Source organism: Citrus clementina, unplaced genomic scaffold, assembly GCF_000493195.1.
Source record: "Citrus clementina cultivar Clemenules unplaced genomic scaffold, Citrus_clementina_v1.0 scaffold_8, whole genome shotgun sequence".
Taxonomy (NCBI): Eukaryota; Viridiplantae; Streptophyta; class Magnoliopsida; order Sapindales; family Rutaceae; genus Citrus; species Citrus x clementina.
In genome coordinates, this window is record NW_006262022.1 from 8,026,785 (window position 1) to 8,098,873 (window position 72,089).

A 72,089-nucleotide genomic window follows, 5' to 3' on the forward strand; every position below is an offset into this window, starting at 1 on the left:
AAAGATAGAAACAAAAACTCTGTGCTTAAATGAAAAAGAAATAACCAAACCCAAAAGTGTTTATGGAATATGTTAGTGGTAGTGCTTCAAAATATATATAGAAATACGGAAAAATTTTATCTGAGGCTGTCCAATTTCGGTCTTACATCGCATGGTTGATATAAAAGGTTTTTAGTAGTTTTTCTATTGTAAATATTAGTAATCTATTAGTATGCATTTTCAATATATATCCATATATAAAGCAGACCAAATATTATTATAATATTTATTGATGGTTACTTTTTTAGGCCTATAACATAATGTCTCGTGTCTGGGAAAGAAAGTTTGAAAGCCCTCATCATGAGAAAACATATTTCATTTGTTGCTCTAGGCCTTGGCTCTTGGAGGCCCTCGAGGATGTAGAAAATGCTTAAGAAAGCATTGAGCAGGTGAGGAAGGAGACTAGGGACCGCAAAGCTGACTAAGTTTTAGAATTTCTCTCTCTCTCTCTCTCTCTCTCCAAGGCCAGCTCCCAATTGTCCCCTACCCTTAATGTGACTACATTTGTGTTAATTCACTCCATGGGTTAATGGGTTGCTCCAATTAATCATCTTTCTCTCCAAGCAAGCCTCAAACGGTCTTTTGTTGATAAAAGGGACGATACTTCAATGAGTAACCCCAAGAAGACCAATAGGCATGACCAGTTGTAAAACATCTTAGTGCACCTAACTTTTCTGAGGTGCTTAGGATTTAACCAAGGTATACTACATCTAATCCTTACGAACTCACAAAAGAATTAGAAATTAGGAGAATACATGTGTACAACCATGAGAATCCCAAAAGTTTTAATATTTAAATGTAAGTCATATGAATCATAATGCCCTTACCCAAGGAGGGGCTTTCTCCCATGTGTCCACATGAACTCTAGGATACCCATAAGGGCATCTTGTATAAAAGGTCAAATTTATAGGTAAAATGTATCTTCTTTCTCATTACTTGTCTTTTTGATACGATTGTTCTCTATTGACTTCAAGGCTTTTTCCATTTTCACTAGGAAAATGATGTTTGCCCCGGGTCAAACCTCGAAAATAATTTAAATGGCGACGTTTTGAGTTTTTTTTTTTTATACTCCAAAATATTGCCGTTTCTGATGGACGATTTTGAGAAGAATTAAACCTCTTCCTCTTCGTTTCTCCGTTTCAGCTGGGAAAGCCACAGATAGAAGATCAAGTTGGTTAAAAAAATTAGTTTTTTCATTTCTTCGTTGTTAAAAAAATTTGTTTCTTCGTTTCTTCGTTTGTTAAAACAATTCGTTACTTTCCTTCCTCGACCAAGGTCCAGGCATTCGGGATCCACCAACGGTCACCATCAACACTGACAGCCACGGTCACCGTCAACTCTGGTAATGCTGGTAGCCGAAACTTGTTCGAGAAATTAAACTCACGAAGCGGCAAAGTTGACAGCCTGAGGTAATGCTTCGTTTTTTCCTCTTTAGGTTATGGCAAAATGGGGACGATCTAGGTTAGGACAGTTATGATTAATTTTCGATTGAATTTGGATAGCTATTGTGATTCCTGTTTTATTTAAGTGTGTTAAATTGCAATTGATTTTAGGATGAATTTGGGTACAATTTTGAATTTGCTAATGTTGAGGTTGAGGATGAATGATGATGAAAAAGAGATTTTGCTGTGCTGATTTGAGTCAATTGCAGCTGCTCTGTCTGTTATTTTTAGGCTTATGCAACCGAAATTTGTCTGTCATTTCTAGGCTTATGCAGCCGAGTATGAGCCATGTCTGATTTGAGTCAATTGCAGCCGCTCTCTTTATGTATTTCATGTTCTTTTTTGAATTAATGTAACCGAGTGATGAGGATTAGTATTATTGATGGAGGCTTTTATTGTTTGCATTTTGGTATATAGATTGCTGGCTGGCTGGTTGCTTGTCGAATTTATTGGTAACTTGTTGAACTTGATTGCTGGCTAGTTGCTTGTACAATTTATTGGTAACTTTGTTGAACTTGGTTGCTGGCTGGTTGCTTGTAGCCTTTCTGACATATTGGTTGTAGTTTCAAACCTTTGTGATTGTGTGTGTGTGTGTGTGTGTGTGTGTGCGTGGTTCTCTGTTTCTATGTGTGTGTCTGTGTCTGTGTTGTAGTTTCACATTAGCTGCTGGCTGGTTGCAGTTTCAAACCTTTGTGATTACAGCTTCTTCTTCGTGTTTGTTTCAAGATGATTTGAATGATATCAATTGAGCAGGCAGCATTTTTGTGCAACCATATTGTCTGTATCTGCTGGTAACCAGCCCCAATATTTTTGTATGTAGTTTCATATATTGGAATCTAATTGATTTATCTAAAGTCTGTCGTTACCTTTTCCGTGATGGAATCTTTCATGCATTGGCATTATTTCTGGTTCATTAATTACAAAGTTACCACACACACAAAGACACACACACAGAACCACACACACATAGACACACACACAGAACCACACACACATAGACACACACACACACACACAGAGACACACACACACAGAACCACACACACACACACACAAACACACACACACACACACAAAACCCCACACACATACACACATAGACAGAACCACACAAACACACACACACACACGCACACACACAAAGACACACACACAGAGAACCACACACACACACACACAGAATTTCACACACATTGTTCTGGTTTTCTTTTCATTATTAACTGTAATTGTATCCCTTTTTCGACAGTTTCTTTCCAACGACATATGACTTCACAAACAATGTCATCCAACACAAGCGAGAATCGACTGTGTAATGAATGCGGTGATTAGATGGAGCTATTAACGTCACACATAACAAAAAATCCAAATCGCAAATTTTGGATTTGTAGAGGATGTAACAACACAAGCGAGAATCGACTGTGTAATGGATGCGGTGATTAGATGGAGCTGTTAACGTCACACACAACAAAAAATCCAAATCGCAAATTTTGGATTTGTAGAGGATGTAACAACTTTCAATGGGCAGAAGATCGTAAATCTAGCGAAGAGAAGATAAGCTTGTTAGTGGATGAGGTTAGGAAGTTGGCCTTGGAGATTGAGTGTTTGTCCGTAAAATTTCAATTATTGCATAAAGAACTTGAGCATATGCGAGATCGTGAAGTGCAGAGGCGATTGTTGGACGACGAACTTCGAAAGAGAGAGGCACCACGATATGATTTTATTAAATTAATTATGGTTGTTGTATTAGGTTTTCTATTTAAGTATTGTTTTTAAGTTGTTTGTATTTGTACTATAAAAGACTTCTATTGTAGAATTTGACCACGATATGTAATAACATTTTCATGTTAAATATAAATTTCCGGTTGTTTGAATTAATTAAAGTATTCTGAATTTAGAATTTGACCCCAATAATACTTCTCAAAATTATACTATGGCCCAACTCATTCCATTATGTTCCAAATAGATCCATTTTTAGAATTTTGAAAAAGACTTACAAAGTCTAAAATTTAAAAAATGTCGAAATACACATACACCAAGTAAATACATAAAACATAAGCTAACTTCAATTAACTTCGATCATGTGCTTGGTTCATCAGTTGAAAACTCCCCTCGATTGGCCTCCTCAAAATTTTGTTGCTGAAAATATTGCAAGTTTCCGTGATGGACTCCGCTATAATTCATCCAAGATTGATAGTAAGGGGGGAAAAATACATGTTGTAAGGGTGCTTGTTGTGCTAGCTGTTATACAAAAAAAAAATTATATATACATTATCAAACATATGACAATGAATGGAAATAACAAATTAAAAAAAACATTATCATAGTCATATGACTCTCTTCTGTTGGGATTGTAGTAGCCACTTGCGAAGAAAAATCATGTATCTCCGAGTCCTACAAATGCGGTTAACACACATTTAAAGTATATATTTTAAATTAATGTAAAATAAATATATTAAAGTAATTACCTCTACAGTTGTGTTGGATCCTGCATTATTCGACTTCTATTTTGGCCTCTTAAATTGCTTTTGCTTTCTTTGACTAGGTGGACGACCTTTACGCCGAGTTACTACTGGATCCTATATGTTTTCGCTACAGCTTCCTGATCCACCATAAATGGTTGTATCGCCACCGTCACTTCGAACATTCAGAGATACATCCTTCATTGCTTTCTCGATCCAACCCATTATATTTTTATAGCTTTCTTTATTTTTTGAAGCCACTTCAGCAACATCATAAAAAGCAGTGCACTCCTCTTTATATCGCTGATGTTCAATGCTTGAACTTCGTGCATCGTAATTGACTTTGACTTTACTATAGAATCTCCGCACATCTTTCCTCCATCTTTGTATGACATACTTTTCAGGTAGTAATTGCATACGGTTACGTGACGATACTGCGATAGCGTGTTTGCAAAGAATGTCCTTATATTCAAACATTGAACACACACAACGAATTTCACCTTCATCTTTTTCAAAAATGACTTTAAAAGTTTTTTCTCTACTTTTTTCATCGTTTTCAATAACTTCAAATTCTGACCCCCTACAACTGAAAACCTCACAATATATCTTATTCATCAGCTCCTGCTGAAATTCCTGAAACTTGAAAATAGTGTATACTTCTTCAACTTGCTTTTCATGGCAACTGTTGGCTAAAACTCCGTGCATCTGCTTGCCATTCTTTCTCAATTTTACTTTCCATTGCTTTCTCATATTTCTCCACAAATTACTTCAAAGTTGCTTTCGAATTAACATACCCATCAAAGAACACATTCATACTCTCACTACGCTGAGTGGTTGACATTCCAGCCCAAAATGTAGTTTTCACGAAACATGGAACCCAACGATTTCTTTCCTCATATAATCCACTTAGCCACTGATTATTACTAAGATCATATTTATCTAACATGTCATGCCAAGCTTCCTCGAATTCAACAGGAGTATGTAAATCATAAACAACAGAAAGCAATGAAACTCTAATGGCATGATATTCTGCATACCTTCTCAACTTCTCAGGCACCTTTTTCAATATATGCCACAAACACCATCGATGCCTAGTGTCTGGAAAAACAATCTGAATTGCGTTTTTCATCGCTTTATCTTGATATGTAATGATTCCAAAGGGAGGACACCCAGACATACATGATAGCCATGTATCAAATAACCACGTAAATGTTTCCGTGTCCTCATGCGAAATCAACCCACATCCTAACAAAATTGATTGACCATGATAATTAACTCTTACAAAAGGAGCAAATGGCATGTCATATTTATTTGTAAGGTATGTGGTATCAAATGTGACAACATCCTCAAAGTCCTTATAGGCTGCCCTACTCCTTGGATTTGCCCAAAATACATTTTTTAACCGACCCTCCTCATCTAGGTCGATACTGAAGTAAAACCCATCATTTTCTGTTTGCATTTTCTGAAAATACCTCTGAATTGCAATAACATCCCCTTCTCCGAGTCTTAATCGCCTCACCTTGTTAACATGATTTCTAGCATCTCTTTCTAAAAATGACACATTTTCAAAGCCACTAGCCTCGACAACAATCGACTTAAAACTTTGAGCCATTTTAATTCCAGCTTCTTCATTTATTTCAAGCTGCTTTTTAACAAAAGGACTAATGGAACGGTTAGATCGATAATACCTACTCTTGCTCGGACTCACGGCATGGTTGTGTTCAAGGATCAAATTTCCAATTACTCATTTTCCACTAACAATATCCAAACGTCCTCCAATTTTAGTATTGCATCTAATTTTTTGGTTTGGTTGAAGCCGCAAAACATTAGTGGCTTTGGCTTTTGACTTCCCGTTTCTCCCACAAGTAAATGTCACATATCTCAAACTCTCATCATCCCTTTTTCTACAAGATCTCCGGATCACTGTAAACCCCTCTTGTAGGCCATAAGTTTTATAATATTCAAACATTTCATCAGGACTATCAAAAGGCATCCCAACCGTAGGCTCAACAACATTTTCCACCACCAATTCCTCATTGTTTTCTTCCAAATTAGTCCCTTGTAAATCCTGCAATTCCCCAACTTCATCAACCTCCTCCACTTGTTCGAAATTATCCATTAATTGCTGCAAATGAAAATAGGAAGAGTTACTTCACAGAGAGAGAGAGAGGCAAAAAGGGAAAAAAAAAAGTTCAGACCCTGAACGTGCAAGTACAACTCTGTAGAGTTTGCATGTTAATTTGCCTAAAGTTTAATATGATTCTAGGCAATAAAAGATGAGAAAAAAGATTTTAATCAACAATGCAAACCCTCCCCCCCCCCCCACAATTCGTAAGTATTGCGCAAGTTCTGTAGCTCTTTAATTGCTCATGTCGATTCCAAAATATAGTAATAATAATAATAGAATAAGAAGAGGAATTTTATTCTCGATCATTATCATAGTTTAATGCATGTACCCATTATATTAACATAATTGTCAAATAACGACAATATCACCCAAAACAAAGTTTCATACAATGTTGTAAAAAATAAATTATGATTTGAGAACTGAAAAAATGATATGAGAACTGAAAAAATGAGACAAATCAAGAATATGAGAACTGAAAAAATTAATTCAATGTTATAATGTTACAATGTTGTAAAAACAAAGGGAAAAATTTAAAATAAAATTAAAAAACAAAATGCTACAAAGAAGACAATACCGAAAAAAACAAATCTTCGAAAATTCAAGCTTGGCACAATGACAATGTTAATCTTCCTCTGCCGAAACTTCGCAACTGCTGTTGGTCTTGTTCCGTCCAAACTCAGCTTTCAACCGTCCAAACTCAGCTTTCAAGGACAAATTTCGCAGCCGAAACTCAGCTTCCAAGGACAAATTTCACAGCCGAAACTCAGCTGTTGTTGGTCTTGTTCTTCAATGGGTACGAAACAAAAAAGAAACTCAGACGCTTTCAACTCAGCTTCCAAGGACAAATTTCGCAGCCGAAACTCAGCTGCTGTTGGTCTTGTTCTTCAATGGGTGCGAAACAAAAAAGAAACTCAGATGAAGAGGATGGATCTCGGTCGAGGATGGAAGAAACGAACAAATGAAAAAGAAAAAAAAAAGAAAACGACGCAAACATCATTCAATAAGAAAACGGAGAAGAAAAATAAATATTAAAAACAAAACGACGCCGTTTTATATTTTTCAGGGTTTGACTCGGGGTTTGACCCAGGGCAAACATCAGCACTCTTTTCAGAAAACTAAGCCTAACTTGTCCATTGTAGTGTCATCATAGTCACCTAATCGGCTTATAACGGTATTGTCTTGTGTAGGTCCCTAAAACACCTATCCCATCATAGATAACTTGCAAGAAAACTTTTCTATCATTCTTTAATCACTCCAAAAAGATAATCCTCTCTCATATTTTAACTCATGAATGTGGACTATAGCAGTATTTAAATGAAGGTTTAACCGTTGCGGTTAAATGTAATTTAATTTTAAGGTTTTAAGTTTTAACCCGGGATAAAGATCCTTTATCTTATAAAAGTATTACGTGGAATATATCAAACGTGGGATAAAAGGAATTCGACATGTTTATTTGTGTGGGTTATAATATGTCACTTATTTATTTTGTAATACTGTATTTTCAAATTTTAGCTAAATAATCTTTAAAACACAGGGAATAAAATATAATTTTATAAGATAAAAGGAGTCAATAGAATACGGTTAATCAAATAATTATAAAATGATTAATTATTAATCAAATACTTATCATTATATAATTCTAAACTTGAATTTCATGATCACAACTTATTTAATAATCGTCCGATTAAGCATAACATTTTCCGAAATAGGTTATTATTATTTAAAAAATATTTCACTAATTTTTGTGGTTGACAATCGTAAAATTCCAATTAGCTCCCCCCCCCCCCACCCCACCCAACCCCACAAAAAAAAAACGACACCGTTTTCGAAAGGATTTGGTCGCAGTGCTGGTCTCTCGTTAAACACAATAAAAAGGAGAATTATCATTTTCTCACCTTACTGTTTGAACAAGGGTAGCTTTGGCGGTGTATTCACTGATCACCTTCATTCAATTCCAAAGCGGCGTCGTGTCAATTCAAACAACAAACAAACAACCATGGAGATGAAGACGTTTAGGGTTTTCTTCTTCGCTCTCCTCCTTCTAGCCTCTCCTCTTCTTCAAGGTCCGCCCTTTCTCATCTCCGGATCTAGATCCGTACATGCACGCCCACATTTCTTCGATTCGTTCCATGATTTCGTTGATACGATCGTTTTGATTTTTTATATTAATTAAGATCTGATTTGACTTTTTTGTTCGTCTGTTAGACTTCGAATTTTGTTATTTATGGTTAAGTTTTGATCGAATTGTTTATTAATTGCTTTCGATAGCGAAATCACAATTAGAAAGTTCTTTCTGAAAATTCTAGTTAAAAATTTCTATAAAAGTGCGTGCTTTTTACGTATCCATTTGTATGCTGTTGCGTTGGTTATTTAGATTGTTAGAATTCAACACGTGTTTTGTTATACCAAATACATGTGAATAGTTCTTTTTCTTTTTTTCCTTTATCTTTGTTTCATTTGATAGTTGCTAGGTGTCAATCGGATTCGGAAACGGGAGTTGCAGAGACCGAAGGGGGTGATCTTGGGATTGTTGGTGAGGATGCTCAAGATTTTGGTGATGGGACTTTTAGCCCTGCTCCAGGAGTGGATACTGTCTGTATCTTCCCTAAAAATAGCGCCCGAGGTGACTGTTTATTAAATTCTATTAATTTGTATGCTTGTAATGTTTGGGATGTGTAAATGGTTGATGTGATTCTGTTTTATTTTATTTTATTTTTGATGCAGTGGTGGCTGCTGGAGAAGAAACTGAACTACTGGTTGGGATGAAAAATGATGGTAATTTGATTAACTAGCTAATTTTGTTAGATATGAGAAATACATTATTACTGCGATCTGATTTCTTAAGTGACCTTAGCTTGATGGTTTATTGTTACTTCCGTTGGTTCCTGTCTGGCTGAAACTCCAACATAATTTCTCACATGTTGGCATGTAAAATTTGTGCATCATTTCTTGTCCATTTATATAATTTTTTTTAATTGTCATTTTTGATAGATTTCTGGAGCTTAGTTCAATTGTATATTTGGTTGAAATAACAGGGGAGTCAAGCGTGAATGTGATTGCAATTCAGGCCAGTGTTCATCTCCCTTTTGATCACAGTCTTTTGGTTCAAAATCTCACTGGACAGGTATGCTCATGTTTGATTTAATTTAGATGCGCAAGTTTAATGAATATTTTCCACAGATTAGTTACTAGTATGATTTGTAAAAATCACATTGTAGCCTATTCCATTAGCTACTCTTGAGAGTCACTCTCCTGCAGGTATTTGGTGTAGATGGGAAATTAATTAGCTTATGTTTTTGAGGTGGATCCTCTGATTCTGCATTTTTTTGCTTGTTCCACAACTTATTTAGCATTTTCCCTCTCTGTCAAGACCCTGAAAATATTAAATCATTCATGGCATAGTGTCTTACATGCTGAAATCTTTGAAATAGCAATCAATAATTGCTAATGATCTTTTTAAAATATCGATGAAATTTGGCTGATGATATATTGCGATTTGTTTCATGAATTCTACATGAGTTTATGCATTATTGCCATCTCATTACGAAGAGATAATTCGTCTTTGTTTGTTATAGATGGTCTCTTTGATATACGTTCAGCTCGGAGATTTCTAGGTTCAACTGTGTAGCAATGTTCATACTGTAAAATTTAGATCTATGCAACATCAATTTAAAGTCTTGTGTGTCTGGCCTTTGGTACTAGCTGACCCTGGAGAATGTGCTAGCTAGCAATTCTAGTATAAAAGCTTTTCCAGTTTGTGAGTAATTCAATATTGGATAATCTTTTGTGTAACACCCCCCCCAAAAAAAAAGTAATTCGGTATTGACATCACTGAACATACGGAATGCAATGCATTGAAAGGTTGTTTTTGAAGATTTTCATTGTAAGCTGAGAGTATTAGGGGGTTTAGACCGAACACTTAGGCCTAAGTTGACAAGATTTTGGTTCTGTATAAATGTGATATTGTACTGGTTTTTGTATGATCAAGCTCTACGAAGATATCTTAAGCAATATGATACTTCTAATGGACTGTTTTTATTGCTTAATTGTTACTATTTTAATTTTTTTAATTTATTTTATTTTAGGCCTTTAACAATGCAACTGTGCCGGTATCAGCTCAGGCTACCTTTCCATACATTTTTGCTGTCAGCAAGTTCTTGCAGGTACATTTATTACGCTTTTAAGCTTTCAAAATATTCCTACTATTATTTTCAACCTAGCTTCTAGCTTCTTTGAGATGCATATAAATTGACAGAAAGAAGATTGTGTTTGAGCTTATAGCTTACATGCCTTTTTTTTCCTTGTTCAGCCTGGAACTTTTGATCTTGTGGGCTCCATTGTTTATGAGGTAGACCAGCATCCTTACCAAAGCACCTTCTACAATGGTACCATTGAAGTTGTTGAATCTGGTGGGTTCATCAGCATTGAGTCCGTTTTTCTTGTTACCCTTGGAATTGCGCTTCTCGTCCTTTTTGGGTTATGGATTCATGGTCAAGTCAAACAATTGTCCAAGGTATTGATTTATTTGCCATCATTCAATTATTAATTTCACGCACTCGACAATCCTTCCATGTATATTTGATGCCACTAATTGCTGTTGGAATGTTATAATCATTTATGAAGCTGTACATCCTGTACTAAAAAAAAATATTCTGCTAGCGCATGTACTTCTATTGCAATAGAAGGAAAGTGATTCCTCAGAAGCATGTCCTCCTTCAGATATAGTATAACCATATTCTCCTTTAGTAGTTATGTTCCTATAATGATTCCGACATCTTTTCTTTCTCTTTTTGGGGGTGTAGAAAACTAAGAAGGCTCCAAAGGTGGAAGTTGGTACAGGAACTACAGATGCCTCAATGGACGAATGGCTTCAGGTGTGTTGTTTATGATACATTATTGTCACTAGGAAAATATTCTTTTTCCGCTTTTGTTCTCAGAAGCTTTCCTCTGCAATTTCAGTCTCAAATGAATCATGTCATGTGCTCATTTCAAGCTTCTTTATGGTTGTAATTGCTAAAGATACATATATCCAAACTGTTTATGATTTGTTTGTGGCCCTTTTTCAGGGAACTGCATATACTCAGTCATTGTCCAGCAAATCAAAGAAGAAGAAGTAGATGAGCAACTATTGCCCAGTACAGCTGCATCAGGCATTCTGGTGAAGTGCGAACTCTTGTAACTCACGCTAGGAATTTGGAAATTTTAGAGAGCATACGAGTGGAAGTAGTTTTGGGAAGTAGGCCAGAAAAGACCTGCCTTGCTGTTGTAGCATTTGGAAAGAAATCATAGATATTTATATTTTCTCGGAGATTCTAAAAAGGTTGAGCCATTTTGAAGGGAAACTAACTCTGATTTTGAGTAGGAAGAACAGAATTTTTTCTTGAATCTGAAGAATCCTTTTTAGATTACATGCTTCTCTTTTCTTTAATTTTCAAATCTCGATATTCTGTTTGCCTTTGGTTTGTGTGGATGAATCATGAATCTAGAGTTGTTCCTTTTTAGGTGGTGATTAAAGACTTCCACTGGAACACAAATAATGTGGATAAAAAGAATGCTCTCCTCTATTTTTGCTCCTCTCTCTACCCCCCTTTGCTGCTTGTTATTAATATTGAGACAATGATATTTGAACCAAAGTGGTACTGGCTAATCAAAAATCTCTGGAACCTTGATGCCCCTTATTAAATTTTGACATGGGAGGTCTTTGTGTGTAGCGGTGACTTGTTATTGTCTTTATAAAATGGATTTGTCCTTTTTGTTTTGTGGGGGTTGGGGTGGTGGGGTGGTGGGGTGGTGGGGTTTGGGGAGGACCAGATTCAATGTACCGGATTTGGTTTGCACTCGTATTGGACATTATAAACTCGCCCCGCAATTTACGCCAATACATTAATGTTGTGTTTACTTGTTGGAGTGGGAGTGAGGAGTGTGGATTCCTCCCACTCTAGCTCATATTCCAGCGTTTACTTACTTAAAATGGGGAGGGGCTGGGAGTCTCACTCTGTGGGTTCCATTTATTTTTGGAGTGGGGAGTGGGAGTGGGACTCCCCCCATTTCTACTCTTTTTTTTTTATTTTATGTTTTATAATTAATAAAATAAAATAAATAATATTATATTTATTTAAATAATAATATTATATTTAACTAAATAATAATTTACATTGATTCTAAGTTAAAATTATTTTAAAATAATATTATTATATTAATAGAGAATTAATAAATATAATATTATTATATTTATTTTAAAAATAATAGTACTATATTTATTTAATAATAATAATAAATACTTTATTCTAAGAAAATATTAATTTTGTACTAAATAATATTATATTATTATTTTATATAATAATAAATTTAATATAATTATATTAAATAAAATAAAATAACATTTCATTTTATATTAAAATTACAATTAATAATTTATTGTTCATAATTAAGAATATTAATAATTATAATAAATTTACAATATAATAAAATAAATATTATTCATTAAATATATTTTTTATTAGTTTTGTAATTAAAAATTATAATTCTTTAAATAAGAATAAAATTATAATTTGAAACTATTTACTCCTAATCCAAGACAAAGTAAACACATAAATTGGATTCTGATCTCCATTTCATACTTCCATTCCAGTGTAAGTAAACAACCTACTCCCACTCCACACTCCCAATCCTAGGATTCCCACTCCCCAGGATTCTCAATCCAATCCAAAAAGTAAACGCTACCTACAAAATTTAAAATGGGATTGGATTGGGGTCCCAAAATGAATCTACTTTTTACTTGTACGGAACTTTTAGTAGACCTTTGAACTTTGTAAGTGCCAATCATTGTCGCCTCAAAAAGTTATGTTGCGTCTCAATCGTATGGTTTGGACCAATTCATAGGTTAGATGTGAATACTACGTATGTTCTTTCAGACGAATCTTCATGTCAATTTTTCTTTCCCTCACTTTTATGCAATCAACCGATTTTTAAAGATGAATGCTTAAATGATGACTTTGAATCAACGAACATTCGTAAACCTTTTTTTGTTTTTGGTTACTGGTTCTATTGGGACTTAAATTTTTTTCCTTTTTAAATATATACAGGTGTTGAGTAAATCTCGTATTTTTTTAAGCACAAATTTTTTAGTTATATTTGGTAGATACTCGAGCTGTGTTATATTTGTCTGGATTAGACTTAGCTGAGAAGATTCTCTCAAGTTATTGTAGAATGTGGTAATAGACTTTTTAGCAGGGTGGTGAAAGTAATTGCAAGAGCATTGTAATTTTTTTTTTTAAGAATTTAGATTCAGTACTAATCTAAACTTTGTAATTAGTACTTGCTGGATAAGAAATAATATTATAATTAAATTTTAATGATACACTATTATGAATGCACATATGACATAAGATTACAAAAAGATAAGCTGTAAAACTGAATCCAAATTTTAAAAAAATAAAATAAAAAAATGACGGCAAACAAGCTGCTAACTCCCGTTGGCTCAACAGAATATTAGGTTCAAGCATTAATAGTTTTGATTCATTGAAGCTTAGCAAGTATAGCAAATAATTGCAAACGCTAATGGAGGTGCATAATGCTGTTTGTTTGCTAGCCAGCTACGAAATGATGAATCAGAGTGTAGACCCACAGCCCAACCAAGACATCAAAACTTAGTTTACATTTCATTTTCTTTTCTTCTTCTTAGCTAACGACGACCTCAAAATTTGATCTTATTTGAAAGTTCCCAATTTCATTAGCTTATGTTGCTTTCCTATGGACTCTACGTGATCAATCACCAATCAATCTTTCATTAAATACATCATCATCACTCACAATAAGATTATACTTTGTTGCGATGCCAGAGAGGAGTATATTCACCTAATTTTCTAACATTAATTAAAAATTGACGCATGATAAAATGATACGTGTCATAATAATAGTAAGTACCCCTCTAATGAGTTAAGTATCATTATTTTAAAACATACAGACATTTGCACGTGATGGTTTTCTTTAACCGTACGCACTACTACAGGGAACAATATATATATATATATATATATATATATATGATTTTGTAGTTATATACCCATCTGTTCTAAGAGCTACTCATTAAGGCACAACAAATACCAATCATGTAGTTAACAGTTGACGTCGTACAATAAATTAATAAATACCCTAATTGATAAAACACATGCAGTTGATTCACGTGAAATTGTTAAACGCCTCAAATTAATCATGCACGCGCATTTCTCTCTTTTCAACTCTTAACCGTACCGGACCCATGACTCAAATAACATACACCTCTGTATAGATTGACATTACCAAAAGGCAAAGTATTTATGATGGCAAGGGAAGTAGGTTTAAGCAGATAAAGATCGTAAGTAGGTTTAAGCCGATAAAGATCGATCACATATAAAGAAATGTTTATAAAGCTGTGTGTGTAGTTGAGAATTTATTCAATGAAGATGATGTGCCGGTGTGCACGTTACACCAACCTCTCCAAAATTAACCCCCCCAAAAAAAAAAAAAAATCTACTTTGACGTGGTCCCAATTCTCATGTGAAGCATTTTAGTGCGGTGTCGGCGAGGCCTAAGGATCACTTCCTCGAGATCATTATATATAGTGAAGCAAAGCAAATGAGCTCACTCATGCAATATCATTATTTATATTAATAAGTTGTCTAATTTTGTGCTTTTCTTGATTGATTTTTCTTGTACTCTTTATCGGGTAGCCGGCTCCGCGAGCACGGTTCCCAATGCGGATCCTCCCCGGTTCCCGAGGAGTACTGGTGTGCTTCTTGGTGCCATTACTATTTGCTGTGAGTCTTTGTCATGCCAAGGACAAGGCGGTTGAGGTAGTTGGAACGGGAGAATGTGCAGATTGTGCGCTAAGTAACTTCAAGACAAGCCAGGCATTTTCGGGTTCGTTAATTTTTATTTGTATCATATACAAAGGCAGAAACTGTACTTATAGCCATGCATTGCTAGTATTAATTAATTTGCATGGCAAGCGACAATTTTGGAGTCCTAAAGTTTCTTCTTTTGTTTGGACATGGGAGTTACTATTTCCATTCAAATCTAAGCCATTTTTTAAATTTTCTCAAGTTCTTTTACTTGTTAAGTTGAGAATTCGAAGCGATCCTGTCAGCAAAGCAACGACGTGCATGCATGCATTCGATCTATCTTTGTAAGGACAATTTTTATAATGAATTTTAAAATTTGTCCATATGAGGAATCTGTTAAAATTTGTCCCTATTGCGCTTTTACCTACCAATTTAAGCTTTTAGGTTTAATAATTTAACTATTTTACTAGTTATTCACAAACATATTTTACTTTTAACAGGACTTCGAGTGACAATAGACTGTAAGTCGAAAAATGGAGAGTTTAAAACAAGAGGGACCGGTGAGCTCGATGAAGAAGGTAAGTTTAAGGTATCACTTCCTGAAGAAATTGTTGAAGATGGAAAGCTCAAGGAAGAATGTTATGCACAACTTCACAGTTCATCAGCCACTCCATGTCCTGCTTATGATGGCTTAGAGTCTTCAAAGATTGTTTTGAAGACAAAAATCAATGGAAAGCACACATTTGGGTTGGCAAAGAAGCTGAAATTCTCTCCCGTAACTTGTGCTTCGGCATTTTTTTGGCCTCATTTTAAGTACCCACCACTGCCCAAATGGTCACACCCTAAGTTTAAACTTCCTCATTTGAAAAGCTTTGGCCATCATCCTTTCCCATTTCCTCCCAAGAGCTTCCCTCCTAAATTCAAGAAGCCACTCCCTCCAATTCCAAAGTTCAAAAAGCCACTTCCTCCCATTCCAAAAATACCACCAGTTCCCTTTTATAAACCAAAACCACCAATTCCAAAGGTGATTCCACCACCAATCCCTATTTACAAACCAAAACCCCCAATCCCGAAGGTACTTCCACCACCAATTCCCATCTACAAACCAAAACCCCCAATCCCGAAAGTGCTTCCACCACCAATTCCCATCTACAAACCAAAACCCCCAATCCCGAAGTTGCTTCCACCAATTCCCATCTACAAACCAAAACCCCCAATCCCGAAAGTGCTTCCACCACCAATTCCCATCTACAAACCAAAATCCCCAATCCCGAAGGTGCTTCCACCAATTCCCATCTACAAACCAAAACCCCCAATCCCAAAGGTGCTTCCACCACCAGTTCCCATCTACAAACCAAAACCTCCAATCCCGAAATTGCTTCCACCAATTCCCATCTACAAACCAAAACCCCCAATCCCGAAAGTGCTTCCACCAATTCCCATTTACAAGCCAAAACCCCCAATCCCGAAGGTGCTTCCACCACCAGTTCCCATCTACAAACCAAAACCCCCAATCCCGAAATTGCTTCCACCAATTCCCATCTACAAACCAAAACCCCCAATCCCGAAGGTGCTTCCACCGATTCCCATCTACAAACCAAAACCCCCAATCCCAAAGGTGCTTCCACCACCAATTCCCATCTACAAACCAAAACCCCCAATCCCGAAGGTGCTTCCACCGATTCCCATCTACAAACCAAAACCCCCAATCCCAAAAGTGCTTCCCCCACCAATTCCCATCTTTAAACCAAAACCTCCAATCCCAAAAGTACTTCCACCACTAGTTCCGATTTACAAACCAAAACCGCCAATCCCAAAAGTGCTTCCACCATCAATACCTATCTACAAACCAAAGCCACCAATCTTTAAGCCACTGCCGCCACTTCTAAAGATCCCACCATTCCCCAAGAAGCCATGCCCACCTTTCCCAAAGCTTCCTCCACTCCCCAAGATTCCTCCAAAGTACAACGACCACCCCAAGTTTGGAAAATGGCGACCTTTACCTCCACTATTTCCTCTATTTCCTTCTCATCCTTAAGCTATATATTAATTAATAATTAATTGCAGTATCATATTAATATTATTTACTCCAGTGTAAGTAGAATGTATGATCACTATTATTGTTTTCATTATTGGTGGTTGTGTGATGTTTGAGCACTGAAATTGAGAAGGGTGAATGATGAATTTATGTTTTTTTTTTCCAGTTGCCTATAAACGCGCGGGATGAAATATTTGTAGTGTGTTGTTTTTAAGTGATTGTAAATTTTCCATTGATAATATTATAGACTCAATTTCAGTCATTTACAATCTATTTATCTATCTATCTATCTATATGATCATTCCCTTCTATAGCCTGCCTACTTGACCTTTTGGGTCTGTTCAATTACCTCTTTAAAAGCACTTAATCAAATATGCAAGTGTATACGTGCATGAAGTGTGAAATCTTCGCATTATTTTTTATACACACACACACGCACACACACATTTTTGTATCAAATATTGCTCACAAAAACGAATATACGTAAAAAAGATACAAAAACTTACCGAAAATATAATTTTCTAAGACACGGGGAACTCTCTTATATTTTACAATAACTAAAAAGCATTTACATTTTAAATGGTGATGTTTCCATCCCACAAGTTTTATAAATCCACTTCACTTTTAGAAAATTATTATAAAAAGTTCAAAGTATTTTTAAAAAAATAAAGAATAAAGAATAAATTTGAAATATTAATCAATTAAATTCAACTTCATTTACTTTTTTTTTGTGACTGTTTATTTTATTATATTGGACTACCAAAGTTGTTTTTAACAAAAATTTAATATGACTACTATACATCATAAAGTAAATGTATCAAATTACCAAAAAATTATTATAACTTTAATAATTTTTAATAAAAAATTTGTTGTTTTTAGATGATTTATATATAAATACTACTTTATTAGTGTGATTATTAATATTCAACTAAACTAAGAAAATGTACTCATGACATGTGGGAAATTGAAAATTATTAAATTTTTATATAAAACATATTAGATCATAAAGCATAAAATTACATGTTTACAAAAATAATGAGGTGGAAATATCTCCACCCTAATTTGCAATTTTGTTTTGTTTCTTTATAGAAATATTATCCTCCAACCACCTAAGAATATTGAAAGTGCTAATATCTACCCAAGTTTCTAATACAATCTTAGATCCACATCAAGATTTAGCTTTGCATATCAACCAACCACTTTTTTATTAACTGTATTAGCCATTATTAAATAGTTTAAGATCAAAAACAATTTTCCCCTTGAAGCCTTGTAAAATATTATTTTACATTCTTAAATGAATCTAAGAGAAAAATAGTATCTTAACTTATATTCTTTAACGGTAGCTAAAGGAGTTACTATTAGTTTATATAAAAGTATAATTTAAGATGATTTTGAGATATTATTAGAAACTCGTAGTGGCTACTTGCACTTTTAATATTTCTTGATTTGATTGGAGGATACTTTTTATTTTTTAAAAAGTTCAAGTGGATATTAACACGTTTAAATATATATTTAGGATTGTCGTAATTTTTTTTTTTGTCCTAGAACACTAATATGTATATTATAAAAAAATTATTAATGATTCGAAATCTATCTAAACTATATTAGATCTATTATAACATAAGGTAGATTTCTACCCTCACTTAATATGGGAGAAATATCCAATTAATTCACCCATATTAGTCAAGAAAGATATTATTATGTGATAATTCTTAGCTCAAAATACGTTTAGAAAACCTCTCTTAAAAGTGATTACGATACATCTAGTTGCATGAAAATGTCTTGAGTTGATTTTTTTTTTCTCTTGAATTTGTTATGATATATAAATATTGAATCCCATAAGTGGTTGTACATTGAGGATACTTAAGAACTCTCTTGGAGGCCTGCCGGTGAAGTATAGTAGGAGCAACTAATAATTGGCTTAACTTATTCACAGTAAAGGCTATATTAGGCCTTGTTAAGGTTACATATTGAATGGATCCAACAACACTTCTGTAAAGAGAAGGATTTTCAAAAAAATTACCCTTGTCTTTATACAATAAGTTAAGCCAATTCTTGGTTGCTCCTATTGTACTTCATTGGCAGGCCTGCAAGAGAGTTCTTAGGTATCTTCAATGTACAACCACTTATGGAATTCAATTTTACAACTCAAGATCTCTTTCTTTGATAGCCTTTTCAAATGCAGATTGGGGCTCTAATCCTGATGACAGAAGGTCTATTGGAGGCTACTGCATATTTCTTGGACCCAATCTTGTCTCCTAGTCATCAAAGATGCAAAATGTTGTTTCTAGATCATCAGCTGAGTCAGAATACAGGGCCTTAGCCTTGACAACTTCAGAAGTTCTATGGATTTCATATCTGTTGCAAGAACTCAGAGTGCAGCTCAGTAACACACCTGTTCTGTACTATGATAATAAAAGTGCAAAGGCTCTGGCAAGCAACCCAAAATATCATTCATGAACCACGCACATTGAATTGGATCCTCATTTTGTGAGAGAACACATTGCCAAGAAGGAACTTGTTGTTGAACATGGGTCAAGCTTTAATCAATTGGCAGATGTACTTACTAAGCCACTTTGTTTTGATCACTTTACTTATATGAGAGATAAGCTCAATGTCTGTCCAAGACCTTGACTTTAAGGGGGCATGTTAAGAATGAATTCTGAATACTGTGTCAGCAGCTGAGTCAGCAAGTTTGCTGAGTCATTGACCACGTCAGCAATTAGTTATATAGGCAAATTAGTTCTTAAAGTTTGTTATATCTTTCTCGCCATCTATATCAGGCCTTGTCAATATTACATACTGAAGGGATCCAACAACACTTCTGTAAAGAGAAAGATTTTGAAACAAATTACCCTTGTCTTTATACAATTTATCTGCAACACTCACTGGTGTATTACAACCTTTAATGTCAAGCATGTGAGCCTTCTTTAAGATATCTCTAACATATTTTGTTTGAGAGAGATGTAAACCAGCACTAGATGGAGTAACTTTTAATCCGAGAAAGTAGTTGAAGTCACCTAGATCCTTAAGAGCAAACTCAGAGCCAAGAAGTGTAATAATTTTCTCTATCTATGCATTACTAGAGCAAGTAACTAAGATGTCATCTACATAAATGAAGATGACTAAAATGTTTGAACCAGTATGCTTAAGAAACAATGAGGTATCTGATCGAGAAGTTTGAAAATCCCACTGTAACAAAGCATCTTTCAATCTGTCATACCATGCTCGAGGGGCTTGCTTAAGACTATATAAGACTTTATTTAATTTGCAGACATAGGTTGGATGTTGAGGATCAATAAATCCATCAGGTTCATGCATGAATACATCTTCATTTAGCACTCAATTATGCATTCTTTGAAATTCTAGTTATGCAACCTAATAACTCTATGAAATGAGAGTTATTATGGCAATTCTAGACTTAAATCAAGATCACTTAGAGAGTAAATGATGTGTTTTTATTGCATTTTTGTTACATTTTGCATAAACATTCATTTTAGTTTAATCTTAATAAGTTTTGCTTGATTTAAAGGAATTCGTGCTCAAATTGTGTGCATAATTGTAGGTTTCCAGAAGCTTATAATTCATGGAAGGAATGTTGATGCAATAGGCTGGCAAAAAGGAGGAAGAACATGGCTATAAAAGAATTTAAACAAATCTGAAAAAGTGCAGTTGCTGTACCCGTTGCTGTAGCAATCCTGGAACAACGACAGAGAAAATTCCACGCGGGATACTTGCAGAATTGCGATTTACAATTTCCTAATCTGACTTATGCGCGACCTACGCTTTTGTTTATTCTAATTTTCAACTATAAAAGAAGAGCACATCATAAGAATTAGAGAGAATCGTCACCCAAAGGAGAAAAACACAAAGAAACAAAAGAAAAACAAGATTTAAGAGAGAGATTGGAGGCTACACAAGAGGAAAAATTGCATAGATCAATTGAGAGTTCAATCCTTCTTATCCTTCTTTTATTTTCGCGTTTTCTATTTATTCATGGGGATGTGTTTCATGGCTAAAACTTTGTTCTTTATTTTTCTTTTACAAACCATGAACTAAATTTATTTGTGATTGAGTGATAAACAATCTTGATGGTTTATTGACTGGAAATATGTGTTGCTGCATGCTTGCTGTAGCAGTTTGTGTTGATAGTATTTATTTTATTCATTATTTTGGTTGATCACTCATTTAATGATACTAGTTAATGAAGAGCCGCAAAAGGGCATATCTTAGTGGAACATATCAGAACAATACTTGATCTTAAATTGAGTTTCCCGGATTGAGTTTTACTTGAGTCCTAAAAGGGCCATGCTTGATTTAAGATTAGTGATGAACTAGACATAAGGATTCACCTTGTAGGGTAAGTAGAACCTAAGCGTGTAATGCTATATCTTATGTTGGCATAACAACTGATCACTGTTAGGTTGCATATAGATATAAGATATCCAACATGCGACGACTGAGGATACATAAGAATTCTGCCCAGTGCTGTAGCAAATGCTGTAGCAACCGAGCCAAACATTAGAAAAATAGTCAAGACCATTAAGAGAGTTTATTCACTCAACTACTCTATATTCTCATTATTTTTATCCTTGAGTTTGACGTGATAATCTACTTTGTTGCATTTTATTATTCTGTTTTTATTTTAATTAGTAAATTAGTTTCATCAATTGTTTATCTTAATTTAGACACAAAATCTGCACTGTTAAGATTGCTGTAGCAAATTTATTAACATCAATCCCTGTGGAGACGATCTTGAATACTCATCACTTTATTACTTATTGTGTACACTTGCACATTGACACCAATAGCATTAGTAATTATAGACCAACACAACCCAAGAGGGGGTGAATTGGGATTTTAAAAATTAAGTTAAGCAAATCACACAACAATTTAATCTAATGCCTTAATGGAATCAAAAACAATAAATTCAATAAAGCACAATAATAAAGGAGTAAGGGAAGAGAGAGCAAACACAATGATTTTTACGTGGTTCGGCAATCTCCGCCTACGTCCACGCCTCCAAGCTCACCGGGCTTGAGGATTTCACTAAGCAAGCCTCCAAGGCTTCAAATGCTTACAATTGAATTTCAAGGTGTCAATGGACCTTCACAACAAGAGATTATCCCCAATCTCTTAACCTAAGTGTATCACAACACTTACAATCTTTTAACTTGATTTTACAAAAAAAGATTACAAATGAATTTCTCTCACATAATGTGTTTGATCACAAATGAAAGCTCAATGTGTGAATGAATGAGATGAATACAATGATTTAAAGCTCAATAAAAGTTGTATTCTCAATATTTTGTTCAATGATGATCGTTGGAATTCTTCTTGTTTGAATTGGATTGAACTTATTTATAGTTGGAGCTTAAAACTAACCGTTATTGACTTTCTGCTCACTGTCGGATCGTCGTTAACTAGATATCGGATCGCCGTTTGACTGGTCAATATGACTGTTGGGCCGAATTTTCAAATTGTCAGATCGCTGTTAGTGTCCAGAGGCTAATCTTTCAATTTTGTGCAATGTCGGTTAACCGTTATCTATATGTCGGATCGTCATTAGTGTCCAGAAGCTAATCTTCAATTCTGTTAGATGTCGGTGAGCAGTTATCAAGATGTCAGATCGCCATTTTATACAGTAATTGCTACAGTGAACTATTTTATAAAATAACAGTTTGACCCCAAAACGTTATATAACTGTACTATGGCCCAAAACGTTATACATTTAGCAAATAAGTCCAATTTCAGAATTTCTAAATAATGCTTACTATTCCCAAAACTTTCTGAAATTATGATATAACTCAAAATGCTATGAATACTTTTCAAATAAATCCTTCTCCAAAATTTCAAGCAATACTTGTTGATTTCAAAGTTTTCAAAACTCTTTCAATTAAACCATAAACTTGAAAAATAAATAATTTCATAAAATCATTTTTCCATTAAATATAAAACCTTATATTATCAAAATAATGATTTTTTAAAATGTATGAAAAATAATTTGAGCTTTTAAAACCTTAATCATTCTTAATATTGTTTGCTATCATCAAAATCAATATTATGGATACATATATGCTAATAATCTCCCCCTTTTTGATGATGACAAACCTTACATGTATTTAAAGAATGATTCCACAAATTACTCCTCCTAAATGTAAGCTTCTCTTACAATTTGCCAATTAGCTAAAATAACAAATTTAAATACATGCATTCTTGCTAACATTGTTGACATCTAGTTGCCTCATTGTCCAATTATTCATCACTGCAAGGCTTAGAATGATTCTAATGGTACAGGGTTTTACAACAGGGCTGAAAGTCTCAAAAAAATCCACACCATAAGTTTGATGAAATCCTTTTGCAACTAATCTTATCTTATACTTGGAGATACTTGCATTTGGATTATACTTCACTCTAAATGCCCATTTATTTCCAACAATTTTGGTGGCTAATTTAGCTGGCACCGGAGTCCATGTTTCGTTTTTCTTTAAAGCATGAAACTCTTCTGTCATTGCCATATACCATTTCTGATCAGTTAAGGCTGCTTTGACACTGGTTGGTTCGATATCTTGAGTGGCTGTAAGATAAGTTTTGGGTTTGAAAATTCCTGGTTTGGCTCTTGTAACCATTAGATGCGTAGGAACTATTGGTAAAGCTGGTTGAGAAGGTGATACTGATGAATTTTGGGTAAATGTATGAGAAGAGAATGGTGAAGGAGGGGTGTTGATTTGTGGTAAGGAATAGGAGTTTGGAGTTGGTGGCACTACTGGAACAAATAGTGGTATCAGAGGTTGCTATGTTGAGCTACTGTCATGAAGAATGCAGAATGAAGGAGAAAAGATTTGTACTAACTCTGATGAAGAATTAGAATAAGGAAACTCATTTTCATTAAAGGTAATATGAATTGCAATAAACACCCTTCATGTTTTGTCCAGACACTTATAACCCTCTATGTAGAGGGCTACAACCTATAAACAAACACTTTTGAGAATGAAAATCAAGTTTGTGTTGATTATATGGTCTGAGAAAATGGTAGCATACACTGCCAAAGACTCTAAGAAAATCATAATTTGGTGACTGTTGGAACAACTTTTGATAATGAGATTGATTATTTAGAACTGTGGTTGACATTCAATTAATGAGATAAGAGGTTGTGTGGAAAGCTTACCACTAGAAGGAAATAGGCATTTTAGCTTGAGCAAGAAGAGTTAATCCAGTTTCAACAATGTGCCTATGCTTCCTCTCAACCACACCATTTTGATGATGTGTGTGAGGGCAGCTATGCCTAAATTGAATGCCTTCTTGATGAAGAGAAGAGGTGAAAACTTTGAACTCTCCCCCTATGTCATATTGTAATGCTTTGATAGGTAGATTGAATTATTTTTCTACCAAAGCTTTGAAGTTTTTGAAGGTACCTAGGGCATCAGATTTCAGCACAAGAGCGAATATCCAACAATACCTAGTGTAGTCATCAACAAAGGAAATGTAATACTTATACCCTTCAATAGAAAGAACAGAGGCCGGTCCCCATAGTTAAGTATGAATTAATTCTAGAGGATGTTTTGATTTGATTTCATTTGCTGAAAAGTGAAATTGGTATAGTTTACCAAGTTGACAAGCATCACAGAACTCAAACTTTTGCTCATTGTTACAAGTAATGTTTATACAACTACTTTTCAAGAGAGTTTGAACAACATACTTGCTTGGATGACCAAGTCTATTATGTAAAAGATTGACTGAAACATTACTTGAAACATGAAAGCTTACTGGAAAGTCAAACCTTATTTGCACAGACAAATGATCAACAGAAGGTTGACTAGAAGACAAGACTGACACCATAGAATTTGGTTAGAAGATTTTTGCATCATAAGAGGGAAATGTTTCTTCATATGACAGCAGCTTATACAGCCCTCCTTTAACAATCCCTTGAGCTAGCAGTGCTCCATTCACCTTGTCCTTTAGAAAATTCAATTATAATGTCACTATCAGAAAGAAGTTTAGAAATACTTATGAGATTTTTGGTAATTCTTGGAACACAGAGGGTATTATGAAGATGAATAAATGAATTAAAGGAAGCATGTAAGCATGCATTACCAACATGTGTGATTTGAAGTCCTTGACCATTTCCTACAAGTAAAGAATTTGAGCCAAAATAAATCTTACCATCAGTTAAGTTCTGAATTGAGTTAGTAAGATAGTGAGTAGCTCTACTGTCAAGATACCAACCATGATCAGCAACTCCCTCAGATGTAGCCATATAAGCTTATTTTGGTCCCTAGTTTGGAGCATAGCCTTGAACTGGAAAACTTGGAGCAATTTTTCTGTTAAACCTATCTCTACACTCAGCAGCAGTATGATTGAACTTAAAGCAAATTTGACATACAACTCCTCCCTGAGTAAAGTTCTTTCTATTATTCCCAAAACCACCTCTGCCAAAGCCACCAGTATTAGTACTTCCATTATCAAAATTACCAGCAAATCATCCACTGTTAACACCTCCAGTATTAAAACCACCTGCAAAGCCTCTAAAATTTCCACTCCATTTACCTCTTCCTGAACCTTTACCTTGATATCCTCCACATCTACCAGAAAAATTTTGATTCCAGTTACCACCTCCATTTTTGTTCCAATTATTCTGAGCATTACCATTACCTTTCTTTTGAAAGTTACCAGCTTGAGCTACATTAGCCATATAGTTGTTTTCAGCTTCTTTACTGTGCCATATAATTGCTTTCAGCTTCTTTACTGTTAATAATCTTACTATTTTCAAGTCCAGCCTTATGCGTCAGTAACATAGCAAAAGCTTCACTTAGATCCATGTTCAACATGTTTGCTTCAATGTAAACAACATGATAATAGGAATGATCTAATCCAATGATAAGATGAGTGATTAGATCAGTGTTGCTTAGAGGACTTCCAGCCAAAGCAAGACCATCAATTATACTTCTGAGTTTTGTAAAATATTCAGCCATAGACAAAGATCTTTTTCTCAAATTATTAAGAAGCATTTTAAGGTGAACTTTCTTAGCCATTGATTCAGATCCAAATTGTTTTTCCAGATTCTTCCATAGCTCAAAAGAAGTTTGTGAGCTTACCACAAGACTAAAAATTTCAAGACTCATTGAAGACATGATCCAGCTAAGTAGAAGTTGATCTTGACGTTTCCATGCAGCATAGTTTGGATTCTCTTGATCTTCTCCATTAGCTTCATCAAATCCAGATCTATTAGGAAAAAAATTGATCTGGACAAAGCCTAGATCCATCAATGTAGCTCTCAAGACCATTGCCACGAATTGAAGACAGTACTGGTTGTTTCCAAATCATGTAATTTGTGCGATCAAGTTTGATTGGTGTGGTGAAGGTAAAGGTAAAGGATGTTCCAGAAGAGATATGTGTTGGAAGATTCGAGCTTAAAGAAGCCATAACTTATTAATAAAGTGGCTCTGATACCAAGTTAAAGAAAATATTGTGTTTAGTTGAAGAGAAATTTTCTAAAGCTTTAGAGAGAAAATCAATAGACTAAATTCATTCTTATTAATCTAAGAGAATAAATGTTGTGCAAATTTTAATGTACTCGCAAGCGCACGAATCTATTGTAGTATAGACTAATGGTGACGAGTGTCGATCCCACGAGGAGGTGGATTTTAATTGTGTATAGAATTAATTTTGCAAATGGGTGGTTGGATCTATGGTGGAAATGGTTTGGAATATGCTAAAACGTAAATTAAAATGGCGATAATAAATTCTGAAATTGGAATTGAAATGACGAGAATAAATTGAAGCGAAGATCTATTGAAATGACGTACTTGGGTATCTGGATCCGTATCAACATGCATCATGGGCTAAATAATCCGTATTAATGCCAATTAAATCATGAGGGGGGAATCCACACCTCATGAACCACGCTCTAATCAATATGGTGCTAAGGGCTTATCGTGCCAAATAATAATAACCTTGTACTAGAGAGCCGGTGTAACCAAGGCGGTACTAGACAAGATTAGTATTATTTGTCGACGAGAAGTCAAAACATCCACAAAAACTAGAGGGGAAAAGAAAATAAATTTACCAATAAAGCCCATGACACATGTTGAGACTTCACCTTCAACCCAAGCTTAAAAGAAAATTAGCCACTCATAATTGAACTACGGGCAAAATGGGAATTTATTAAAATACGAAGAAAACACAAGATGGAGAGGGAATTACAGAAAATGGATCCCAAAAATGGATTCAGAGATATCCAATTAGGGGGGGGAGGCCCCCTTTTTATAGATACATGGAGTAAATCATGGCCATCGGATTAAAAATAGTTTGGACGCTCAGGATTGCGCCACGTCATCAGTCAACAGTCCACGGTTTGACCACGCGGATGAACAGTAACACGGTTTGACCCGACTTTGAACAGTAACGCGGTTTGACCCGGATGAACAGTAACGCGGTTTGGTTGAAAATAATCCTGTGTGATGCATGCACCGTACGCGAGATTTTTCGTCCACTGATATGCTGCCACGTCACCATCAACAGTACATAAGAATTTTAGTCCAACAGGATCGTGACACCTCATCAGTCAATGCCACATCATCGGTCAATGCCACGTCATCATCCGTCTATGTGAACATTGTCGTGAACAGTAACGTATACAGTACCGTACACGTGAATAGTACCGTACATGTGAATAGTGCCATTTTTCCTTTTATGCTCCTCCTAAGGTTTTCGACCGTCCTGAGTTCAAAAGTGATGTCCGTTTTGCCGTCTGATCTCTCCTTTATTGTGAAATGACTATAATGCCCCTAAAATACATAAAATACTTAATTAAAATAAAACACATGTAATTAAATCACAAGAAGGTTAAATATATAAAAGTAAGGGTTGTTAGTAAGACTTAAAATGTAAAATGACGGTTTTCTCCTTTATAAATATGCATTTTCTAACACTCAACAATAAACTAAAGGATTACAGAGGTTTATAAGTGCTAGATGGGCCCAAGATGCTAGTGTCATAAGTGCCTCTAGTGTTGCAAGATCTCCTGGAAGGAAAATAAAAGCATCAGCATAATTAAGTATTTCAGTTATTCTTTCTTGCATACCTGAGACGACTAACTCTTCTCCAGTTGATGAGTCAGACGAACTGCCCAAAGGTTTTAAGACTCTTGGGATGATGCCTAACACTTGACTTCCTCTGATAAAAGCTGCTTCTGAGACCATTTTTGATAACCCTCGATTACCTCCTCCATACACCAAGTGTAATTTTCTCGCTGCTACGCTTCGACCAAGATCTATGGCTGCCTCAACGAACTCTTTATGTTTGCCATATGTAAATCCAGAAAGCACACAAATGTTCTTGAATTGTCTATTGGGAGTAGCTGCCATTGGAATATTTCTCAAAAACAATTTGTGAGTGTTTGACAAAAGAAATCACATTTAAGAGTCTTGGTGATAGTGGGTCACAGCTGTGAATGAGGTAACATGTTAGTGTCAAATAACGCATGAAGCACATGGCTCGCGAGTCAAAAAGAAAACAGTAAAAAGGAAAAAGCAAACAGTAATAAAATTATTAAAGACAATAATGCAAACAATAAAACAACAGTGAAATGAAATAAAATAACAGTAAAGTAAAAGGATATTTACACGTAGTTGCGACTGTGGCTCACATCTTCCTCTGGTTTTACGTCCAGAAACGGCTTGAACGCCCTCTATGGGTCGAGGATAGGCTTCCTATCCAGTTTTCTTATAAACTGGCAAACAGGGTCGTTTATAGTCAGATTCCCGAGACTATATCGTACATGCTCTTTCTGGAATAATGGCCATAACTGGAGAATCGCTCCTTGCACATATCCACTGGGATGCGTTTCAAGAGACAAAAGGATATCATCCAATGACTCCTTATTCAAGCCATCCCTAATGAATTGAATCTTATCTTCCCTGTTATCAGACATCATTCCTAAAGAACATGGGTTTTTATTGCAACTCATTCTGGCACACTTATGACAAGCAACAGAAATTCTTCGAGCTCGTCGTTTTCTTGCATAATTTCCTTTACCACAACCAGGCATGTATGCAATAAATTTTGGAGGTAACTCACCTGCCGATCGTACTTTAGCCTCGATTAACCAACGGATGTCAGCAGGTATGTTATTCCTCATGAGTAATCGCATGCGTTCGGACCGAGCTTTATAGATCGTAAGGAGGGCATTCTGAGGAAGTGAAGGGAATCGCTTGTGAAGCTTCGCTAGAATCTCGTTTCTGTCCATACCTTCGCCTCAGAATATCAGTTATTATGGGAAACTGAAGTAACCGACTTGATTGTCACGGAGTACCGTTATCCGCCACTTCACCGGGGTAACAAACTAAAGCACACAAACAGAAAAACAAATTAAAACACACAAAGAAAATTAAAATCGTCCTCTTATTGAATTTACCTCAAGCTCCAACTGGATGTCGTAAACACTTCTCTCAATGTCCCTGAGTTGGTGTTCTAAACCCTCAACATAGGCTACTAACTCTGGTGGTTGTAGAGCCCAAATGCGATGTGTTTTACAAAATTGAATCTGTCTTTTGAGATGAGTTTTGACACGTTGAAGTGGTTTAAGAATGTTCAGGAGGAACGGTCTAAGTATGAGACTCATGATTAAAAATGATAAGAGAAAACTTAATGGTAAAATAAACACACTTATGCAAAAACAATTTCAATTAGCAAAAGAATAATAATAAAAAGAAAGAAAGAAAAATCAAATCAACGAAAAGAAAAAAAAAATCAATTCAAATTTGATGGGTCACTCAAATTTATTTCGGTGTCTTCTTCATGTGGTTGGTACTCTAGATATGGCTTTAATCTTTGACCATTAACTTTAAACGTGACACCATTCTTTGGGTCTTTAATTTCAATTGCCCCATGTGGAAAAACAGTATGAACAATAAAGGGACCAGACCAACGAGAGCGTAACTTACCTGGGAATAGGTGCAAGCGAGAATTGAATAAAAGCACTTTCTGACCTGGAGTGAACGATTTTCTCATAATTTGCTTATCATGGAAGACTTTCATTCGTTGCTTGTAAATCTTGGCATTTTCGTACGCGTCATTGCGAATTTCTTCAAGTTCTGCCAGCTGTAATCTTCTTTCTGAGCTGGCTTGCTGCATGTCAAAATTGAATTTCTTGATGGCCCAATACGCACGATGCTCGAGTTCCACAGGTAGGTGGCAAGCTTTTCCATACACTAGCCTGTAGGGTGACATCCCAATCGGGGTCTTGAAAGCCGTTCTATATGCCCATAAAGCATCATCAAGTCTTAATGACCAATCTTTTCTGTCCGGCCTCACCGTTTTTTCTAATATGTGCTTTATTTCTCGATTGGAGATCTCAACTTGGCCACTGGTTTGCGGATGATACGGGGTTGCCACTTTGTGTGTGATTGAATACTTTGTCAAAAGAGCTTTGAATGCTTTGTTACAAAAGTGGGCACCACCATCACTGATTATTGCTCGAGGGAATCCAAAGCGTGAAACAATGTTGCTTTTCAAAAATGCTATCACCACCTTGTGATCATTGGTCCTACATGGAATTGCTTCTACCCATTTTGAGACGTAGTCAACACCAACCAATATGTATTGATGGCCAAAAGAAGGGGGAAAGGGTCCCATGAAGTCGATACCCCATACGTCAAAAATCTCAACCACTAAAATTGGATTTAGTGGCATCATGTTCCTTCGTGTAATGCTTCCCATTCGTTGACACCTATCACATGAAGAACAGAAAGTGTAAGCGTCTCGAAATATAGATGGCCAATAGAAACCACATTGTAAAACTTTAGTCGCTGTCTTCTTAGCACTGAAATGGCCTCCACAAGCTTGTTCATGGCAGAATGAAAGGATATTCTGAATTTCACTTTCTGGGACACATCGTCTAACAATTTGATCTGCACAATACTTGAACAAATATGGGTCATCCCAAAAGAAATTCTTTATCTCTGCAAAGAATTTAGCCTTATCTTGCTTGGTCCAATGCTCTGGAAGTTTACCTGTAACAAGATAATTAACTATATCAGCATACCAAGGTAATACTTCCACACTCATTAATTGTTCATCTGGAAATGACTCATTCAATATTAATGGCTCTGTAATTGTGTCAAGATGGAGACGAGAGAGGTGGTCCGCCACAACATTTTCTGTCCCTTTCTTATCTTTGAATTCCAAGTCAAATTCCTGCAAAAGTAACACCCAACGAATTAGCCTAGCTTTTGCATCTTTCTTTGTGAGAAGATATTTAAGAGCAGCATGATCTGTGAATATAATTATTTTACAACCAATGAGATATGATCGAAATTTTTCCAATGCAAACACTACTGCTAGCATTTCTTTTTCAGTAGTTGAATAGTTCAACTGTGCATCATTCAATGTCATACTAGCATAGTAAATAACATGAGGAATTCGATCAACTCTTTGTCCTAATACTGCTCCTACTGCATAGTCAGATGCATCACACATTAGCTCAAATGGTAAGTTCCAGTTTGGGGCTTGAATGATGGGTGATGATGTCAACAACTGCTTTAATTTTTCAAAAGCCACAAGACATGAATCATTAAAGATAAAAGGTACATCCTTAGCAAGTAAATTGCATAAGGGTCTAGAAACTTTGCTAAAATCTTTAATGAAACGTCTATAGAAACCAGCATGCCCAAGGAAAGATCTTACTTCTCTGACTGTTTTGGGTGGAGGAAGATTAGAAATGAGATCCACCTTGGCTTTGTCAACCTCAATACCTTTGCTCGAAATGATGTGACCGAGAACAATACCTTGTTTTACCATAAAATGGCATTTCTCCCAATTTAAGATCAAGTTCTTCTTGATACATCTCTGTAGAACTAGTGTTAGATGATGTAAACATTGATCAAATGAGTCACCAAAAACAGAAAAATCATCCATAAAGACTTCAAGGAATCGTTCCACCATATCAGAAAAAATGCTCAACATGCATCGTTGAAATGTAGCAGGTGCATTACATAATCCAAATGGCATTCTCCTATATGCAAATGTGCCAAAAGGGCAAGTGAAAATAGTTTTCTCCTGATCTTTTGGTGCTATGGGAATCTGATTATATCCTGAGTAACCATCTAGAAAGCAATAAAATTCGTGGCCTGCTAATCTATCAAGCATTTGATCGATAAATGGTAAAGGAAAATGATCTTTACGTGTGACAGAATTCAATTTTCTATAATCAATGCATACACGCCATCCTGTAGTTACTCTAGTTGGTATCAATTCATTATCGGCATTCGTAACTACTGTGACTCCTGACTTTTTGGGGACAACTTGTACAGGACTGACCCATGAACTATCAGAAATTGGGTAAATGATACCTGCATCTAATAGCTTAAGGACCTCAGTTCTAACAACTTCTTTCATGTTAGGATTTAACCGACGTTGCATCTCCCTAGTAGTTTTAGCATTTTCATCAAGGTGAATGTAATGCATGCAATCTACTGGGTTTATACCTTTAATATCTGCTATGGTCCATCCTAATGCTTCTTTGTGCTCTTTTAAAACATCCAACAACTTACCTTTTTGTTCGTCATTTAGGGATGATGAGATGATTACCGGCAGAGTACTTTCTTCTCCCAAAAACGCATATTCCAAAGTGTTGGGCAATGGTTTGAGCTCGAGTTTCGGTGGTGATTCTGATGATGGAATGAGTTGCTTCTCTGATGGTGCTAGTTGCTCAACTCTTGACTTCCATTTATTAGTGTCCATAGATGGTGCTGAGTCAAGCAGGGCGTTGACCTCATCAACTGATCTGTCAATATCAAAATCAAAACCAAAGTGAGTTAAACATGTTTGTAAAGGATCATCACTAAGGTTTGAAAGAAAAGTGTCATCAACTAATGCTTCAATTAAATCCACATCAACAATTCCATCATCTGCACTGTGAGGTTGTTTGGCAATGTTGAAGATGTTCAGCTCCATAGTCATGTTGCCGAAGGACAACTGCATATTTCCAGTTCTACATTGAATGTGAGCATCCGCAGTTGCCAAGAAAGGTCGGCCTAGAATAATGGGGATGTGCTTCCTTGAATCTTGTATTGGTTGAGTGTCAATTACAATGAAATCAACAGGAAAATAGAACTTGTCTACCTGGATAAGCACGTCCTCCACAATACCACGAGGTATTTTTGTGGACCGATCTGCAAGTTGTAACACCACTGGAGTTGGGTGTAATTCTCCAAGTCCAAGTTTCACAAACACAGAGTAAGGCAATAAATTTACACTAGCTCCTAAATCCAACAAAGCATTCTCAATTGTGTGGTTCCCTATACTACATGAGATAGTGGGGGAGCCTGGGTCTTTGCATTTTAAAGGAATTTTATGTTGGAGTATAGAACTAACGTTTTCTGTTAAAAATGCCTTCTTTTGAACATGCATGTTTCTCTTTTTAGTACACAAATCTTTAAGAAACTTGGCATAAGATGGAACTTGCTTAATAGCATCAAGTAAAGGGATGTTAACACTTACCTGTTTGAAGATTTCGAGAATCTCACCTGTAGATTTTCCCTTCTTGCCTTTCGCTAACCTCTGAGGAAATGGAGCTTTCGGAACGTATTCTCGTGGGTTGGTTTCTTCTTTCTCCTCCAGTGGTGAGTCCTCAACACTCACAGGAACAATTTGATTTTCTTTTGTCACCGGCATCTCTACTTTGTTGTCGACTTCTTTTCCTTTTCTCAAGGTCATGACTGCTTTGACCTCTCCATGCTGCTGTGGTGAACTGGTACTTGCTTCGTGTACTCCTTTAGGATTAGGCACTGGTTGACTTGGAAATTTGCCTTTCTCAACGGTCATTGCCAAGGTCTGAACTGAAGAAGCAAGTTGTCCCACCATCTTCTCGAGGCTTGAAACTGATTGAGCTTGTGAGTTGAAACCTGCTCTCAACTCATTTCGTAGTCCATCAATGGTGCGGTTTTGTTGCTCAATCGTGGAGTGAGTAAGATTCTTGAGATTCTGGAATGAATCCTCCCATGGTCTGGGTTGAGAGAAATTCTGATTCTGATTGTATGGTCTAAATGGTGGCTGAGAGGCTTGAGGAACTTGAGGAATTTGTTGCATTGGTGGAGCTGGAGCTGCTGGTCCATTCTGTTGGAATCCTTGAGACCATGAAAAATTGGGGTGGTCTCTCCATCCAGGATTATATGTGTTGGAGTATGGGTTGTAATTTGATGGCTTTCTCATTACACCTATGGCATTGGCTTGATCTGAGTATGAGTCATGGTCATGTGGTTCTGTTGATTTAGCAGTCGATAACGATGCTATTTGTCGAGCAAGACCTTCAACCATCTCCTTGACTTCTTTGATTCCCGAAGTTGACTCGCCAATGTGAACCTCATTTACTCCCTTAATTCTTCTAGTAGTCCTGAGTGATCGACTCCGTTGTTGGGAATTATCTGCTTGTCGCTGGAAGAATTCCCAAATTTCTGATGCACTTTTTGACATTAGCTCTCCTCCACTTGTTGCCATTAGCCATTCTTGCACATTCGGCAATAATCCCTCCAAAAAGTATTGGCATTGGTGCCATTTTTCATACCCATGATGTGGACACTTCAAGAGTAGCCCATTGAATCGCTCCCATGTTTCGAAAAACTGCTCATCCTCTCTCTGGGTAAACTCTGAGATTTCCCTGCGAATAGCATTGGTTTTATGCACTGGGAAATATTTATTTAAAAATTTAGTTACCATTTGTTCCCATGATGCAATGCTATTAGCAGGTAATGTATTAAGCCATGAACGAGCTCTATCTTTTAAAGAAAATGGGAATAATCTGAGTTTAACATCATCATCTGAAAAATTCTCATATTTAAATGTTTGACAAATTGCATGAAAATCATTCAAATGATTATATGGGTCCTCATTCTCTAGGCCATAGAATGTGGGGAGACAATTTAGCACACTAGGTTTTAGTTCAAAACTCCTAGCAGCTACATTTGGGTATCTTATGCATGATGTGCTCAAATTAGCTAAGGGACTGAAGTAGTCCTTAAATGGCCTCTCCTGTGGTTGCAAATCCATTTTATTTTTTACTTGTTTGTGTGTGCGAAGTGTTTTCTCAAGTTCAAGGTCTATAGGTTCAAGATTGGGTAATAATGACCTTCGACCATGCATGCAAAACAAATAAAATAAAAAATAAAGATGGGAACAAAATAAATAAAAATAAAGAAGAGGGAGAAATTACGATACTAACCTTATTACTCTGTTACAACCTTTCTATAAAAATACACAAAAATAAATACGTGAAAGAAATTAACTAAAAATTAAATTAATAAGATAAACAAAAAAAAATTACAAAGAAAAATAAATGGAAAATTAAATTACAGAATTTTAAAGAAGAGAAAAAGAAAAGAAATACTAACCTTTAAATGTAGATTCACTTTTTTTTTTAATTTAATAAAAAAAATACAAGAAAACAAATAAAAGAAATTATTCAAAAAAAATTAATTCTATGAATTAAAATTACTTACCTCCCCGGCAACGGTGCCAAAAACTTGTTGTGCAAATTTTAATGTACTCGCAAGCGCACGAATCTATTGTAGTATAGTCTAATGGTGACGAGTGTCGATCCCACGAGGAGGTGGATTTTAATTGTGTATAGAATTAATTTTGCAAATGGGTGGTTGGATCTATGGTGGAAATGGTTTGGAATATGCTAAAACGTAAATTAAAATGGCGATAATAAATTCTGAAATTGGAATTGAAATGACGAGAATAAATTGAAGCGAAGATCTATTGAAATGACGTACTTGGGTATCTGGATCCGTATCAACATGCATCATGGGCTAAATAATCCGTATTAATGCCAATTAAATCATGAGGGGGGAATCCACACCTCATGAACCACGCTCTAATCAATATGGTGCTAAGGGCTTATCGTGCCAAATAATAATAACCTTGTACTAGAGAGCCGGTGTAACCAAGGCGGTACTAGACAAGATTAGTATTATTTGTCGACGAGAAGTCAAAACATCCACAAAAACTAGAGGGGAAAAGAAAATAAATTTACCAATAAAGCCCATGACACATGTTGAGACTTCACCTTCAACCCAAGCTTGAAAGAAAATTAGCCACTCATAATTGAACTACGGGCAAAATGGGAATTTATTAAAATACGAAGAAAACACAAGATGGAGAGGGAATTACAGAAAATGGATTCCAAAAATGGATTCAGAGATATCCAATTAGGGGGGGGAGGCCCCCTTTTTATAGATACATGGAGTAAATCATGGCCATCGGATTAAAAATAGTTTGGACGCTCAGGATTGCGCCACGTCATCAGTCAACAGTCCACGGTTTGACCACGCGGATGAACAGTAACACGGTTTGACCCGACTTTGAACAGTAACGCGGTTTGACCCGGATGAACAGTAACGCGGTTTGGTTGAAAATAATCCTGTGTGATGCATGCACCGTACGCGAGATTTTTCGTCCACTGATATGCTGCCACGTCACCATCAACAGTACATAAGAATTTTAGTCCAACAGGATCGTGACACCTCATCAGTCAATGCCACATCATCGGTCAATGCCACGTCATCATCCGTCTATGTGAACAGTGTCGTGAACAGTAACGTATACAGTACCGTACACGTGAATAGTACCGTACATGTGAATAGTGCCATTTTTCCTTTTATACTCCTCCTAAGGTTTTCGACCGTCCTGAGTTCAAAAGTGATGTCCGTTTTGCCGTCTGATCTCTCCTTTATTGTGAAATGACTATAATGCCCCTAAAATACATAAAATACTTAATTAAAATAAAACACATGTAATTAAATCACAAGAAGGTTAAATATATAAAAGTAAGGGTTGTTAATAAGACTTAAAATGTAAAATGACGGTTTTCTCCTTTATAAATATGCATTTTCTAACACTCAACAATAAACTAAAGGATTACAGAGGTTTATATACATGCGTCCAGAAGATTCTACAGCAACAAAAGCATGTGAATAACCTTAACAACTTGTAACAAACTATTGGTGGGAAAGATATAACAAACTCTAAGAACTAATTTGCCTATATAACTAATTGCTGACGTGGTCAATGACTCAGCAAACTTGCTGACTCAACTGTTGACATAGTCTTCAGAATTCATTCTTAACATGTTAACATGGCAAGCTATTGTCTGCTTTGCACCTTAACAAGGCCCGCACAGTTTTATTTATGGGGCGCTCATACACCCCAAAACGCGTCTTACCAATTAAGGTGTAGATCACCCCTTATAAACCCAGCACAGGAGACAGAACTCAATGATATTTGCTAATTATCTACTTACTCAATTTGAAAGGGGCTTAGATGGTGCAATTATTAATTAAAGTTGCTCAAAATTAAAAGTTTCAAATGCAAACTGGTAAAACAAACAAAATTTTTCGAGAATAGTTTGATAACGCTGTAAATTTTAAAATAATTATTGTTAACTGTGTTGTAGAAATAATCAGCTGTAAAGAAAATCCGTTAAACATTTAGTAAAATTTATTTTCAAAAGTGTTGTGAGTTTTAAAAACAGTCGTATGTGTTCAGTGACTCTTACAATTAAAATGTCGTAGAAATGTAAATAATTGAATTAAATATAATATTAAATCAAATTTATTTAAACATTTATAAAAATCTGCGTAAAATATTTTTTAATGAGTACATATAATAATTGATAACTATAATAAATATTTTATATTATTAATTTTATTTTTAGTTTCGTTATCTCTATATAATTGCAATAATAATAATTTTTTTAAAGTTAATGATTTTATTTTTCTAGTTAGTAAGGATAATTTTGAATTTTTATTATACACACACACATTGTAGTAAGTATAAAAGTGATTTTTAAAATCAGATTTTGAAAAGCAATTCCCTTCCTACTTTTCAAAATTTGTTGTAGGATGGGAGAATTTTGCCCAAAGTGATTTATAAAAGATTTACCAAATATTAAAATTAATTTTTAACTTTTTAAAATTACTTTTAAACCTTCCAAAAATAATTTCAAACGAGTACTTAGTTAAGACTTATATTAAAAGATTATACAATAGAGATTTTTTAAAAAAATAAGAAATTATTAACTGATTATAAAACCTTAAAAAGTATAAATTAAATGGGATGGATAATCTTCCATCCCTACAAATAAATTTAAACACTGTAAAAAAAATTTTACTAAAATATGTGTTGATTGATTGTTAAACGTTAAACCTTGAGATATGAGAAATTCACTTATACTGTATATATCTTGGAGATCATAAAATCATAATTTTGAGAATCGATAGAGATTGATGACTACTGGTACCGTACGTTTTTTGAGTTTATGCTACCGTCTAATAAAGTTTATTGATTTTATATTACAACCCACTTACGTTTATAAATTTTGCATTGTGGCCTCTTGAGCAGGGATGGCGATTTTATATATATCCGCTCGGCAACCGAACCCATATAGTGCGATATATTTAAAACCAAAATTCCATCAAGTGACTTAATGCTTGAAGTCAAGTCAAGAGACTCGAACTTTATGGATTGGGATTATTAGCTTAAATATGAAATTCGTAATTAACAACTTTGTTAGTAACCAAGAGTTGCATAGTTTCATAAAGAGATTTTGAAAAGATGAAAAAGGATGGCACAACGCTTCAGATACGGATAGAATTTCAAGATTTAGAAGAAACAAGTCCAAAATACATGCTCAAAATACACCAGAAATTCATTACTTATACAATACAAGACCTCTTATTGAGGTATACTTAGTTTGTAATTAAAATGTGAAAATACAGACAAGCAGCACACACAGAAGATGAATTTACTCATCTTTATTTTAGGAAAGAGACGCATTTATAAAATTATAAGTTGCCTTTAAACTTGAGATACCCAAGTTGTAGTGACACAATGAAGTGAATCACAAGAATCGAACGTGAACATAAAAATGTGATTCCAGATGATGTGCATAAGAAGTGACCTGAATCTTCATCAGTATCTGGGCATTCTGCATTCATAAAGTAGAGAATTTTAGCAGGAACTACAGAGAAGAGAAATAAATGCTCAGGTGTAGACGTCTGTACATTGTGAACTCGCCCTTAGTACATCGATGCAAAGGGCCAATACTAATGCCAAGGAAAAGGGCAAAAAAAAAACCTCTAGTTATTATTAACTATTCAAGGCCTTTTATCTCATTGTAAAAGGGCCAGTCAGGGATGTAACACCGGACCATTTGTCAAAGCATGATTTTTGTGATGTTATGGAGTCTTTCCAAACATTTAAAAAATTTAGAAACTCAGGCTTTAATTTTCTCAAACTAAAACCTCCAATTGTCAAAAAAAAAGGTGAAAAACTCAATAGGGTAATCATAAGAACAAGAAACCTCCACTGATTCAAAATTCCACATAAAATCCAGAGCAAAACATGAAACTCAGTCTGCAATCATTGATAGAACTATCTGTGCATTTTTTTTAAACAAGCAATGAGATCAAAGAAATTAAAGGAAAACTAATTACCCGGAACTTTATTAACTCTTCAAATTCATGAATACAAGACTTCTGACATAGATGGCTTCTCCAAAAGCTGAAAAAAGTATATAAGAGCTCAAAGCACAGAATAAGGAGGAAATGGAACGTTGATTATATAAACTGTGTAATGATAATGAGCCCAAAGGGCAACACAAATACCTTTTACACCTTTTTTGTTAAGCTAAATAAAAAGAAAGAAACAGGGGTATCAAAATGGCACCAAGGGATTTGACAAACGCATTTTAATTGAAAAACTTTGATATTTCCATGGATGACAGGTTAGTGAGTGATCTGTACCTTTTCTTCATGTAATTGATGTATGATCTTGTTAATGTTACTATCGGAGCGCCATTCACCATGACCATAACCATAGCAAACGCTTTCTGTCAGTGTTCTTAAGTCTCCTGCTGTGAAAATCTTCATCTTGGGACAGCCAATCACACATAGATATTCCAAAGATGGGAATCTGAAGGTGTAATTGCCAGAGCTGAAGCTTGTGAGACTATCTAAATGATGCAGATCCAGAGACTTCAATTTGATGAAAACTATCTCTTCCTTTGCTGCTGCTGCATCTCCCTCACTTATTACCACTTGTGTCATTGCACTGCATCCATATATCGTCAAACTTTCAAGTCGCACTAGACTTTTTGCTCCGGAGGGTGTTACTAAGTTCATCAACTTCTGGCAACTGTCTACCTGCAGTTGCAGCAGTTCGGTGAGATTAGACTAATCAGATTTTGAGAATGGAAAAATGTCAATTAGACTAATAAGGTTTTGACAAAGTTGTACTTTTAGAATTTCAAGATTTTGAAGAATGGAGTCCCCCATCTTGGAGTTTGGTATCCACAAGTACTCAAGATCATTAAGACAGATCAGCTCCAACTTCTTTATCAAGTGTACTTGTCCTCCATTTGAGAATAGCTCTTTGTATGAACAAAAGGACAGGTTGAGATTTTCCAGCCTGTGAAATTTCTCAAGCAAACCAATTGGGACACTAGCTGAGTCATCATCCCTGACCTCCAGATCTTTAAGACTGCCAAAGAGGTGATCTTGTGGGAAATCACCCTGCAAAAGCATCATGATGTCCTTTATGCTTAACCCCAGTTCCTCCAAATTGGGGAAGATCTGATCAACATCAACAAAATAAAAGCTTGAGTTAAATTGATCAATTATCTCAAACAATTTTGAGTTAGCCAATCATATAAATTGATTTCATAATATATTATGAGCGGATATATTGAGTCTGACCATTCATAAAAAGAGAGTCTATTCGGAAAAAAGATTCAGATTTTAAAAAGAAACAATAAGAATAAATGAAAAACAAGTAAAGAATACATTACTAAAGTTGAACATTGTAATATTTCAAAGTCATTTGTAGATTCTAAATAAAAGTATTGAATTCATCCATTATTGATTTTTATAATAATTGAAAGCAAACGTAGATGCAAAATATGCTATACATATGTGTGACGGAGTGATGTCCATGATAAATAAGAATAAAAATATAAATGTAAAGAGGGAAAGATGTGAATGAAGGGATTACTGGGTGATGATACAAGAGCACAACAAAGACACTTGGGGACAAGAATGTTAATTCCAGGTATCTATTAACAAATAAAAAATGGTCAAGGATCTAAGTACAAAACTTGTTTGCAGGGAGTACATGAGTGAGTCATTTCTAAAATTTTGGTTTGCGAATTTCTTTTAAAGCACAAGGACTCAACTGATCATAAAAGTCTAAAACATTGTATCATACCTTTTCGAAGGAGAAGAATGGTTGCTTTGGGACATGAAGTTGTTTTTTCTCATTACTATGGAAACTAAATGATTCTGAAGCGAAAGTGTTTAATTTGTCACAAGAAAACACCTCCAACTTTTTTAGCTCTGGCCATTCCGAAGTATGCAATCCCGGGTATAAACATGTAAGTTCTGGTAGATGGCAGAGACTAATATTTGTCACCCGCCGAAATGCAAAACAAGGGGGCTCTTGACCTGGCCCTCCCTCAGAAATAATCACCTGCAAACCTGTACAGTTGCGTATCTCCAGGTGCTGGAGTTGCTCCAAGCTTTTGATCATAGAAGCATAAAACATGAATTTTAATTTCTGACAGCCCCACACTATCAATCGTGTTAGACGTTGAAAGCAACAAGGAGTTTGATTGTGCCAAATACTTTTGACATTAATTTCACATAGCTCCAAAGCCTCTAAGTTGGGCAAAACAACCTTCAGATAAAGTTCTTGTCAGATATTCCAATATCAAATGAGAAGCAGCATCTCAAGAATTTTGTTCATCAATTGCAAATGCAGGTCAAAATCAACTTCCACTTGAGTACATAATCTAATTCATACTATGTTGAGATCTTAGTGAGTTTGTTTTATTCCTTTTTCGTTTTTCTATTTTTTTATGAAGGATTTATTTTCTACTTATATGCCAACAAAATGAGAATGCATGATAGAATAAAATGGTAGAGAAACAGAAATTACTATAGCTTACCTTCCCATTAAAAAGTGATGGTGGCATAGAAGGTCCCTTCACTTCACAGCAAAAGCTTTTAAGTTCTGGAAGATTTCCCAGACTCAAATACCTTATTTGAGCAAACTCTATATTCTCAATTGCATTATTGTTGTCGACTACATCAGGTTCTTCTCCACCAATCGCAAAAATCTCTTTCATCTTGTTGCATTTAATAACTGCAATCCTCTGAAGACTTGGAAGGCACTTAGTAGTAGAGAGCACAAAGATATTACTCAACTCATCACAATTTTCCACTTTCATAGTTCTAAGTTCAGAGAAAGACTCTGTGCTAAGTCGATCAACACATATCCTCTTCAAGTTAATCAAATTCTGAAGAGAAAGCAACTCCAAAAGAGGAAAGGCATCACAATCCACTATCTCCCTTGAGTCAACAATAAACAAGAGATCAGGATTATTTTGTACAAGAAGATGCTTGAGCTGTGAAAATCCCTGTGTGTCCAATTCAAAAAGAATATTCTTGACACCTTGGAACTTGTCCAAACACAAGTATTCAACTTTTCTGATGCCCTGCAATTTCCTCAAGCAAATAGTCTTCCAATTAAGCTTCAATTTCAACATTCTTAAAGACTGATGATCAAGGATCAAAAAGTGTGACCGACTAATTCTAAACCAATCTTTACTGAGAATCACAGGAGGCTCGAACGATCTATCTCCTATTAATATTTTGAACCTTTCCAGCTCTCTGACGAAAAACCCTTCGGGTAAAGCATTATCGTTTTCAACAGCTATTTCCAAAGTGGTCAGCCTAGGCAAAGGCATCAACTCATCAAGGCTAGCTTTACTTTTTTTACTACTGGATCCTTCATCCTCAACCTTCCATTCAACAAAGCAATTAGACATATACAGCTCTTCCAATCGAGTAAAGCTTGCTATGACATTGGGTGCAATAACTTTTAGGTGGAAACAATTTGTCAAATCTAACAACCTTAGCTTAGTCAATTTACCTAGTTCTTCAGGGAATTCCACAATATCAGACTCGATTAAGCTAAGGATTTCCAGATTTTTCAACTTACCGATAATAGTTATGTCTCCCAACGTGCTATAATCCAGACATAGTGTTTGAAGGTTTACTAAGAGATCAATTGAAGATGGCAATGAAAACAACTGCATGTTCGTCAAATCTACAACCTTGAGCTCTCTCATCCCTGTGAAAAACCTCTGAGGAATATTGACGTCAACAGAAGAATGCTCGGAAGACAAAAGTAAAAGTTCAAGTTGCGGACATTCTAAACCTTCAGGAAGTTCACCACCACTACTATCTATCCAAGAGATTGCATAGCATTTTTTCAGTGCATCCTTATCCGGCCATTCCCACACATCACCATTTCTAACCAAAAACTCTTTCTGTTCACCACATGCAATTAAAATGGCAACATCGTGGACAACATCATGCATAGAAAACTCTCTACAGCTATAGCCCTCAAGCAACAAACAAGAGTCTTTAAGTTCATGCACCAGTGTATATAATTTGTTTCGTGCATCTTCCATGTCGATTCCTCGAAAAATGCCCAACCCTATGCAGTATTTGAACAAGTCTGAAGCAAAAAATGACTTTGGCATTAGACTACAGAGCTGAAAAATTTTCTTAAGTTGCTCACCTTTTAAGGCATCATAACTCAGCTTGATAGCTGTGTATGCCTTCCCTAGCTCTCTATGAAAGTTATTCTCCGTAGGCATTCGGAGCTCGTGCAGGGCATTCTTCCAACATTCAGACTGAGTCTTATTTCTCAAAGCCTTTGCTATGGGTTCTATGGCAATCGGCAAACCTCCACATTCCTTGACTATATGTGTTGCTGTAGATTTCATCCTAGGAATCAGATCATCATTGCCTAGCTTCACCTCAAACAATCTCCAAGCTTCTTCTTCATTTAAAATTTCAATCGAGAAGTTAGCTTCAGAGCCCATCCTTGAAAGTAAATCACGACCTCGTGTTGTCAGCAATACTTTGCATCCTTTGTGTTCATCTCCAAAAGGAATTCCAACATCCTTCAGATGAAGCTCTGTCCACACATTATCTAAAATTACGAGTATCTTCCTATTCTTCTTCAATTGTGCATACAGCATACTTGCTCTAGCATATTCAGTTTCCTTGTCCAGTGTCAGCCCTATTTGCTCTGCAATTTCCCTTTGAATCTTTTTCACATCTGGAGTTCGGGAAACCTCTGAAAAGACCATCTGATCAAAGCGCTTGTCCTCTTCAGCTTCCTCCGCTAGCCGTGCCACCTCCTCCACTAGTGTGGTCTTCCCAACGCCAGGCATCCCATACACCCCAATGATGCTGATTTTATCATCATATAATGCATTTTGTATGTCCTTCAAAGCAGGAATTCTTGATTCAAAGGACACATAATCTTTGTCACGCTTAATCTTAAGCCAGAGGTAACGGTAATTAGGCCGGTAGGAAACTTCATGAAATCTCGTAGCCGCTTCCAAAAGTTTACCAATGGCCTTCTCCTCTCTGGCTGCTTTCTTGCTAAGCTTATAACGGGTAAACAAACGCTTGAGACATGGCAGGTTATCTGCTGTCGCTTCATTTTCAAGGATGTTGGTTGCACTTTCCAGCAAGTTGGCAACCTTCTCCTGCCACTTCTGAACTTTCTCTTCAATCTTTTTTCCTTTGCTTTTGTCGTCATTAACTCTGTTTTCAATGCTACTACTTTCATTCTTCAGGTCTACCATCGATTCCTTGAGTTTCTTAATGTTGTCATTGTAGTTAGGCAAGTAACCAAGCTGTTTTGTTAATGGAGTCAAGCATTTTACAACCTCTGGAACCAAAGGAATGATGATTTCCGCCATAGATTTTGAAGTTAACTAAACAGAACAGAGACAACAACAAACAAACAAACAGATGCCCCAAGTGTGTTGTTAAGATCAGAAAAGTTGAAACATGAAAAAGGGTTTCTTGATGTAATGAAAATGCAAAGAAAAACAGCAGTAGCAACCACAAAAAACATAATCAAATCGTGTTTGAGATCAAAACTCAAAAGGATGAAAATAAGGAAAAGGGTTTCTTCAATGCAAAGAGTTGACAGAATCAGATGACAAAATTAAGAGACTTCAAAGTAGTAGTAGCAGGGTCTCTGATGTAGCTCAGAAAACAAAATATTTTCAAGCAAGTCATCTAAGTGAACAGCAAAGACCAAATTAATAAGTAATAATATTAACCCAAGAAAATAATTGTAAAATTTAGGGGTGGGCATTATGGTTTTTGGTTGGGTTTCTACTGTTTTTGGTTGGGGTTGCAATTCATTCGGGTTCAAGATTTCAACCCAAACGGTTTGAAAATTTATTTTGGTTGGGTTCGATTTTGGTTCAAATTTGGTTCAGGTTCATAGCTCGGTTCGATTGCGGTTGTTAATTTGAGTTTAAATACAGTTTGTCATATTCCAAGGGAACTATGAAAAATGCTTAGAGTTGAAGTCTAAATATAAAATCACAGATAAATGTAAATTATTACTACTGAGGATGGCAATGGGGAGGGGAGGGGAGGGGATCAATCTCCCTGTATTTATCCCCGATATTTTGCGTATGTCCCCGTCTCCTCTCAGTCTCCGTCAAAATTATTTAAGAGAATCTTCATCCCCTTCCCGAATAATAACAGGGGATCTCCGAGGGTACCCGGTCCCCGAATAACTAATATTTTTTTTTATTTTTGATTTTGAGTTAATCATATTAAAATAAAAAATTCAAATAAAAGTAAAGTTCGAAATATATCTTACATTAATATCCATTACAAAAGTCACATACATTAAATTAGTAAATAACGCAGCATGCAAGGGATACAAGCTATCATGAATAAATTAATAGCCTAATACAAAATTGTTACAAATAAAATCAAATTTAGATTCAAAATTAACTTTTCAATGGTGGTGTGGACACTTTATAAATGTGGAATATTCACTTTACAGTGCAATAGTTAAGTCTTAGTAAATCAAGAGCAAATATTAGATTAGATTAGATATTAAAATTGTGATTTGCTGTGGGTAATTATAACATCTAAAAATAAATAAAAAATAGATTTAAGATAAATAAAAAATAGATTTAAGTTTAAAATATTTAATGAATATTAAAATTAAAACAAAAGTTTTAGGCTAATAGAATATGTCCGGTCTTTTTAATGTGCTCAATAAAAATTTAGGACTTTAATTAGTTAATTAGGTCTAAAAGTTTAATAATATAAATATTTTGATATTTTTTATTTTTACCAATACTTATAATTTTATAATTCAAATTTTATTATTTATTTACTAGTAATTTTAAAAAATAAAAATTAAATTAAAAATTAAAATGAGGAAATGGGTAGGGGATGAGGATTCCACCTCATCCCCGTCCCCTCCCCGAATAAAAAATTAGGTAAAAAAAATTTCTCCATCCCTTCTTCGAATAAGAAATTGGGTATAAAATTATCCTCATACTCTCTCCGAATAGAGAAAATCTCCGAGAATACCTGTTCCTGTGAGAATTTTTGCCATTCCCTAATTACTACCCAGCAAAGGCTTAGATCAAGAAAATAGTCCCCCAGATAGTGCTAGTGACACATAATCCACAGAACTCCCTGAGTAACAAGATCCATTAGTAAAGGGCATATTACTATCAACAAGCATAACTAAACTTTATTAGATTCACACATCAGAGGCATATATCAATACGAGCATCTTTTACATTTGATAAAAGTCAATAACAAGAAGCAGAAAGGACATAGTTCGTCATTTTCTGAGAAAACCCATAAGACATTTCCTTCTTACAGAACCTTACAAGAATAATTAGCTACTAGATGCAGTTTAGTTTCATCATGCTAAATCGAATTCTCATCAAGTGAACCCAGTAGCTCATAATCCAGCTCTCACCTGCATGCCTCTTCACTCAAGTTAGAAAAAAGCCAGCAAAAATTAAACAAAGAAATATTGAATTACCAATTTGAAATCTAAAAACATTTTTTTATGAAATAAAAATGAAAGAAAATGGACAAATCCATTAATAATATGATATTAGATGAGGGACATTGCGAATTGAAAAAGTAATATGGGATTGATTTGGAGGAAATGGAAGTGTAACCCTCGCCACCATTAACTCACCGCTTCACAGCTAATCCCTCTGTGTCATGTTAAATCTCACCACGAATGGAGTCTCCAGCCATCGGCAGGCAAATCCCGTCTGTTTTCACACTTGCATTATCGAAACGCACCATTCCATTCCTTTTTCTTATGAAATAATTTTCCAATCGTTCACTAACATAAAACGTTTTGAATTTTTAATAAAAACAATAATTTAAAACTACCACAACTTCATGATACACAATAATTCTAACACAAGTCCGTTATTTATTTATTTACTTATATGCCGCAATTTTACTCGGAATCGGTCGCAAGTTAGAAAACGACCACATACCATACCCGCACTGATATGCTCACACCAATTAGGACCACAGTTAGCACAAAACGGTCCGTTTTGTGCTAACTTTAAAAGAATTTACTGTAGCTTTAAAACACACACACGTCTTGCTCAAACACAAGCGCAGACCACATGCACACTCGTCTCACTAAAACGCAAACGCAGACCACCCTCATCTCATTGGACCACAACACTCTTTCACACCCTCAAATCCATAGCAGTTGTGGGTTACTCTCTCTCATATCCCCTCTCTAATTCTGCAATTTTTTTTGTTCCATATACATATTCAATTTGGTTGGCTTGAATTTTTTACTCGTTATGAAGCAAATTGTTGGGCAAATTTGGTTGGCTTGATTTTTTAATTCTCAACTGGGCAAATTTTGTTGGCATGATTTCTTGATTCTTGATTATTGTTTTAACTAGGGGAATTTGGTTTGTTTTAACTAGGGAAATTTGGTTGGCGATTTGTTGCAAATTTAGTTGGCTTGAATTTTTCACTGGTGATGAAGCAAATTATTGGGCAAATTTGGTTGGCTTGATTTTGTCATTCTCAACTGGGCAAATTTTGTTGGCATGATTTCTTGATTGCTGATTATTTTTTTATCTAGGCAGATTTGGTTTGTTTTATCTGGGCAAATTTGGTTGGCGATTTGTTGAGTTTTGATTATTGTCATAAATTCATAATCAGAACAAAGTTTCTACGGCTGCTGTGGATTTGAGGGGTGAAAGAGCAACCGACGGCCGCTGGATTTGGAGGGGAGATTGAGAGAAAATAACCCACGGCTGCTCGATCTGGAGGGGAGAGGAAATGGATTCGATGGGGAGATTTTATGTCGTTGAGGGAGAGAACGAGAGAGCGCGTGTGTATTGCAGGTGTCAAAATTATCAATTCACAGTGACTATTTATATTTATTTCAAAATGCATCCTTCGGTGCTATGTGTGGTGCATAGCGTGGTGTGAATCTCATTTTCCCATTACCATAACGTGCAAAACATACAAAAACAACAGATAAGGCCATACATACACTGTATCAAAGTATGAGCGTAAAACATAAACACCTGATCAAGATCTGAGTACACAAAGAAAACTGTACAGTTTTCTATACAGTTTTCAATAAACATTGATCATTTTTGGCTTTTCCTTTGCTGCGGTTTCCTGTCTTCATACTTTCCCACAACATATGCGGCGGCCGCCACATAGTCGACAGCGGCGCCAAAATGGCGGAGTAGGTACCGGTGGGCGAACAGGAGAAGGACGAGTATAAGCAGCGGTTGAAGCAGCACAAATTGGAGGTGAAAACTTCAGCTTCTTATTCTTGGCCAAGCCAAATGTGTGCTTTTCATTGGTTTTTACCTTCAAAACAAGCTTTGAAGACTCTAAGCCACCGTAAGCTGGACATGGAGTGCCTGATGCACTATGAAGTTGTGCATAACAGTCTTCCTTGAGCTCTCCATCTTCAACAATTTCCTCCGGAAGTGATACCTTGAACTCACCTTTGACATCGAGCTCGCCCGTCCCTCTTGTTTTGAACCCTCCGTTTCCATTTTCCTGCTTACAATCTATAGTTACTCGAAGTCCTGTAAAAAGTAAAATGAGTAAATGATTATGATCAATTACCATTCAGACGCAAACAGAGATGCATGATGCATCCATTTAAGGGGAAAAAAAAAATAATAATACCTGAAAAAGCCTCGCTAGGCTTAATGTTAGAGAGTGCACAATCTGCACATTCTGCACTTCCAACTACTTCAACTGTCTTACTATCACTGCCATGGCAAAAGTTCACAGCAAACAGCAGGGCCACCAAGAGGCACACAAGTGCTTCTCCGGAGATGGGGAGGATCCGCATTTGGAACCCGAAACTAGCAAAGATTAGTAGAAAAAGGAAATCAAGAAAAACACAAAAACAACCTAAATTCAAATGCTGATAAGCTAGCTCGCAGAATGAGTGAGACTGCCCTCACACAGAGGCTCGTTTATATAGAGAACTGAATGGCGGCGATTTTTTCCTCTGCGAGTGGATACTGTCGGCGCCGGCTCATTTTACGTGAGATTGCCAAGTTCTACACGTTTTATATCGTATTGTATTATTTTATTACAGGCGAGCTGCTATTTTACATTTAATGATGATTGCGAGTTGTCAATTGATTAATTATTGTTGAATTGGTGATATGAATTAAGGGTTATATATATATCACTCACTCACTCACTCTTCTTTTTTTTTAAAAAAATAAAAAAAGAAAAAAGGCTGTGGTAGTTGATAATTAAGCTAGGGAGATTGTTTCACACAAGGAAAATGAGATTCTTACTTGCTAAACGGTGCATTTTGTAGCTTCAAAATAAATAATTAATCAAATAATTTCTAAATAATATTATAACGTAATAATATTTTATATTTTATATTTTTATTTTTATTGATATTAGTTTTAAATTAATATTATTTAAATTTATTCATATATAATATTTATTATTAATTATATTAAATTGATAAATAATAATCAATTTTTATATATTAATTACTATAATACAATTAAATAATGTAATATTATGTTATATTTTTATTTTCATATATTATTTAAGTACTTATTGTTAGTTATATTAACTTATTAAATATTAATTTTATATATTAATTATATATATAATTAAATAATAAATTATTTAGTTATATTTTTAATATAATAAAAATTAAAAATATGAATAATAAATTATAAATTTACTAATTTATAATGTAAAAATGAAGGAAAATAAAAATTAATATTATATAATAATATATTAAATTAAAAAGTTATATTTATTTATTATTATTTAAAAAAGAAAAAAGCAAAACTAGCAAGGGGAGGATCCGCATGGGGAACCCGAAACTAGCAAAGATTATTAGAAAAGAAATCAAGAAAAGCACAAAAACAACTTTAATATCAGAAGAAGCTAACAAGAATGCACGAGATTCAATTTGGATCTGCATCTAGATTAAAAAAGAATGTGTTTAATATTCGCACGGATTGCAGACGGATATTTTAAATATTCTTATTCGTAAAAATTAATTTAATAATTACATTAATTTGAAAATTAGGTGGTCTCCCAACTAATTCAACAATAATTATGATAAATCATATATATTATTTCTATAAATGCTTAACTATTAAAATACCAATAAAATCGATAATCAATCTATAAATTAATTAAATGATAATACAATTGACATCAAATTCACATTGGTTCGTAGACTTTCTGGTAATCACGGGGCTCCTAGAGTGAAACGTCGCAGTCGATACGGCGGTTGCGTGTGATTTAGGCAACCGTATGGCTGACCCTATCTTCTTCCACGGATTCACGTGAAGTGTCTATTTCCTGATACCTTCAAACTCTGGTGGGTGTAATAAATACAAACAGAATATAACTTTCACGCACACAAGCGACCAAAAGTACGCACATCCCAATTCGTCAGTAATGAATCAATTTGATAACTCGCAATTATTCAATGTCAAATCACATCATCCAAGCAGCTTCCTCCGGTATGTAAACAACTTTCGGATTACATGTAAGATACAGACTCCCACGAGGCTGCGGGTTCACGTGAGACCCACAAGTCAGTTTGCACACAAGCGACCAAAAGTACGCATATGCCAATTCAACAATAATTAAGCAATTGACAACTCACAATCATTATTAAATGTAAGGTGGCTAATTAACATTCGGATTTCTCTACCATTTCAGTCCACAGAATTGTGGATTCCGCTTAAGCCAACAGCCAATAAAGTAACAGCTCCCACATTCCATTAACGTACACAGTCAATACACCAAGCACGAGCTAAACAAAAGCCAGCGCACAATCATTATTCGAAACATATAAAAAACAATCCAATTGGTAATTGGTATAATTACCAATTACACAACAACCAGGTGATAACATCTCCATTTTGACATAATTATAAATAAATTAAATAGATTTTAAGAACATGCATGCTAAAAAAAAAAAAAACTTGTTGAAATCAATCATCAATAGCAAAATTAATGAAGGCTCAGCAAGACCCAAAGTGGTTGTGAAAATCCAAAATATCAATTTTACAACCAATGGATAGTTAGACTCAAAATTACTTCATTTTGTCATTCGAAACTCGAAACAATACTATAATTATGATCATGCATGAAGTATAAAATATAAATGACAAAATTCTCATTTTATCGAAATAACATTTAAGCACGCATGCAGTAACCTTTCAAAAAAAAAAAAAAATCTAGTTCAAGAATAAGAAATCTGTACAAGAATTGAATAATCCATGGTGGTTTACTCAAAATCATTTCAATTTCTTGGTGAAAATCGAAATTCAAAAATGTAATGCAAAGAAATACCACAAAATTTGATTAGAGGAACCAAAACTGATGACAATCATAAGAAACGCAATGGCTAATTTACTCAGGTTTTAAACATAATGACAAAGAATTCATCCTTTATGGGGTGGCATGATATTTAAATGCTGGGCTCGTTGGTCTGGTTTCATGGGCTTAAAACGCAATTGAAAAAAAGAAAAGAAAAGTAGTAAATACAAAAGATTTCACTTTTATTCGGACCGATGTATCACATGCATCAAATATATTATAGTCAAAATCTCGATCGAATAGTTATTAATATTATATGCAGCTCTTGTAGTCTTGTAAGTTGATTCCTTCCTTTATAAATTATGCTCACACTTACATCCATGACACACCTAAATCTTTTGAAAAAGTAGTTATGCCAAACACACAATTCGGTAAGCAATTAATAAATTTTTATTGTGTATTTTATAGTTATATATAAAGTGTAAATGTTTGTCTATATCCTATGTTTTGAGTTAAGTGCCCATTTAATTCTTATACTTTAAAAATACTTCAAGACACCTTTACTGTGTTGAATATGTGACATTTTTACTTTTATTTTTTCTTTATTGTTCCACTAATAATACACATGCTACAATCTTGAGAGCATTAATTAATTTATCCATTAAAAAATTAATTATTAATTATTAATATAAAATAACTAGTATTTTTCATGCCATTGCGAAAATCTTTCTACTAATTATTTACAAATAAATTAATACTAGGCAACTTAAAGCTGCATTTAATACCTTGCTATCTTGCTAATAATTATTTATAAAAAAAATTATGCTAACAAATTAATCCTAAAAGTAAAATAATACTAAAAGTAGAATGATGGTTAGTACTAGTCTACTAAAAAAATAACTGTCAAAATATATTTGTATATATAAATTTAGAAATGATTTTGATCTTTTTTTATTTTTTTAACAATTTTGATACAACTACAAACACTTTAATATAAATTATTTTGTCCAAATTGGTTTGACATAATATTATGAGGAATTTACTTATGTCACTATTTTAAAAAATTCATTATCAAAACCAATCATACGACAATATTTCATACATTGTTAACAACGTGGACTTGCTTTGGACTAAATTACCTTTAAAATAAACCAACCAAAAATTTGACGAGTTGTCCGAGCAATGGACTATAGGGGTGATGGAGAACATTGCCCGAGGCAGATTCATTCAAGTGATGGTCATTGACATGCCATCACCCCAGGCAAATTGATTTTTTTTAATTTTCACTAATTTTAACATTACGTAGTAAAAAAAAAAATTATGAAAACAAGTATAAGAATAGTATTTTAAAAATGAAAAATTATTCTATCATAATAAATTTTTAAAAATTATTCTAAAAAAATGACAATATGAGCAATGGAATGTTGCCGATGGTAGCATCACCCACAACGTCGTTTTGGGTGATGTCATGGAGCCATCGCCCAGATTATCAATATGCTCCATTGCCCAAATTGACATGGGAGACGACTCATAGGCATGTTAATTTTAGTTAAGTTCTTGTAAATAAGTGATTTTGGCACTATAATTAGAGGCGTGTTCATCAAACTTAACAATGTATTTAAAAAAAAAAATTCTTAGAGGCATTTTAACAAATATCTAATGTGTCATATTTTATAAAAGAAAATTATCTCTTCACCATCTCTTTTTGTGATATTTAGATTTAACCACAAAAAAATTTAACATGCTCTTTGCATCGTCTTTATTTCTAACCTTGTATCAATGAACAACTTTGACACTAAGAATTTAAATAAAATAACTATTTTACTCCTAAATGAATTAAATGATCATTTTATCTTACAAAATTTTAGAAATGAAAAAAATTATAATTACCATTTAATTAATTGATAAAATATTATTGAAAAATTGGATGTGTGAGTACCATCTAATTAATTGATAAAGTATTATTGAAAAATTGGATGTGTGAGTACCATCTAATTAATTGATAAAATATTATTGATTTTTTCAATCATTTTACTTTAAAAAAATGTGTAATACACATCTCAAAAAGACACTAAAAAATTTTGTAGAATAATATGATCTTTTAATTCATTTACGGAAAAATAGCTATTGTATTTAAATTTTTAGTGTCAAGGTGGTTAATTGATATAAATTGAGAAACAAAGGTGGTATTAAAGAACATGTCAAAATTTTATAGTGGTTAAATGTATATATGACAAAATAGAGGCAAGCTCAATTCCCACCTTTGGAAAAACATATTGACCAACAAAAGAGTTTCGTCTTCAAACCATTCTTAAGAAAATTTTAAATTTTCATGCCCAATACATATAATAATTCCTTATCTATCATTATAATCCATCAAACGAATAATTTAAATAGCAATTAAAGAACAAATCGGATCGAAACCATGAAATAAATTGTGCACAAGCAAAACAATTTCTCCAAGTGAAGCCAAGCAAAACCAAATCTTTAAATTTGATCAAAACTGTAATGGAAGCCACCACTGTCAAAGGAACTGGCGATGTGGGCAATATAGATGGGGGCAACGTGGGTGTTGCTGGTGCTTGTAGATTTGGTTTTGGTTGGTTTGTTTAAGGGTAGTTTGGTCTAAAGTGAATATATGTGATTAACAATTTAAGAAATTTTGTTGCAAAATTTGTTTTCACAATGAAATTTTTAAAATGTTCACATGGATAAGTTTCCTATGGCTGATGCTACAATACCTGCATGTATTAGATACATGCAGGTATTATGGCCGTTGGATTCATTGTATTGAATTCAACGGCTGAGATGAATTTAAACAATAAATAATAAAAAAATTTAGAAAACTTAAAACCTATGGAATTGGTTTTAACACACATCAAACCCCCTCAACACACATCGGACCCCCTTTCCAAAAAAAAAAAAACCACACATCAAACCCAGGCATATATATTTGTTAAAAACAAAAAACAAAAAGCTCTCACCTCTCGCAGGAAATCGATTTCTTCTTCCTTCCCTCCTCACTCACGGCTCACGGTGTTAGCCTATATGACTACAAATATTGATTTTAATGACAACAAACCACATGTGTTGATTAAGCAAAGATTTATGAATTGTGTTTTTACAATAAGAAAATAATGTTATGGAATTAAAGTATTTTTAACTAAAATGAAAGTATTTTAAAACCTTTGATATTGTTCTAAAATTTTGGATTTGGACCTATTTGAAACTATTTAAATATTTTAGGTCATTCTATAATTTCACATAGTTTGGGTGAAATCATAATTTCAGAAAGTTTTGCGATTGACAAAGCATTACTTAAAAATTCTGAAATTGGATCTATTTGAAAGTTTTCATAACATTTTGGGTCATAATACAGTTTTATAAAGTTTTAGGGTCAAACTATAAATTTAAAAAATATTTCACTGTAGCAGTTACTGTAGCAAGCGGCTAACCGGATCCTGACAAACGGTAGACCGAATTCGGGCAGAATGTTTCTGGAACTTAAATGGCTAGCCAGATTTCACAAGCGGCATACTGGATGTTTAGAAATTCAAAATTGTGGCTGTAACGGAAACATTAAGGGGGTAACCGGATGTCCATAAACGGTAAGCCGGTTATGACCAAAATGTGCATAACGGCTAATTTTTGAGCTCGAACTATATAAACTCAAATCCAATTCATTTTCAAACTCTCCAACAAGTATAAACAAAAAGCACACGAAATATCTTGAGCCTTCAACTTGCAAAACACAAAACATTGAATCATTTCATGTTCTTCATTTTTGAATATCTACTCATTGAGTGAGTTTTATTGTAACTTTCATTTCTTCATCTTAATTGTAAGAGTTTGAGTGTGTGAGACATTTGAGTGAAGAGATTGAGAGATAATATCTTTGTTGTAAAGGTTCATTGACACCTTGAAGTCAATTGTAAAAGGTTGAAGCCTTGGAAAGGTTTGGATAGTGAAATTCTCAAGCTTGGATCGCTTGGAGGCGTGGACGTAGGCGGGGTTTGCCGAACCACGTAAAAATTCTTGTGTTTGTTTCTCTTCTCCCTTACTCATTAGTTATTGCGCTTTTATTGAACTTATTGCTTTCAATTTTTATTAAGACATTAGATTGCTTGTTGTGTGGATTTGCTAAGAAAATTTTTAAAATTCCAATTCACCCCCCCTCTTGGGTTGCACACTTATATTTCACACGGCTCCCTCTCCCTACCTCCTCACTCCTCACTCCTCACTCCTCATTCACGGCTCACGACTCCTTCTCTCTCTCTCCCTCTTCACTCACCCTCACGGCTCATGGCTCCCTCTCCCTCATCATTCACTCCCTCGCCTGCACTCCCTCACGAGACGCCTCATCAAGGCCATCAACGGCGGCACTATCAGGTGACGACACTCGGCGATTGATCTCCATTGGCTGCAAGCATCTGCGGCTGTAGATTCACAACCCACTCAACTCCCGTCAGCCCATTCTGAGTCATTCTCAGGCTATCTCTGTAGTCCACCAACAGTAATGAGACATGGGTATCATGGGTTTTGTTTGGTATTATTATAATTGTTGATTGAGTGTTTTATTTGATGTGCTAACAAGATTCATTCACCTCTCATATTTATAAATTACAACTTTTACCATATAAGCTTATTAGTGCGTATTGTTGGGTTATATAATAATTTACATGGATTTAGAATTGAAGAGAGTTTGATGACATTATTAGTGTGTATTGACAGGGGATATAATTTATAGTGTACAAAAGTATAATGGTTAAGTGTAAGGCCAATGTCGCAGATGATATTAATATTCAGTCTGAGAAGCTCAATCCTCCGAGGCCGGGCAAACATTCGTACATATACTACTTGTAAGAAACTAATTCATTGTTGAATTTTTTTCTTTACATTCTGTAGTGATTTCAGTTTAACAGTGCAATAATTTTAGTTGACATATAAAGAACTGATATTATTTTTCTATCTACAACAAGATAGAATCCCAAAAGTTTAAGGAGGAAGGTGTGAAGGTGGATGAAACGGTTTGTAGACAACTTTTCTATATTGTAGCCTACTAACTAATAGTTATTTGATGATTGGCCAATGAATAATTTTTTTTTGAGTGTAAGTTAAAGGGCGTATACATAACAAATGGTTAAAACTTAGCGCAAAAGATAAAGCCAAATTCATTAACAGTTATAATGAAAATGCTGAAATTAACTCGAGATTGCCAGTAGATTATTAAGTGAACCGATTCCAATAGTGAAGGACAATTCTGATAAGGGTAATCACACATCGCGATGTAGTGTTCTGCGGTTCTCCAACATTGTTTCTTCGTTATTTATTGAATAGTAGGATGCTGTGAGAGAAATTGGTTTCGGAAGCTTGTTAGGTTGAAAATGTGGGCGACTTAGGCAAGATTTATGTAAATTGTTAGTTAAGTAATGTAATGTAGATAAGCGGTCGATAATAATCCATGGAATGAAATACAAGCTTACTATGGAAACTTTTACAAGCGTGATGGGTGTTGGTGATGGAGGAGCACCGATTGTGCTTGGTGGTGAAGATAGTAAAATAACTGACTTACGAGCCAAGTTTTGCTCAAGAAAGAAAGGCATCCCAATAGGTAGTTTAGTTGACAAATTAAAGACAAATAGTTGTGCATATGAGGATTTCTATATTCTATTTAGTCTATTTATGACTGGAACTATTTTGTGTCCAACTACAGCTACATACATCAACCCATCATACCTTTATGCTTTAAAAGACGTGAGTAACATTCATGGCAAAAATTGGGCCAGCCAGTCTTTCAACTTCTTATGGGAAGAAGTTTCAAAGTTCAATGAAAATAAAATTTCCTCGATGAATGGATGTGTTATATTTTGAATGATATGATTTATTTTGTAATTTGTATTCTCGTTAGTTAAACGATTATGGTACTATCGATCATTATTTATGTATTAACCAATTTGTTCTACATGTCATCAACTAAGTTTCAGCTTTCTTCTATTGTCGAGAATGGATGTCATCTTAGTGCATGGACTGATGTATGGTGACTAAAGTATGGTGACTTTGAGAGCAATGCGGTTTGTTCCCTTCTATAATTGTATAATGTTTTGTAGTTATGTTATTAAATTGAATAGATTATTTATGGATATTTATAGTTAATGCAGGTTTCGGTGCAAGAAATCAGATGCGGCACATCAGGTGCTCAAAGTGAAGGACAAATTAACGATAGTGACGCAGCAAGTAAGCATCCATTTCATGTTATATTAGCAGCAATAGATAGAATGGAGGAGCATATGAGAAGAAATAATGATGTGCTACAAAAAATGGGCTTAAAAATGGACTATCTTACTGAAAAGGTTGAAAAGTTAGAACGAGCATATTTTCGTAAAGAATGAGTGAATTTCGCTAATGATAGTGAATCACCTCTTACATATACTAGTGCTGAGGCAACTGATGGTCCAATCTTTTCCTCTCCGAATATGGAGATGCACCCGCCTACCCTGCAGTTGCCACACTTTCAGATCTAGTACGGGAAAAGTGTACGCCCATCGAAGTTAAAAATCGAAAAGCTATATACCTCAGTACATCCATTAATAAAGAGGTTATCCTAAAGGAAAAGTTAGCAGGAGTATTGCAAGACACGATGAAACCTAAATTCGTATCGGAACTTAAAGATGAGGTATACATAGAGTAATAATTTGTTAACTTTTGTCCAAACTAATTATGATTTAGTCTAATCTTTCTTCTTTTTTTGTCTTTAATAAATATGTAGTCTTTCGCGCAACAAGTGAAGAAATATCAACAATCGCAAGATTTTAATCTGCTGTCTTTAGGCCCTCATCGACCATATAGAAATTGAAAGTCAGGGCGGTACCAGCTGTCCTCGTATGCTCAAGTCTCACATGGCCCAAAGCCAAAATATCGAGCGAGACCTTTTTCGTGAATGAGCCGGTGACCCTCGATCAATTGAAGATGCTCCAATATGAATTTGACAAAAGCACTAGCCTAGAGTAACAATGCCTTCATGCTTGCTTATTAAGCTGTTTTCGCTTTATATGTTGTCATAGTTATTTGATTTTGTTAATATATCATGTGCTTTACGTACAGTGAAATAATTGTGCGATTAAGTCCTAAGGATATCACTCGGCGAGACTTGTTATCACTTTTATCGGATGCATCACTTGACGAGGAGATTTGTTCTTAATTTTACTTTAATGGTGATGATGAGGTTTGTTCTTAATTTTACTTTAATGATGAAATTGTAGTTAATAAAACCAATTATAATTGTTCTTGTGTTTAGATTATTTGCATGATGAGTGATTACCTTACACAACGTGAGTCATGCAAAAGCCATGGGCAACCAATCAGTTGGTTCCTACCAACAAGATATACAGTTAGTAATCTGTTCTTGTCTTTTTTTTTCATCTTTTTTCTCATAATTAACTATGGTCATTTCAGTAGTATTTTATATGAATTTGATGTCATGAATATGTAGTAATTTGCTACAATTCCAAATGCACATTTAGATGGTTTCAAGGCTGCTTCCCAATATCGCAAACGTTATATGTATGACCTGCACCGATGCCATCAGGTAGCGTGTGTGTTTAGTTAAATGATTATTCGTTATGATCGATATTATGTATGGTAAAAGTGACCCTAAATTGTTCTTGAATAGATATTTATTCCCATGCATGATGGTGACCACCATTGGTTTATGTTGTTGGTTAAAATTAAAGACAAACATGCAGAGATCTAGGATCCACTACCGGATGCACGACGGACACGAGATCCAGAAATTCAAGTGAATAGTATTGTAAGTCTGACCAATTTTCGCTTAAAAAGATGAGTTTAGTTTTCTATGTATTGTGTTATTAATACATGTGATGTTGATTTCACTTGAAAATATTTACACTCATTGGACGCTATACTTCATGGCGTCGTGGATGCTACATATTCAGTAACTTGGAGTTTCTTGTCATTTGTAGTGACCCATGGGAAAGGAGTTCCTCGGCAACCTAATAGTTTTTATTGTGGAGTTTACGTCATCAAATTTATGGATACTCTTGGAATCATCGTCAACAAATCATATGTGGTATGCTGCTTATTCGCCTGATATGGTATCTTCATTGATGTTAATAATATTGTTGGGCCATTGACATGATGAAAGTGCATGATTATTTCGGCAGCATGACTCACAGAATGTTCGGGTGCAACTTGCGTTACAACTTTTGGACTCTCCATTCAACGAACAACGCGATCAATTATTGGCGTTGACTAATGCACACTACAGTAACGCTCCAACTTACATAAACAAATCGAAGTTGGTATCAACAATGAAGCCTCGTAATGTGTCCACCAGAAAATGTCATAAGAATAGTTACACAAAACGTCGTTTTAGGCGGAAGGGCTGAGATTGTTGTGAATATAGATTATGATAATCTTTTGTTGACTTCATACACAATTGTTAACTTTTACTAAAATTAGCTTCTAACTGGAGTTTTAAGAAGAGTCATGTAAATTGTTTTAATGATCCGAAGCCGTAGAGGGATTTATGGGGTTGTTTTGATTTTTTTCTTCATCAACCAGTTGTATTGATTAATACTTGCTCAAAGAAAGATAATTGTTGTAAATGTTGCTATTATCACCAAGTACGCAAAATATGTTATTACATTGCCATTGTTCACTTCTTACATGATAATATAACTCAATGATTTTCAAAAAGTTCGTTTTGCCCCTTTGGTTCAGATCCAAAAAGTGTTTCATTAGTGATCATCCACCATCCCATCCTCCAAGGATGTGTACCATCGTCAACTATCCATAATGTAAATCCGAGTTAGTTAAACAACCTAGGAAAGTTAGTCAAGCAAAATCATATATCATGGGAAATCACTTACAAGTTATTATGAGGCCACCAATTATATTATGTGCTTGCATCGGTTTCATAGTTTATACCAAATGTATTACTGTTGTCGCAATGGCCATCAATTACTTATGAGATGTCATGCCTCGACGAACAAGTTGTCTCGAGTATAAATGTTGGGGAACTTGGCGGGATTGATGCCATCGAAATAGTTGGTGTTAACACATTATAAGTACAAGTCGTTTGCTGATCGTTAGTCGATACACAACCTATACCGCCAACACTGTAGTGAAGGTTATTGGGCTGTATGTCCTTTGGCGGATATAGCAGGCAAGTCCATTTAGTATGGCCAGGTTGAAAACACTTATTGCATTTGCGATTTTTAGCCCCATCATGTTTAACGATTTTAGAGCAACCTTTACTGTTAACCTTAATCGGGTCTTTCAACTTCATACCCGATTGAAGTACACAATTCTTCGCCCGTTTAGTTGATTCATCATCACCAAGCATATGTAGCGTCAGCCGTTGAATCTCGTCGAATGCTATTATATAACTTTGTTCATTCTTTGCGGCAAAAAGACAAAGATTAATACATGTTGCTGAAAGTGAGCCAAACTACGCTGTTTCTAAGACTTCCTTATCGAGGTGTGATGCTGCAGCAATCATTTTCATCACTTTACTCACCTTCGCTGATTTAGTCTAGCAAGCAAGAATTAATGTTGATGGTATACGAACTAATTGCTCCAACTTCATGACATAAAATATATGCCTACATGGAATACCTGCAGATTCCATCATCTGGCGTGAACAAGTAATTGCAACTTCTTTGTTATAAAACACCACTATCTATTTTTGTTCTGGATGTTGAAATTTCGTCAAAGTATAGATGTGGGAATCAGTTGTCTTGGCCTACTCGAGCATAATCAACGTGGCTTCTTCGAGGATCTCCATCCGAACCCACTTTAATACATTCCTTGTATATATTTCAGATGCATGTTTTTCAATACTTTGCAGATGCGCGGTAAGAACAGGGGCTATGTGGTTTGTGTCAAACTCATCTTGGACTTCTTTGTGCCTTATGTAATACATTGTGCAATGGATTTATCTAATAAAATCATATAGTTTTAACTTCTGTGCAACAAACCGCCGCAAGTAAGAATTCAAGCTCTCACACCTTTGTGTGGTTCGCATTCCAGCAAAAAATGTACCTTTCAAATAAGCCTTTGTTTATTTTTCGCGCTTTGTATACATATTTTGCACCCAAGGATTTTATTTCAATCCCAACTCATAGACTACAGAGAACTATTGTCGTTCAAACTCCTCCATGGCATTGGATTCAACATTAACTGCCGAAACTTAGACGTGAACTCATATGTCTTTACATTTGCTTGTGCATTCCTCTCAAGATGCCAACTACAGAGTCGATAAACACATCCAGACATAACAGTTTTAATCGCTTTCGACATAACTTTATCACCGTCGGTTCTCGTGGGCTTTTTTTTTTCCATCGCAGACAAAAAAGTCTGTGGAAGCCATACATATGATTCAACAGTTTCATCAATCAGTATCGCAAATCAAAAAATGGTGGTTCTTTTGTGATGATTTACACCAATGACCAAAGGTTTGTTGTATGCATTTTTCTTGTACGTTGCATCAAATACTAAAACATCTTCAAATTGTTCATAGTCATACCGAGACAAGTTACGCAGTCTATTTTCCTCATCCAGTGTATACTCAAAGTACACTCCAACATCATAATCGGCCCTTGCAGATAAGTACGCAATGACATCTTCTGTACACTCCAACATCATAATCGGCCCTTGCAGATAAGTATGCAATGACATCTTTTGTATCGGTGTCAATAATTTGGGCATAGTGGCATGCGTATATTCTGTTCTGCATGTCTTTACCCATATACCCAACATGATAGAACCTTCTTGCTTGATCAGACTTGTAATTCATGAACTGACACACTTTCACCCTAACTTGTCGCAATGCCTTTGCATGAGCCAAATCAACATCGTTGACAACTCTCTGCGAACGAAGAAATTGTGTCTCGTGCAGTTCAACTAAGGGATGAGTGTGCTTAACAACTAATTTAGTTACCACGTACTTCCCTTTCAACTTATCGTAGTTCACTCGAAGTTCAACCTTGCATCCGTTACGACTAATGCCCCTCGGTTCCCTGACCTGTCTATTTTCTCCATCCATTTTTTTAGTCTGTATCCTTGTCTTGAGCAAACCCATCGCCAACTTGCTACTTCACCACTTTTACCGTCATGCCGGAGCTCATCTTTTCTCACAGAGAATCCAATGGACTTGGTATAATTTTTATGCCATACGTGGGCATCATTTACAGTATCAAAATATGATCCCACACCTACTGGAATGGGTTCACTTTTTGCAAGCACATTGTACGTTGTCTGAGTAAATGATCTTGTATCAGATATATCCCCAAAATAGTTATTGTTATCGCTAATTTGTTGGGTGACGTACCTGCACTTGCACAATTTTCCATCTCATTATCATTGAATATGTTATCTTCGGCTTCACTAGTTTCCTTTTTTGATGACTTGTTATCATTAACATGTAAAACCCATGTAGAAATACTTCCCACGTCCGAAGTTGTTGTCATAGTGTGTATTGATCATCCCCGAGCCTCCAAGTAAGAAAATGTACTAGTTTTTCCCTTTACTAAGAAGCTTAGTGGTTTCTAGGTTGGGTTTTTAAAGAATTTAATGTCACCATTAATGAAAGAATTGGTTGGTGCCTAGATTGGTGTACAAATAAATTAACATAGCTAGCTCTTTGGATTGAAAAAGGGCAGCCTCTGCGTGTGAAATGACGAGCCATTTTCAGTCCAGAGAGCATGTTTTTTTAAAAGGGCTAGTCGTTTCAGGAAGAGGTTAGCCGTTTGGGGTTGCATGCTCTCTGGACTAACAAAGGCTAGCCGTTTCACAGAAAAAGGCCAACCCTTTTCAATCCAGAGAGTATGTTTTTCGAAAAGGGCTAGCTATTTCAGGGAAGAGGCTAGCTATTTGGGGTTGCATGCTCTCTGGACTAATAAAGGCTAGCCGTTTCACGAGAAAAGGCCAGCCCTTTTCAGTCCAGAAAGCATGTTCCTATAAAGGGCTAGCCCTTTCACGGAAGAGGGTAGTCATTTGGAGATGCATGCTCTCTGGACTAAAAAAGGCTACCCTCTTTGACGGAAGAGGCCAACCATTTTCAGCCTAAAAAGCATGTTTCCCGTAAAAGGCTAGCCCTTTCACGGAAGAGGCTAGCCATTTGGAGATGCATGCCTTCTGAAATAAACTAATTGCTTGTTTTGGGTAGGGTTTTTTGGTCGAAAACGGCTAGCCATTTTTTTGAAAAAGCGTAGCCGTTTTCAGTCCAGAGTCCCTCACATTTGTAATGGCTATCCTCTTTTAAAAAAGAAAAATTATCAGCCATATACCCTTAAACGACACCCGTATCAAACGTGTGTAAACACTTTTCAAGTATATCACTCGTATATTCTAAGTTGACAAAACACTTATGCCGTCAACCATTTCATTAACTTCCGTTTGCAAGCGCTGACATCATAAGGGTAATCTAGTCTTTTAAGACTGACGAAACTTTGATTAAAAAAAACAACATGTAATCCCATTTACCGAGTAAAAAATGACATGTCATATGATATATATTGATAAAAATGACATGTCATCCCATTTATCGGATAATTGTTAATAATTGCTAAAAAAACTATTTTACAATTGAATCTACTCCTCCGAAATTTAACCTAAATTTTTGAAGATCTACTCCTCCAAGCTCCAACTGAAAAATTTTATGGTATAATATGTATAATTGTAAATAATATGTTGTTAATAATTTTTTATGGTATTATATGGATTTTTTATGGATAATTGTTAATAATATGTACCAGTAATAATTTATTTTTTTAATAAAAAAATGTATAGTTAATAACAAAATAAAAAAATCGTGTATTGAAAATTTACGTTATTTTTTGGGGTAAATATCTTTTTACCTCATTTTGAGTTTTGAAGGTAAAATAGTCAACTTGCCACAATTCTGTTAACTTTCTAACGGAAGTTAACGAAAGGGTAATTTTTAGGGACCTCCCCTGAGGTTTACCGTATTGACACATAAAGAGAATGTATTCATATAATTACAACTACCTCCCCTCCCATTAGTATTCGGTTACGTATGGCATCAGTATATGAGTGTAAATATGTAAAATTACCCTTTAAAATTCAAAAGAATTCAAAAGTGTAGCTTTGTGAGGATTGACGTCTGCGAAAATTGTAAGAGTTTACTCCATTAACTAGTGCTCTGCAATAACCAATGGACAAAAGTAAATAAAAATTTTCACGAAATGAATATTACACTTAGCCTTCTCTTTCATGTAAACAACACCCAACAACATCTTCATCTTTATGTAGCTGTGAAGGAGAGCTTCATTTGCCTGAAGGATTTGGTGCAAAAAAGAGGTAACGAGATGAGTTCTGGTGGTGGCCCAAGTGCACAACGAAGTGAGTATTGGTGACGAACGCCTTCAATCGCGACTAGAATTGGTGCGAAAAAGAGGTCATCCTCATTTATTACTATTTAAAGATATAAATCGGATGCAACAGATGCAATAGATGAGTGGGATGATTTTGTGTTAATAAAAATGAAAATGGGTTTTTCATTTCAATTTCCACCAACCCCTGAGACTTAAAAAAATAATAAAGAAAAAGAAATGGATTAAAAGCATGATGATGGTTCCGTGTTCATTCAATGGATTAAAAGCCCAGCTCAAAGAAAGATTAAAAGATCTTTGCATTCACATGTCACTGTAAATTTAAGGCCGTCTCTAATTTTACGAGTGACCACTTTGATGGAATTAATCCAACCGAAAAATTTGAGAGGATTTTTTATGAAATTTTAACCTCTAAATTACTACTCAACAGAGTTGCCCATTTATATATAGATTAAAGAGCATCCCCATCCCCTGTTAAGTGTTAATTAAGCTTGTTATAAGTTACTAATCAATCAAAATAATATCTAGCGAGTAAATGAACTTAGTTATGGATTTATAAGTGTTTCAACTCATGATCGAATAATCATCATCTGCAACAAACTTTCGAAAGGCATGTAAATGCCCAAGCATGTGTTAATGATAACTGCAGTTTAATAATTTGGTTGGGGTCAACTAAAGTTCATCTGCTAACATCCCTTATGATATATTAATTTTATATAAATATACATTTGTTTCTTATTATATAAATATATAATTCTAGTTACGATTTTGCTGTTATTTGCTTACCATGTGCTATTATTTATAACTTGCAGTCATGTTTACATGGAGATAGAGGTTGTGGTAGCTGGTGAAAAATTAATGTAGCGACAGTAATTCCAGAGCAACACACCTTAAATAAGTTGTGGCAAGATGTCAGAGATATTTGTTTTGATAAACCTATAAGGCATGCTAATGAAGTCAAAGTTGATGTCATGTTGACATGGGAGACAACTAATATGCATATGAAAACTGATTCTGACCTACAAAATGCATTTAAAAAGCTGAAGAAAATCAGTTGCTCATGGGCCACGTTTATTATTAGAATATAGTTTGATGCAGCACCTGTTTTGTTCGAGAAGAATGATAATGAAGAGACTCCACCTGACCAGTTCTCTGTTTCACAAGATACTGAGCTAGATTGGTTTGATTTAGCTGGGGTAGATGAATTTGCATTGTCGAATTTAAATGCTGAAGTCACTGCTAGTGCTGGATTTTCAAATTCTACTGTTGTAGTGCTTGAAAGTGATAAAGATAATGGCAATACAGCTGGCGAGTCTATTAGTGCCGGTTGTTGTGCAAATTTTAATGTACTCGCAAGCGTACGAATCTATTGTAGTATAGACTAATGGTGACGAGTGTCGATCCCACGAGGAGGTGGATTTTAATTATGTGTGTAGAATTAATTTTGTAAATGGGTTGTTGGATTTATGGTGGAAATGATTTAGAATATGCTAAGACTTAAATTAAAATGGCGAGAATAAATTCTAAAATTGGAATTGCAATTGAGAGAATAAATTGAAGAGAAAATCTATTAAATTGACGTACTTGGGTATCTGGATCCGTATCAACATGCATCATGGGCTAAATAATTCGTATTAATGCCAATTAAATCATGAGGGGGGAATCCACACCTCATGAACCACGCTCTAATTAATATGGTGCTAAGGGCTTATCGTGCCAAATAATAATAACCTTGTACCAGAGGGCCGGTGAAACCAAGGCGGTACTAGACAAGATTAGTATTATTTGTCGACGAGAAGTCAAAACATCCACAAAAACTAGAGGGGAAGAGAAAATAAATTTACCAAATAAAGCCCATGACACATGTTGAGACTTCACCTTCAACCCAAGCTTGAAAGAAAATTAGCCACTCATAATTGAACTAGGGGTAAAATGGAAATTTATTAAAATACGAAGAAAATACAAGATGGAGAGGGAATTACAGAAAACAAAGTCCAAAAATGGATTCAGAGATATCAAATTAGGGGGGAGAGGCCCCCTTTTTATAGATACATGGAGTAAATCATGGCCATCGGATTAAAAACAGTTTGGACGCTCAGGATTGCGCCACGTCATCAGTCAACAGTCCACGGTTTGACCACGCGGATGAACAGTAACACGGTTTGACCCGACTTTGAACAGTAACGCGGTTTGACCCGGATGAACAGTAATGCGATTTGGTTGAAAATAATCCTGTGTGATGCATGCACCGTACACGAGATTTTTCGTCCACTGATATGCTGCCACGTCACCATCAACAGTACATAAGAATTTTAGTCCAACAGGATCGTGACACCTCATCAGTCAATGCCACATCATCAGTCAATGCCACGTCATCATCCGTCTATGTGAACAGTGTCGTGAACAGTAACGTAGACAGTACCGTACACGTGAATAGTACCGTACATGTGAATAATGCCATTTTTCCTTTTATGCTCCTCCTAAGGTTTTTGACTGTCCTGAGTTCAAAAGTGATGTCCGTTTTGCCGTCTGATTTCTCCTTTATTGTGAAATGACTATAATGCCCCTAAAATACATAAAATACTTAATTAAAATAAAACACATGTAATTAAATCACAAGAAGGTTAAATACATAAAAGTAAGGGTTGTTAGTAAGACTTGAAATGTAAAATGACGGTTTTCTCCTTTATAAATATGCATTTTCTAACACTCAACACCGGTAGTAATATGAATGTTCCTGATCGAGAAAATAACATGGATGATTTGGAATCTGATGTGAGTGAAGACGAGTTTAAATTTGACTACGAAGATGAGTGGGATTCTGGATTGGATAGTTATGAATTTGGTGATAACAGTGGGCCATCTTCAGATAATGAAGATGAAAATGTTCAAGCTGCTGCCTGCAAGATATGAGGCAAATTCAGGTGGCTTTGAGTTCACCCCTGATGGTGGTAACATTGTGCTTAAAGTCGGCCAATTGTTCAAGACAATTGATGAGTTTCGAAATGTTGTCAAAGTGTTCGCAATAAAAAATCGTTTCAGACTTAGAAGGGTAAAGAATGAGAAAAGTAGAGTGACATTAAAGTGTTCAGCTCTAGGATGCACTTGGAGAATACACGCGAGCCCAAATTAGAACAAAAAATATTTTCAGATAAAAACTCATATGCCTAAACATCTCTGTGAAAGAAACAATGAGAACTATGAGGCAACTTCAACATGGATTGCAGCCACATTCTTACACTTGTTCAGAGGCAACACACAACTCCCTATTGACGTGTTGGGGTCATAATTGTTTAGAAATTATGGGATCAAATGCTGTAATCAAAGGCTATACAGAGCAAAGAACAAAGCCTTGGAGCTTCTTGGTCAAGACCACAAGGCTAGTTTTACTAAGCTATTCAGGTACATGCATGCAATCTTAGACTCAAATTCTGGTTTGACAATATCATTAGAAAAGGATTGGCTTGGTGGTGGGGTGAATCCTCACTTTAAAATTTTTTTGTGTTCTTTGATGCATGTAGAAGGGGTTTTTTGAAGGTTGTAGGCAGTTCGTAGATATAGATGGTTATCATTTAAAAGATCTATATAAAGAGGTGTTATTGTCAGCTGTAAGCATAAATGCTAATCATGGCATACATCCACTAGCCATGTGTGTGGTTGAAACTGAAAACACTGACTCTTGGGTTTATTTTATGGAGAAACTATATGATCAAATAGGTTGTAATGATGGTGAGGGTTTGTGCTTCATGAGCGACAGGCAAAAGGGTATATTAAATGCACTTAATATGGTTTTTCCTAGAGCTATGCGAAGGTACTGTTGTAGGCACATATACGCAAAATTTTAAGCTGAAATTTCCAGGAATCTTACTTAGAAAGGAATTTTGGGCAGCATGTGGAAACCAAGTAGAGCTCAACAACCATATGGCTGAAATTAATAGCATCAGCCCTGCTGCTCATAGGTGGCTGTTACAAATTCTTGTGACATGTTGGGCCAAACATTGCTTCCCCAATAAACCAAGTGCTCACATGTCACAAACAATATGACCGAGTCCTTCAATAATTGGATAGGTAGTGTCAGAGGCATGCCAATAGTAAGAATGTTGGAGGAGATTAGGAGGAAGATTATGATTCTTATACAAAAAAGACATGAGCTAGGCAAGACTTGGCATGATGAACTGCCGCCACTTGTTAGGAGGAGGTTAATAGATGCAAGGGTTGAATCTGATCATTATCTGTTATATTTGGGCACAATAATTCATTTGAAGTCATGGAAGATGTCTCTAGGAGGTGTGTTGTGGATTTAGGCAGCAAGCATTGTGATTGTGGGGAGTGGGTTGTTTCAGGCTTGCCTTGCAAGCATGCTATATGTTGCACTGATGCAATGAGATATAATGTGAATGAATATGTCCATCATCTCTTGAAAAAAAAGTACATTCATGAAGACCTATCAGTACCAGTTACATCCAGTGCTAGATGAAAGCAGATGGGCATTACTCTTGCATGATAACTTACTACCACGGACTGTGACAAAAGTTGCTGGCAGGCCCCAAACTAAAAGAAAAAAAGAGGATGGTGAAAGACAACCATTTAAGAGGAGTTCAAGTGTAAGATGTTCTAACTGTGATAAGCGGGGCCATAATGTAAGGAGTTGCAAATTTGTTATCAAAGGTGGAAAACACAAAAGATTTACGAAGAAGAAATTACATTAGGTTGTAATTACTTGCATCTATTATAATTTTTTCATTGCTGTCTTCAATCTTAGTATGTTTTGATTAAAAATTATTGTATAATCTAATTATTTATGTGTATAATCAAAGAGAGACAGGAGCTTGTGCTGGAGATGCTGCAGTAGCTAATGATGTTGTGAACACTCAGAATAGTGTCCATGAAAATGGTAAACGTTTCATGTATCATTTTTTTAAGTTAATATGTATGCACAAATTTAAATACACCAACAGTTTGTTTCTCTTATGCTATAATTTCAAATAATATATAACATTAATTTTTTTTTTTGGATTATTAAGGACAACTTACTCAAGAATGAGCACTGCCAAGTTAAAACATCCAGCAGCATTAGAAACACCATTTTGTAATTATGAAGTGAAGATATCAGGAGCCAAGTTAATCCCTTCTAACAAAATTTTTTGAGGGATTAGATGATACATCATCTTCAACTGTAAGCATTGATACGAAGAAGTTGTCGTATCATCTTTTTGTCACTCAGCGGTGATATAGGTTTGAGTTTTTGTACATTTTGTTGTTGTGCGGTACATAACACAACTGTTGATGACGCTATGTATGCTTTCTCTGTTTTGTTCCTGTCAAGTTATTACTGTAATAGATGACTTGCCACTACAAGTTTAAATACTGACTGCTGGTATTTGTATTGGCTGATAGGAATTCAGTCGTTAATGACATGTGACACTTTATTGTTGCTGAATGCATATGAATTTATAATTTATAGTCACAAGTAATGTTTATGTAGTTTTATTACTTAGTTCTTTATTGATTTTTGTTTATGTAGTTTCATTACTTAGTTAATGCTGTGGTTTCTTACTCTGTGTGTTTGTTGTGCTTAAGACTATCACTCGAAACAATAGAATTTGCTTTGTTTGTGCTTGATATTACAAAGTGAGACCTGCTGTATGTGTTTATTGTGGTTGATACTGTCAGTTTGAGAATGAATTTGTATTGCATTTTTACTTTTGCTCAGGGATTTACTGGTTGTCCTGTGTGATGGGAGTTGTTGTGTGTGCTTGATAGTGTTAGTTTTAACAAAAGCTTGTTATGTGCTTGAAACTATTATTATACTTTTGCTCAGGGATTTACTGGTTGTAATTCTATTTAAGGATTGATTTTTTGTGCTATTCACTTACTATGCTAAATACTATCAGTTTGTATAACATATTATTGTCACATGCATTATCTTTTTTATCAATTAATACATTACATAGAAAAACCACTATATTTTACACTTCATTGCATTATGCAAACATAGGATAGCTTAGGCATATTAGTTCTTAAGCATAATTAAATTCAGCACAAACATAACTAAGTTCAAGTACATCATCATCTTAGTTCTTAAGCATAATTAAATTCAGCACAAACATAACTAAGATCAAGTACATCATCATATTAGTTCTTAAGCATAATTAAATTCAACACAAACATAACTAAGTTCAAGTACATCATCATCTTTACAACAGCTTCACCAAATCCTGACCTTTGCAGCTTCTTCATAATAGTCTTCACTTCTTTCACATTTGATTCAATAGCATTTAGGGTATCATAATCCACAATAGCACTTAAATTCCCCTCAAACACAGCTCCATTGTTGAAATCATCCCTTGCTGGACCCACCATTTGAAGTATACGCATGTTGTTCTGTTCGGGCATATATAATAAAGCTTGTGAGGATTCTCATCCGATTCGGATATCATCACCTTGGCTCTCATACGACATCTACAGATTCAATTTGAAAACTTAATCAGCCTCCCATTAACAAAGTTCCTCCAAGCTGGCTCATAAATTGGTTGCGTATTTGATCGGTTGGATGTGTTTGAGCTTTCAGAATCCATGTGGTTGAGATAGTGTTTGATCTTGATTATGTTGAATGCTTCTGTTGGTGAGTTGGATGAATGCTTATATTGATAAATAAATGCTTTTGTCAATGAACTAAATGAATGATTCTAATGATGCTGATGATGAATGCTTCTATTGTCATGAACTGAATGCTTCCCTTGATGAGTTGATGAATGATGATGATGATGATGATGATGAGTGCTTCTGTTCAAGAGTTGAATGGATGATGACTTAAAATCGTAAGAAGAAGATGAAGATGAAGATGAAATTCTGCTATGGTCATTTGCTAACTTGCCCAGGCCTTTTATAGTTGCTGCTGCTACTCAAAATATTACTGTTTACTTACAACGGTAATAATGGCAGCTTTAATTTATTTTATTTTTTTAAATAATAAACAATGTAAATGAAATCACATAGATGAGTAATTTGATCTTTTTTAGCTTTTTTAATTCTAG

General features: G+C 35.1%; 6 protein-coding genes and 1 non-coding gene across 8 annotated transcripts; 3 read left to right on the top strand and 4 right to left on the bottom strand.

Moving 5' to 3' along the window:
- Positions 1-4,057: 4,057 nt before the first annotated feature.
- LOC112096316 (protein FAR1-RELATED SEQUENCE 1-like) lies at positions 4,058-4,690 on the bottom strand. The gene has a single exon (XM_024179744.1). The coding sequence runs from the start codon at positions 4,688-4,690 to the stop codon at positions 4,058-4,060; it is 633 nt and encodes a 210-aa protein (XP_024035512.1).
- A 13-nt stretch (positions 4,691-4,703) lies between these two features.
- LOC112096317 (protein FAR1-RELATED SEQUENCE 5-like) lies at positions 4,704-6,059 on the bottom strand. The gene is made up of 2 exons (XM_024179745.1): positions 5,700-6,059; positions 4,704-5,582 (listed from the first exon to the last, which is right to left on the bottom strand). Exons 1-2 carry the CDS (start codon positions 6,057-6,059, stop codon positions 4,704-4,706), a joined length of 1,239 nt encoding a protein of 412 aa, XP_024035513.1.
- Positions 6,060-7,950: 1,891 nt separating this feature from the next.
- On the top strand, positions 7,951-11,476 carry LOC18035022 (translocon-associated protein subunit alpha). The gene is made up of 8 exons (XM_024179388.1): positions 7,951-8,131; positions 8,533-8,691; positions 8,793-8,843; positions 9,104-9,192; positions 10,154-10,231; positions 10,378-10,581; positions 10,871-10,942; positions 11,135-11,476. The coding sequence occupies exons 1-8, from the start codon at positions 8,065-8,067 to the stop codon at positions 11,183-11,185; spliced, it is 771 nt and encodes a 256-aa protein (XP_024035156.1). The 5' UTR covers positions 7,951-8,064; the 3' UTR covers positions 11,186-11,476.
- A 3,213-nt stretch (positions 11,477-14,689) lies between these two features.
- LOC18033833 (proline-rich protein 4) lies at positions 14,690-17,184 on the top strand. The gene is made up of 2 exons (XM_006423536.2): positions 14,690-14,969; positions 15,391-17,184. Exons 1-2 carry the CDS (start codon positions 14,804-14,806, stop codon positions 16,926-16,928), a joined length of 1,704 nt encoding a protein of 567 aa, XP_006423599.1. The 5' UTR covers positions 14,690-14,803; the 3' UTR covers positions 16,929-17,184.
- Positions 17,185-34,488: 17,304 nt separating this feature from the next.
- LOC112096529 lies at positions 34,489-34,592 on the top strand. Its single transcript, XR_002904432.1, has one exon. It is a non-coding gene; the product is annotated as a small nucleolar RNA R71 (small nucleolar RNA).
- Positions 34,593-38,621: 4,029 nt separating this feature from the next.
- On the bottom strand, positions 38,622-45,139 carry LOC112096161 (probable disease resistance protein At4g27220). Of its 2 annotated transcripts, XM_024179112.1 has the most exons (6): positions 41,929-45,139; positions 41,190-41,657; positions 40,223-40,558; positions 39,731-40,129; positions 39,422-39,488; positions 38,622-38,913 (listed from the first exon to the last, which is right to left on the bottom strand). In XM_024179112.1, the coding sequence occupies exons 1-5, from the start codon at positions 44,764-44,766 to the stop codon at positions 39,447-39,449; spliced, it is 4,083 nt and encodes a 1,360-aa protein (XP_024034880.1). In that variant the 5' UTR covers positions 44,767-45,139; the 3' UTR covers positions 38,622-38,913; positions 39,422-39,446. The 2 variants fall into 2 exon arrangements, with proteins under 2 accessions (XP_024034880.1, XP_024034881.1); XM_024179113.1 differs by lacking the exon at positions 41,190-41,657.
- Positions 45,140-48,314: 3,175 nt separating this feature from the next.
- Positions 48,315-49,499, bottom strand: LOC18034482 (proline-rich protein 4). Its single transcript, XM_006423537.2, has 2 exons — positions 49,043-49,499; positions 48,315-48,939 (listed from the first exon to the last, which is right to left on the bottom strand). The coding sequence occupies exons 1-2, from the start codon at positions 49,209-49,211 to the stop codon at positions 48,524-48,526; spliced, it is 585 nt and encodes a 194-aa protein (XP_006423600.1). The 5' UTR covers positions 49,212-49,499; the 3' UTR covers positions 48,315-48,523.
- Between the last annotated feature and the right edge of the window lie 22,590 nt (positions 49,500-72,089).

What these genes read in the sequence shown, in the direction of transcription:
- LOC112096161 (XM_024179112.1), bottom strand. Translation starts at nt 44,766, where the DNA reads ATGGCGGAAATCATCATTCCTTTGGTTCCAGAGGTTGTAAAATGCTTG. An exon ending in CATCACTTTTTAATGGGAAG is followed by an intron (nt 41,658 to 41,928) that starts GTAAGCTATAGT and finishes CTTTATCTGAAG; the next exon opens with GTTGTTTTGCCCAACTTAGA. An exon ending in CATTCTTCTCCTTCGAAAAG is followed by an intron (nt 40,559 to 41,189) that starts GTATGATACAAT and finishes GATGTTGATCAG; the next exon opens with ATCTTCCCCAATTTGGAGGA.
- LOC112096316 (XM_024179744.1), bottom strand. Translation starts at nt 4,690, where the DNA reads ATGAGAAAGCAATGGAAAGTAAAATTGAGAAAGAATGGCAAGCAGATG.
- LOC18035022 (XM_024179388.1), top strand. Translation starts at nt 8,065, where the DNA reads ATGGAGATGAAGACGTTTAGGGTTTTCTTCTTCGCTCTCCTCCTTCTA. An exon ending in GGTTGGGATGAAAAATGATG is followed by an intron (nt 8,844 to 9,103) that starts GTAATTTGATTA and finishes TTGAAATAACAG; the next exon opens with GGGAGTCAAGCGTGAATGTG. An exon ending in CTGTCAGCAAGTTCTTGCAG is followed by an intron (nt 10,232 to 10,377) that starts GTACATTTATTA and finishes TTCCTTGTTCAG; the next exon opens with CCTGGAACTTTTGATCTTGT.
- LOC18034482 (XM_006423537.2), bottom strand. Translation starts at nt 49,211, where the DNA reads ATGCGGATCCTCCCCATCTCCGGAGAAGCACTTGTGTGCCTCTTGGTG. An exon ending in GCCTAGCGAGGCTTTTTCAG is followed by an intron (nt 48,940 to 49,042) that starts GTATTATTATTT and finishes TACTTTTTACAG; the next exon opens with GACTTCGAGTAACTATAGAT.
- LOC18033833 (XM_006423536.2), top strand. Translation starts at nt 14,804, where the DNA reads ATGCGGATCCTCCCCGGTTCCCGAGGAGTACTGGTGTGCTTCTTGGTG. An exon ending in GACAAGCCAGGCATTTTCGG is followed by an intron (nt 14,970 to 15,390) that starts GTTCGTTAATTT and finishes TACTTTTAACAG; the next exon opens with GACTTCGAGTGACAATAGAC.
- LOC112096317 (XM_024179745.1), bottom strand. Translation starts at nt 6,059, where the DNA reads ATGGATAATTTCGAACAAGTGGAGGAGGTTGATGAAGTTGGGGAATTG. An exon ending in TTGGAGGACGTTTGGATATT is followed by an intron (nt 5,583 to 5,699) that starts GTTAGTGGAAAA and finishes GTTAAAAAGCAG; the next exon opens with CTTGAAATAAATGAAGAAGC.